The sequence below is a fragment of the Electrona antarctica genome (assembly GCF_951216825.1).
Source record: "Electrona antarctica genome assembly, chromosome: 11".
Taxonomy (NCBI): domain Eukaryota; kingdom Metazoa; phylum Chordata; class Actinopteri; order Myctophiformes; family Myctophidae; genus Electrona; species Electrona antarctica.
Genome location: NC_136792.1, coordinates 26,690,503 through 26,751,822, shown reverse-complemented (window position 1 = coordinate 26,751,822; position 61,320 = coordinate 26,690,503). Strand labels below are relative to the sequence as shown.

General features: G+C 43.2%; 1 protein-coding gene across 1 annotated transcript; it reads right to left on the bottom strand.

Annotated features, from left to right (window-relative positions):
* Nucleotides 1-1,327: 1,327 nt before the first annotated feature.
* On the bottom strand, nucleotides 1,328-31,772 carry LOC306933077 (leucine-rich repeat and fibronectin type III domain-containing protein 1-like protein; the record flags this gene model as incomplete). Its single annotated transcript, XM_079515082.1, has 6 exons — nucleotides 1,328-1,642; nucleotides 2,400-2,612; nucleotides 4,996-5,236; nucleotides 23,311-23,477; nucleotides 28,856-29,056; nucleotides 31,593-31,772. The coding sequence occupies 6 exons, from the start codon at nucleotides 31,770-31,772 to the stop codon at nucleotides 1,328-1,330; spliced, it is 1,317 nt and encodes a 438-aa protein (XP_079371208.1).
* Nucleotides 31,773-61,320: the final 29,548 nt, after the last annotated feature.

Here is a 61,320-nt window from a genome sequence, read left to right as displayed (position 1 = left end):
TCCAACAGCTGCCGTCAAATGCTGATGCTATTGTGTCACATCATGCCTCAGATTCTGCAACACTAGCTGTGAATGTCTGTCTATAATATCAATCTATCCAGCACTCTTGTACAACAGATGGATGGGCAATGGGCATCCAACACTGAAGTGATCAATATCAATGTAGTCCAGTGAGCCTCTATTATGTTTCGCCCCAACAGTGCCAGTCCAACTTGGACCAGAACCCATTAGGGTGAAACTATCCACTCCACCACACATGTTCAAGGGCTTGATTCGCCTGTTTGGCCTTTGAATGGTTGCTGTGATGCATTTTGGCATTTTGTTAGAGAGAAGTAGATAATTGACACGGCCGTAAAACAGTTAAGCTGCAGCAACATGCTGCCAAGGGTGCCGTTGCTAGGTTATGGAGGTAGATACATATAGTACGTGATGGAGGGGCCATCTGGTGGTCATTGGTCACTAATTGAGGGTCCAGTGGACCCGTTATGCACTTGGCACAAGTTGAAAGCCAGCAATAACACACTCTGAATGTAACATTTGTGAGTGAGCCTATGAAAATGAAACCATCGAGTGGTGACACAAGAGCTTGTTTTGAGTTTAGCTGTCTTTAAGGTCAGGCCGGGAGCTAGAGAGACATTCAGTTTCTCACCTTGGAGTGCAGACACATTAAAGCACAATGAAACTGTTGACACGTCGTGGAGCTGCAGTAACAGCCCTGCGTGTCAAGACGCACGCCTCCTTATTTATATCATCAGTATGCAGTAATCAGAAACAAGATGGAATGTCATCTGCTGTATAAAGTGTCTCATATTGTCCATAACTCTCTGTCTTGTGTCTTGCTCTAACATTATTCATTACATGCCCTCATTCTGATAGACTGAGTGACCCATAGTTTAATGGTTCTTAAGGTAGCAGCCCAGGGACCTCCACGGCTCACAAATATTGTCTAAGCAAGGTCAACTGAGAATACGTCTGGAAGTGACATCACTAGTTCACTGGTTGTCAACATGGGTTCCGGGGGCCCCCAGAGGTTCTTGAGGGGGTAAAATCATATAAAACTGCATGGGGCCCCTTCAAATTAAAAAGCTTGAGATCAATTCCAGATAAACAGATAATAACACCCCCAACAAATAACTATGAACATGCACAAAGTACAATCATAGGGATTCTCATCTATGCGAGCAGCACGCACGCACGCACACGCACACGCACACGCACACGCACACGCACACGCACACACACACACACACACACACACACACACACACACACACATAGTATTTAAGACCTGAAGACGCAGTCTGAAATGTGTTATCATCAGTGTCTCTCACCTGTATATGAGTATATCATCCGTGGAGCTGTTGTACTGGATCTGGTACATGCGGACCCCCGGGATGTGGTTCTGCGGGGGCCACCTGATGGTGGCGGAGCTGGACGTCTGATCAGAAACGCTCACCCTCTGTTGGTCCGAGCGGGCGTGGCCCCCGCTCACGTTGGACTTGATGGAGGTGGGGATATCCGAGGGGCCCGGGTCGGGGTCCACCTTCGGGTCGAAGTGCGGCGAGGGGTTGACGACCAGCTCCACGGGAGCCGTGGCCTCCCCGGCCGCGTTGGATGCGATGCACGTGAATTTTCCCGAATCCTGAAATGACAACGATACACTTTGCTTCATCTTATCAAATGATGTTAAGAGGTAAGAGTGTGTTTATCAGCATGTACTGGTTTGCATTCCATTCTATTCAGGGAAGTCCGGGTGGCACAGAGGTAAAGTTCCTGCCCACCACCGCAGAGACTAATGTGGAATAGGCCAGTCGCCTAATCACAATTATTTGAGATATTCACGGTCATTTTTGCATAGTCGTCAATCGTTTCCATGTTGAAAAATGTCCATACATTTTCAAACATTTTTCCAAAATATCAGAAATAGCAAGCTTACAACACATCACTTCATGCACGTGTACAAGCTTACAACACATCACTTAATAATGTTCCTGCCCACCACCGCAGAAACTATAGTGTGGAATAATCACAATTGATCGTCAAGTTAAATGTGTAATGGTGACAGCCATAGTGTGGAACCCAGAGGTCTGCATGCAAGCTCTACACCTCTGCAGGGAAACCCCTCTGAAAGTGGACTGGTGGTGTCACATGTATTGTCCAGACAAGTCTCACTACCTAACCAGACAGTAGGGGGCAGCAGTGACAAGGGCCTGCAGTACAAGGAGTAAATGGGCGACTAAATTGGGAGGAAAAGGCAGAAAGGAAACAAAATTTGTTTTATTACATTACATTCTATCAATTGATAAAATGGGCGCCGTCCTATGGGATGTAAAACATGATGCAGTTACATCACTTTCTATATAAACGTTGTACTCTGCCCCGTTACATGCTCTCTATACCTTGACGGTAGCTTTGAGGATATCCAGAGAACCGTTCTCATAGCAGACGGTTCTGGTGGTGTTGCCGATGAGCTTGCCCTCTGGGCTGACCCAGTGGGTGGAAGGCTCCGGGTCTCCGATGGACTTGCAGCGCAGACTAACCTCCTGTCCCTCCATCACAAACATCTTGGAGGTGTGGCGGGTTATCATCGGAGGCTCGCACACAAACTCCTCCTATAGAGAGGCAGTGGTGGAAAAAGTACTAGTTTTTTACTTTAGCAAAAGTATTGTGGTAGCCTGACACTCAATTTAATTTTGTTTCACTTCATTATTATGGGAAGAGCTGGGCTGACCAGCTCTTCCCACGACAGCCGTTTCTGGGATGGGCGTTGCCAAGGGGGCATTCTTTGGTGATTGGTTCACACCAACCAATCAAAACAGTAGCAAAGACGTAGCAAAGACGTAGCATGTAAACAAACACAGTAAAATAAGGCGGATGATGATGTTTCTAAAAACTGTCGTTTCTGTAAATAAACTAACTAGGGCGATTTAATAGCCAGATCGATAGGGTTGCAAGTTACCGCAGTGGGGGAAGCCATGCTTGTGGATGTTTGGTTTTTGCTAAAAGCATGGAGAAAACTTATCTTGTGTATGAATATAATTTACTCTGTGGTTTTGAAATTATTTTCTTGCATGGTTTATGTCCTTTGAATTTAAAGGTGATGTCATGTAGTGATCTTTTGCTAAGGATAGTTGGTTTGTCCCAACAAAGGAAAGGTCCAGACTAGGGGTATTTCATGCATTCCTGTTTCACTTTCAAGTAGACGACAGTGTAATATATGACTGCATAAATTGTTTGTACCCTGAATAATTTCAATAAAGTTTATCTAAAAGGAAGAGGGGGCACAATGGTGCAGATAGCTATGCCCTATAGCCCTCAATACAGTCAGTCAGTATAGTTGTAGAGTCACAATCTCTAGACTGTTTGATTGATAATTGTATTAGACAATAAGATGCAAACAGTACAGGGTACAGTAAAGCACATTTGGTCCAAAAGGACAGAACCAGATTTAAATATCTCATAGATAGGGATAGAGTTTTGGGGCAATCATCTTCTCTTCTATTGACCGGATGATAGTGACAGGTGAATTTTCAATCCTTTCTTAAAGGAAACCAGTGATTTGCTAGTTTTGTAGGAAGGGGGCAAGGCATTCCACACCTGAGTGGCAGTGCTGTGGAAGGTGAATTTACCCATATTTGTTCTAAAAGTGGGTGGTACCAGATCATAATTCACGCTCCCTCTAGTGTTGTTGTCATGCTTGAATTAAGCATATAGTTTATTGTTTACCTTTTTCATCCTTTTTTGTCTACCCTTTTCATCCTTTTTTGTCATCTAATAAAACCACCTCTGGGAGTCTGCACACTGTTAAACAGTGTGCGGACTCCTTTCTCCTGTACGTATCTGCACCGGTAGAATTGTTTTTAGAGATGTGCGTACTTTTCTTTCTATTTCTATCTTTCTTTTGAAACATGTTTACAGCATTATTTTTGACACATTACCTTGTCAAAAAGAAAAAGAAATCTGCATATTGCAATCCTCTATTCTGGACACCTAGCCTTCATCAAAAGGAATGCTTTCACAAGCTTCAATACTGCAAGAAACACTGTTACAAGAAAAAGGTCTGGAATAAATCAAAACATACTTAAAGTACAGTAAAAGTACTCATTATGCTACTATAGTATAGTTTTCAAATAATTGTAATGGAGTAGAAAGTACAATATTTTTCTCTGATATGTAGTAGAGTAGAAGTAAAAGTACTGAAAATTGGAAATACTCCAGTGAAGTAAAAATACCTCAAAATTGTACTTACGTAGTACAGTCCTTGAGTAAATGTACTTAGATACTTTACATCAGTGTAGACCAGAGAGGGATATGTTTTATGTTATATCTTCCACAGACATCTGGATGTGGATGTGTTAGGTTATCGTCAGGGGGTTGTGTGTGAGTGAACACATGATTTGGGCTTTGCTATCATGTTACGAAGTCACTAAGATGATCTTAGTGGGGTGTTGTGTTATCCTCTTCCGGGGAGGAATACTATACAGTATCTTCCCAGAACTCCCAGTTAATCCTATTATTATCTCCCTGCACTGTACTGACTTTTACCCAGCAGATCAAACAGGCACAGTTTCATCCTCCAACAAATTCCTAAGTTCCTGAACCTTGCCAAGAGGAAGAAATGTTAAAACCGTTCCTACAAAATATGTATTTCTTGCATTTGTAGTGATGCAACCACCCAGTTCGATGGGCGGATGGATTACTGGTCTGTGTACAAATAGGTCCATTTGGTTCCATTTGTACACTCTCAGAGGCCACTTTTCCACCGAGGTTGAACTGGTTCGGTTATTTTTCCCCACCTAATATTATATTATAGTGTTTCCACTGCAAATGAATTGGTTCAGAATCCTAAAAGTTAATTCTGAACTGGAAGTTCTGGAACCAAAAAATGGTTCCATGAAAGCTCCGCAAAAGGCGCCAGAGTGTCCTTGAAATTAAAGCGTTTGAATGAGAACCACAGGATTTAAGCACTGTACTGTATAATAGTGAAGCCCCCACCTCTTTGATGGTCCAGAAGTATTTCCCGGCCAGGTCTTTGGGAGAGGCACACGTCTCCAGGTCGTCTTCACGGGTCAGTCTGCGCAGCCACACCAGCTCACAGTTACAGTGGAGCGGGTTCCCACCGAAGCTCAGCACCAGAGCGGTGAGGGGAGAGCCCTTCATCTTGGCGTAGACGGGGATCCTCAGGAACAGCGGGTCTGGTGGGATCTTCTTCAGCTTGTTGGAGGTCATGTCCAACCTATAGAAGGAGAGGGGTCAGTTCACATGTATAATATAAGTTTGGAGTTACTCGGTGGTGTTGTCAGAATGCTGAAGAAAACTACAAAACTTTGACAGCTGTGAACTCTTTCGTTGAACCGGAAGTGTTTGTGTGATGATTCACAGCTTCAGTCTGTGCCGTCCTCTCTCAGTGTAAACAATGTTTTTGTACTCGCAAGGTCGGATTAAAGTTTTATTAGGCTGTAAACATCGTCCATTAAAAAAATATTGTGGTTCAACCAGTCATACTTTCTGGAGAGAGAGAGAGAGAGAGAGAGAGAGAGAGAGGGTGTGTTCTTCTGTTGATGATGGAGTTAATGAATCAATCAACCAACCAAACAAACAAAAAAGGTTTCTTACATATTTTTTTCCAAAAATAGCCGAAATAGCAGATGTATAAGTTCACAGTAGTGACTCGTGAGCTTGTAGATTGGCTAACTTTGTCATGAGACACTGTCTTACGACAAAGTATAAAATAGGGCTGAATTGTCCTTGTAACACCAGTGACAGACAGAGTCAGTGTGTTAATGTGTCAAGACTGTTAGTTAATAACCCTTGCAGCCTATAAAACAAACCAATCAATATGAATCCACTCAGCTCATTGACTGTCATTCCCTGCAGCTTAGACGAGAGGTAGGAGGGATGGAGGGAGGGAGAGACAGAGATAGAAGGGAAAGAGAGTGGAAAGGGACGGAGATACACAGAGTAATAAGGGAGAAAGAATAATCAGCGTAAAAACTGTGAGGTTCACACAGCCCCCCTTCATTCTACTAAATCTTTATTCTCTTCTTCATAATTATATCCCACTATAATATTTATTTTGACAATAATTATTATGTGGAAGATTAAATTGTATTGTGGAGCTATCAAATGTATAAAAAATGTATTGTGGAGCTATCAAATGTATTAAATTGTATTGTGGAGCTATCACATGTATTAGACAGGTTAGAGTTAATGTTTCATGTTCTACTTTACTGTTGTGTTGCATGAATGGTATTTATTGATATCAAATATATATATTTTTTAAGATATTGGTTGAGACCCCAGGCAGATAGCTGCTATAATTGTACTGTACAATTACAGCAGCTATCTTCTGGGGTCTCAACCAATAATCTAATCTAAGATAATGGGGATCTAATACAAAAATTAAAAATAAAATAAAATAATAAAAATTCTTCTTCTTCATCCTCTACTTCTTTTTCCTCTTCTTCTTCATCCTCTTCTCCTTCTCCAATGTCTTCTTCTATTTCTTCATAACCAGCCTTTATAGAGCAGATTAGCGGTCTGAGACAGTTATGTGTCAAGGTCTATAAATTTAACAAGTACCTTTAATGGATATCTCTCTCAAGGCTCCGTTCACCTTGCATCCCCCTCTGCCTTCGGCTTTAACAACACCCCCACCACCACCACCTCACCCCAACTCTCTCTCTCTCTCTCAGACAGATTATGGTGTTTTACTTGTCGTAAACACTTCTCACTGCTTCATGGACGCTAGCTTCTTTCCCACAAAGGTTTGCCAAGAGGATTTAAGCGTTCGCTGTCAGCAAAAAGAAAAAGCAAACCTTTTTCCACAGCCACCCCCAGCGATTCGCTCGCACGCACGCACGCACGCACGCACGCACGCACGCACGCACGCACGCACGCACGCACGCACGCACGCACGCACGCACGCACGCACGCACGCACGCACGCACGCACGCACGCACGCACGCACGCACGCACACACACACACACACACACACACACACACACACACACACACACACACACACACACACACACACACACACACACACACACACACACACACACACACGTAGGGTGACACAGAGGTATGTTGCTCCATAACTTCCATGCCCGCAGGACAAATAATGAGCCATTACAGATGATTGAGAGTTTTCATGTAAATGTGTATATACCCAGAGGGCTGCGGTTCATTACTGACTGATCACTGTTCTGTAGGAAGTTACTTCATTGATATTGATGCCTGCTGGTGTGGCAGTGGCTCAGGGGCAGAGCAGCTGGTAGTGCGGCTGGATGGGAACCGTAAGGTTCCCAGTTTGATCTCGGGTTCCCCTAGAGCAGGGGTTCTCAACGTTTTTGGCTGGCGACCCCCGTCCCACCCCCAATACAAACTGACTGCAAAAATAACCTTAATAATAGAGAAAATATTTCATAAATGAACCATGAAACCAGATCTAATCATTAAGGAAAGTGCGGCTGTGGCTCAGGAGGTAGAGCAGGTCGTCCAATGATCCATGGGTCGGCGGTTCGAATCCCGGCTCCTCCTGTCTACATGTCGAAGTGTCCTTGGGCAAGACACTGATACTGTAGCTTCCGCCGCAATTGGTGTATGAATGTGAGTGTGAATGGGTGAATGAATGTAATGCACAATCTATGTAAAGCGCCTTGGATAAAGGTGCTATATAAATGCACCATTTACCATTTACCATTTTATGCATGCACTATGTGTACTACTTAAACTCTTCATTTCCATTTCCCAGCCATTCAGTTGCAAAAAAGAAAAAGAAAAACTTTGTTTTTAATAATTTGGGGACCCCCCAAAATAATTTGGCGACCCCCAGAGGGGTTGAGAACCCCTGCCTAGAGTATATTGGGCAGATTCACACCGAGTCTGTTTGATTCAAACTGTTCCCGAATACGATTGCCTGGTCCCCGCTGGCTACGATTCACATTGGCCTTGATTCTTCCGCGCCCGGGTACACTTCATTCAACTGTATTCAATGCTTTCACATTGCAGCGATCCGTATCCGAGTACACTTCAATCGGTCCCAAGACTACCTCCATGTGGTCCCGGGAACGGTTGGGTGATCCGCTCCGGGGAACGGTACGCAGCATTCACACTACCACAACATCTGCCAAGTGGTCCAGGACCATAGTGTGAATCTGCCTTAGTGTCGAAATATTCTTGAGCAAGACAACTAATTGCTCGAGCTTGAGCATGTGTGCTGCCTTGCATGTGTAGCGCCCCTATCCCACCCCGATGTCAGAGAACAAGAGGCGCCAGACATCTACCTAGGTCCGTTTAGTGGTTACCCTTAAATAAGAGTTGAATGTTTAGTTGAGTTGAACAGTATTGACAGCATTTATTGCCTCAGCATAGTATCTGTCAATTAAACAACAATACACAACATACAGTTGCAGCGCTGCAATATAGAAAATAAGAAAGAGAGCTCTTGAAATAAAATGAATGATGAAATGTTCTTTAGGGTGTTAAAACCCTTACCCTTGTTCCCTTTTGTTAAGGATGTATGGATCCACTAGTGTGTGTTAGTTTCTCAGTTTCTCAGTTCAAGGTGTGTGTGCGTAGAGACCTCGGGAAGAGGTGTCAGTATACGTGGGTGTATGTAGATAGACCTCGGCGGAGGTATCAGTATACGTGAGTGAGGGGACTGCTGCTCGGGCAGAGACAGCAGTGGTTCTTATCTGTATCTGTCGATGAAACTGTGAACAGACGGATCCTCTGTAGCTGGTCCTGCGGTTGGCCACACCGCTCCACAACCATGCACAGACGTCGATCACTTCACTGGACTAAGCTCGCCATCAGAATTCAGACTGGGGTTTCTCTGGGTTGTCAAAAAACCAATCTACACGAAGTGCAGAATAGCAAATTACTCTGTGTTCTTATGAGACCTCATTAATTTCTCCCAATATCTTTTAGTATACAGTATAACCAATAAGAAAGGATATACTTCAAATACAATGAAATGTAATAATGTACAGTATAGCTATTGATCATAGTAATACATACATTGAATGAAATGAAATAGCATACAATGCAAAAACATAAATAACATGACACATTAATTATATGCACAATTAATTTCTTATCTTCCCCTTTTAAATGTAACATAACCATTTTTAGGCTTTTTAACCTTTTTAATACTCCATTGTTTATAAATTGTATCATCAACTTACTCCAAGAGTGACTTGAACCATTGAAACCAAATGGTTGTAATGTAAACACCATACTGTACAAACTAGTGCTTCTACATGCTACTGCATCACCACAGTCCATGCAGTTAGCTTAATGCTAATTTCCGATTAGCATAGTTAGCTCCTTATTATCCATGCTACTGCATGGTGGATGCTGTTAGCTTAATGCTAATCGCGATTAGCATAGTTAGCTTCTTATACATAATACAATGATACAGAGTGCACCAAAGTATACTCAAACATTAGACACAATAGTTCCAAATCCCTGATTGGTTTTTAAGGAATGCATCTGGACTCAAAAAGAAAGGATAGTATGTAGAACATGGCTAGCAAGTTTATAGCAACAGGCAGCAGGCTTGATGCCTGTGTGGCTTCACTCACCAGGGATTTCAACACACTTCACACAATACTTCACTGAATTCTCTCCTTCAGGATCACAGTTGGGACTCTAATAAGAAAAGTGCTTATTAGCTATCATATATTATTGATATAAACAACAATGAATGATTCTTTTGTGGTGTATTCATACCAAGAGTTGTCTCTGTAGATTATCATCAAACCATCTTTTTCCAAGAAAACGAGTGGAATGTTCTGGAAGTACCAGGATGTAGCTTTAGTACCAGGATGTAACTTCCTCTACTAGACTGCAGGGACAGGGTATAATGCCCCCTAGTGGAAACGGAATGCAACTACACCTAAACTACATAAATAGGATTATTCTTAGTAGCCCTATAATCCACATGGGTTACACCCTCCCCCCTTGACTCTGCATGAGTCCCTTCATGCACTGCTCTATGGCCCATGGAGGAACCATCATACTCAGTTAGGGTATCTAGAGCTAGATTAAAACTCTGCAAGAGACTCTGTGCAAAGAAAGCTAAGGGTTTACCCAACTGAAGGTAGTGAAAACGGTCAGGGGGTTTCCGTGTTCGGTCAGATTTACGGTTAGAGTCGTTTGTTTCCCCATCTGTAACGTTTACACTTCCATCTCCTTCTGTGTTTGTTGTCTCAGAGGTTTGTTCAACTTCCACTTCAGTGTTTTGTTGAACTTCGACTTCTCCATCTTCAGGGATAGAAGATACATCATTGTCGTCCTCAGCATCAGCTGGAGTTTCATCAGTTGATTGATCATTGTTGTCCTCAGCAGGAGCTGGGATTTCATTTGTCACATCCGGTAAAGTCACATCCTCTTCCTGACTGTTAGGAAGTTGATTGACCATAATCTCTGGCTCTTCTCCATCAACTGTTTCAGGAGGAGCTTTATCGGCTTCAATAGACAACTCAGCAGAACTGCCCACATCTGGCTCGTCCTGAGGCTGGGGAGTTACAGTGGGTTGCTGTCGTTTTGGGATTAGATACGTTTCAACAAGCATTTCCTCAGGAACATCAGGACAGGAACATGAGTCATCCTCCGAATCAGAGTGTTCCTCAGGAGGATGAGGATGACTACGCCTGGTTCTTGGCCGGGAAACCTTTGGTTTTGCTTGTTCAGTATCCTCTGGTTCTATTAGTTCACCGCAAGGGAGTAAGAGATCCCTATGTAGGGTTCGGTTGGGACCATCCCCGTTCATGGGCTGTACTGTGTACACAGGTAATTCTCCCAACCTTCTCAGGACTTTGTAGATAGTAGATTCCCACTTATCTGCAAGCTTGTGTTTGTTTCGCAAGCGCAAGCTCCTTACTAGCACTTGGTCACCTTCCTCTAATGTTGATTCTCTGACATTCTTGTCAAAACGGCGTTTGTTTCGGTCAGCTACTTTTTTGGAATTCCTTGTGGCAATCTCATAACTCTCTTGAAGACGGGCTTTCAGGCTTTTCACATACTGGGAGTGAGATTTATGAGAACCGCCTTTAACAGGTAGGCAGAACACAATGTCCACTGGTAGCCTAGGCTGGCGCCCAAACAACAACTCATACGGGCTAAACCCGGTGACCTCGTTCTTGGTGCAGTTATAGGCATGGGCGAGGGGTTTTACATAATCACGCCAATGACTTTTCTGCTTTTCTCTTAGGGTTCCTAACATGCCTAGAAGAGTCCGATTGAACCTTTCAACCGGGTTCCCTCTTGGGTGGTAGGGACTGGTGCGTACTTTGGTGATACCGGCAAGGACGCAGAGCTCTTTGATGAGTTGGGACTCGAAATCCCGGCCCTGATCACTTAAAAGACGCTCCGGAAACCCGTAATGCACGAAGAACTGCTCCCAAAGACTCTTTGCGACTGTCGTAGCCTTCTGATCTTTTGTTGGTATAGCAACCGCATACTTGGTAAAGTGATCAGTTATGACCAAGATGTCTTTGGTATTATGACTGTCGGGCTCCAGGGAAAGATAATCCATGCATACCAGTTCCATGGGACGAGTTGTGTTGATATTCACAAGTGGTGCTGACTTTTCAGGTGGCGTTTTTCTTCGGACACAACGTCCACATGACTTGATCTTTTTCTCCACTTCTGCAGCCATTTTAGGCCAGTAAAATCTTGTCCTGACTAAGTCGAGAGTTCGTTCCAAACCCATATGCCCCATATCATCGTGGAGGCACTTGAGAATGGTGGATCGTAGAGACTTAGGAGCAACGAACTGGTAGGTGATTTCATCTTCCGATTTGCGTGTTCTATAGAGAAGACCATCTCTCAACTCCAGACGTTTCCATTCTTTGAGCATCAACTTCAGCTCTAAGGAGTTGGGATTGAGGTTGGGATTGGCCTCATCTCCAGCCTTCAACAAGTTAATAACATATCCAATGTCTGGGTCAGACCTCTGATGTTGTTGGAGTTCTTCCTCGCTGAAGGTAGGTATTGTAGAACAACCTTGTGCCTCCTCATCGCCATAGATGTCTGGTACCGCATCAGCGGTAAGAGCAAGGGACTCTACCAAGGTGATAGAAGGTAGGTTGTCGTCTGCTTCACCTAAGAGATGGCGGTGGCACAGGACATTAATGGGGTCAGCTGGTAGATCATGTTGGTCGGGAGATGAAGATAGATGGTGAGAGGCAAATCGTTGTATTCGCTCCTGTTCCTCAAGAGAGACATCATCATCGGTGAGAGGATCATGAGGCCGTCTTGAAAGGCCGTCTGCGTCCTGGTTGCTTTTGCCAGCACGGTACTTGATGTTAAAGTCGAAGGTGGAAAGAGCAGCCAACCACCGGTAACTAGCAGCATCCAGTTTGGCGGTCGTCAAGACGTATGTCAATGGGTTGTTATCGGTTACTACCGTGAATGTGTTTCCGTAAAGGTAGTCTTGAAATTTCTCCACAATGGACCACTTCATGGCTAGAAACTCTAGCTTATGTGCTGGGTACCGCTTTTCACTGGACGAGAGCCCTCGGCTAGCATAGGCGATAACTCGCATCTCGCCATCCTGTTCTTGATATAGGGCAGCCCCTAGACCAAATGTGCTTGCATCCGTGTGGAGAATATACGGTAACGCTGCATTAGCGAATCCAAGTACTGGTGCTGTGGTGAGTTTGTCTATGATTGCCTCAAAGGCTTCTTGGCAGGCAGGGGTCCACCGTTCGGTAAGGGGTTCTTTGGGGTTAAAGTACTTTCCGGGGCAAGGTGGTACTTTCCGACCTTTCCTGTACGGTGGGTAGCCTCCGGTTAGATCATTCAAGGGCTTTACTATCTTGGAGTAGTTCTTCACGTACCGGCGATAGTACCCGGCGAAACCTAAGAATGATTTAAGATCACTGAGAGTTTGGGGTACTGGCCAGGTGCGAAGGGCACTAACCTTCTCAGGGTCTGTTTGTACACCTTTGCTGGAAACAATATGGCCTAGATAACGGACTGAGCTTTGGAAGAAACGACACTTAGTTGGGGAGAGTTTCAACCCATATTCTCTCAACTGCTGGAGGACATGGAGAAGCCTGGTTTCGTGCTCTTCCAACGTACTTGAGAAAACAATGACATCATCCAAAAAGACCAGTACTTCCTTAAGATTAAGACTGCCCATACATCGCTCCATTAATCGCTGGAAAGTACTGGGTGCATTGGTAATGCCCTGGGGCATGCGATTGAACTCGTAGAACCCCAAGGGACATACGAAGGCGGTCTTAGGCTTGTCACGTTCCTCCATCTCTATCTGGTAATAACCAGACTTTAGGTCCATTACTGAGAACCACTTGGATCCTGCAAGGGCTGAGAAAGTTTCTTCCAAATTGGGAAGTGCATATGCGTCGCGTATTGTCAGTGCATTAAGCTTGCGATAGTCGACGCATAGACGGACGTCACCATTTTTCTTTTTAACCACCACGATTGGTGAAGAGTAAGGCGATTCTGATTCGCGAATCACTCCTGCCTCCAGGAGTGTTTGCAGATGTTTCCTAACTGCTTCATAATCTTTTGGGTGAATTGGTCTTGACCTTTGTTTGAAGGGGGTTTCATCCTTTACGTTTATGTGATGTTTCACTTTGGATGCATGCCCAAATTCCAGATCATGCAGGGCAAAAACATCAGAATAAGTGGTTAGACTCTTTGTTACTCTGTCTTGCCATTCTTTTGGAAGAAGGGAATCACTGAAGTCGAATGTCAGGTTGGACTTGGCTGACTGAGCAGTGACAGGGCAACATTTCACAGGATCAGCCATTTTGGTTGAGGCAGGTAAATTGTCATAGATTTCATCGGGAGTGTGAAGCTCGGCAATGACACAGGTTGGAGGAAGTGTTATGTCATGCTCAGTTTCATTCCTGACCCATACAGGTAACTTATAAGGACACTGCTTAGGCAGGGTGACAAGGCAGCACTCTACAAGGATTCCACCAGGCAAGGTTGATGTTGTTGGCTGTTCAACAACTGCACATTCGCTGGTGGTGTCAGCATTAACATAGCCCTCCAGGAGGACTCTCTCCTTAGCAGGTACTACTTGCTGCACTTTGCTTTTGAGAGTCATTAAGCCCATCTTCCCTGTAGAACTGACCTCATTTCGGAGCTTAAGCGTACGGAGTATCTGTCTATAGCCATAGACAGAAGACAAGTCGTTTGGATTTTTACCATGACAGTGTTCATCGTACAACACATCAAGTGCATTGGTTCCAATCAGTACAGGTAGGTCACAGCTACTGCGTAAGTCTGGGACTACTAACGCTAAGGTAGAAACTTCAGGCTCTGTTTCGATAAAGTTTTTGGGAAACTTAAGACTGAGGGGCACATAGCCTAAGTATGGGACATTTTGGCCATTAGCGCCTTCAACCTCTAGGGTATCGATGGGTTGGATGGGTGTCTCTGAGAGATTAGTCTTGTAGAACGAAGCAGAGATGGTGGTCACTTGTGAACCGGTGTCAAGGAGACAATTACAATTAACCCCTGCCACCGTGACATTAGCTGTATACTTCTGTCCTACAAGCCCCTTAGGTAGTTTAATCTGGTGTACTGCATCATGAGATTGAATGGATGCCTTAGTCTGAGTTTTAGTTTTGGGACATCCCTTCGGTTCAGTTCCTGGCTGTCCCTCGTCAGGAACTGATGTCAGTTTAAATATTGCTGATTTTGTTCCTCCCAGGCCTTTTGTTTTTGTTTGAACTCTGTGCGCTTCACTGCGACTAGTTCGGGGTTTGCTTCGTTGGGGCAAGAGGGCGCGATATGGCCGTCTTCGCCACAGCTGAAACAATACCATGGTCGAGGCTTCTTTGTGACTTTGGCCCAGCCGGTGGATGAGCCCTTTTCCTCAGTGAAGGCCTTGGCTGTAGACTTTGTTTTTTTATTTGGCTTAGCAGATGTCTGGTTTGAACCTTTATCAAATGCTGCTTTCAGGGAAGCCATTTGGGATTGTAACTTTGCAAGTTGCTTTTCCAATTTCTGGGCATTTAGGGGAGATGCGCCATCTGCAGCAGTTGCCGTGTCAGTATCATCAGTGTCATACTCTTCCACTCTAAGAGAGTTTGACTGGGCTTTGGTCTTATGGATGCCTAAATGCTGTTTCATCCGGCTGGACTTAGCAGCTTGCCTGTCCTCTTCAGTGCGTAACATGAGGAGAAACTCGGCGAATGACGGTGGATCAAGTTTGATTTTATGCTCAAGCTGGAGGTTGGTAATCAAGTCGTTATTCCAACAACCTCTGCAGAATTGTTTTAGCAGCTGGCGTTCTGAATCACTGGCAACGATGCCATCTCTTTTAACAACTTTACTGAGGGCTGTCTGTAATCGTTGTAAATATGCTGAAGGCTTTTCGGCAAGGTCCTGATTAATATGCAGGAATTTAGCAAAAAGCTCGTCTCCGTCATCCACAGTGCCATACGCTGAGTCGAGTAGGTGGAGATAGTCTTGGGAAGTAGACTTAGATCCAAGGTGCTTTACAATGTTAGCAGCAGGTGGAAGAAGACTTTCTACTATTCTTCGGACTGCGTGTTTGTCAGACACTGTAGCATCTGTGAGCTGGAACTCTACATTACTGCGCCATGTATCATAATCAGACTCATATTGTGGACATGGGCTTTTTCCTGAGAACGGTCTAAGCTTAGAATGACCATGCCACTGTGAAGACAGTTCATTGCTCTTAATGATGTGTTCAACCACTACCTTTTGGACTTCAGGTGTGGTGAGTTGTTCAGGGGATAAGTACAGGGCGTGCTTCCTATGTAGGGAGGATGCTTCTGCACCTACAGCGGATGGGAGTGAGTCGGATGAGTCGGAGCCTATATTAATAGGAGTTTGTTTGTCAGTAGTTATTGATTCAGTTTGGGCTGTGCTGCTAGCAGACTGTTTTTCCTGGTTAATTGTTGCACCAAGTTCTGATTCAGTTGTGCTACTTTTAGTTGACTTTTGAATTTTAGCCAGCTCTTCTAGCAAAACCTTCTCAAAATCTGCTCCACTTAGTTTAGCAATACCTTTAAGATCAGCTAAGTAACTATCAGTTAAGCTTGAGCTTCTGTTAGCAGTATACCACTCTGACAAAAGTTGAATGTCGTAAATCACATTTGGTTGACGACTAGGTGTTTTGCAGGGCAATTCATTTTTTAGTAGCTCGATGGGAGCACCTGTTTTGAATTCCACAATGAGTGTGGTTCTATCCTTCCCTGTGACACTGGGCACATCAATTACCCTCTCAACAGAACCAAAATGCGATAGATGTTCAACAACTTCAGAATCGTCACCAATTACACCGCTTACTATGACGGAATTGGGTATTTTTACGTTTTCAGCCTGAATCACATCCATGGCTATGGTAACAGTATTCACCAAAGAGTGCAATAAAAGTGTCAATCTGTTCAACTTTCAAGTGGAAATCAATTTAAAACCACTCCTGGCTAGCTCGCCACTTTTGTGTAGCGCCCCTATCCCACCCCGATGTCAGAGAACAAGAGGCGCCAGACATCTACCTAGGTCCGTTTAGTGGTTACCCTTAAATAAGAGTTGAATGTTTAGTTGAGTTGAACAGTATTGACAGCATTTATTGCCTCAGCATAGTATCTGTCAATTAAACAACAATACACAACATACAGTTGCAGCGCTGCAATATAGAAAATAAGAAAGAGAGCTCTTGAAATAAAATGAATGATGAAATGTTCTTTAGGGTGTTAAAACCCTTACCCTTGTTCCCTTTTGTTAAGGATGTATGGATCCACTAGTGTGTGTTAGTTTCTCAGTTTCTCAGTTCAAGGTGTGTGTGCGTAGAGACCTCGGGAAGAGGTGTCAGTATACGTGGGTGTATGTAGATAGACCTCGGCGGAGGTATCAGTATACGTGAGTGAGGGGACTGCTGCTCGGGCAGAGACAGCAGTGGTTCTTATCTGTATCTGTCGATGAAACTGTGAACAGACGGATCCTCTGTAGCTGGTCCTGCGGTTGGCCACACCGCTCCACAACCATGCACAGACGTCGATCACTTCACTGGACTAAGCTCGCCATCAGAATTCAGACTGGGGTTTCTCTGGGTTGTCAAAAAACCAATCTACACGAAGTGCAGAATAGCAAATTACTCTGTGTTCTTATGAGACCTCATTAATTTCTCCCAATATCTTTTAGTATACAGTATAACCAATAAGAAAGGATATACTTCAAATACAATGAAATGTAATAATGTACAGTATAGCTATTGATCATAGTAATACATACATTGAATGAAATGAAATAGCATACAATGCAAAAACATAAATAACATGACACATTAATTATATGCACAATTAATTTCTTATCTTCCCCTTTTAAATGTAACATAACCATTTTTAGGCTTTTTAACCTTTTTAATACTCCATTGTTTATAAATTGTATCATCAACTTACTCCAAGAGTGACTTGAACCATTGAAACCAAATGGTTGTAATGTAAACACCATACTGTACAAACTAGTGCTTCTACATGCTACTGCATCACCACAGTCCATGCAGTTAGCTTAATGCTAATTTCCGATTAGCATAGTTAGCTCCTTATTATCCATGCTACTGCATGGTGGATGCTGTTAGCTTAATGCTAATCGCGATTAGCATAGTTAGCTTCTTATACATAATACAATGATACAGAGTGCACCAAAGTATACTCAAACATTAGACACAATAGTTCCAAATCCCTGATTGGTTTTTAAGGAATGCATCTGGACTCAAAAAGAAAGGATAGTATGTAGAACATGGCTAGCAAGTTTATAGCAACAGGCAGCAGGCTTGATGCCTGTGTGGCTTCACTCACCAGGGATTTCAACACACTTCACACAATACTTCACTGAATTCTCTCCTTCAGGATCACAGTTGGGACTCTAATAAGAAAAGTGCTTATTAGCTATCATATATTATTGATATAAACAACAATGAATGATTCTTTTGTGGTGTATTCATACCAAGAGTTGTCTCTGTAGATTATCATCAAACCATCTTTTTCCAAGAAAACGAGTGGAATGTTCTGGAAGTACCAGGATGTAGCTTTAGTACCAGGATGTAACTTCCTCTACTAGACTGCAGGGACAGGGTATAATGCCCCCTAGTGGAAACGGAATGCAACTACACCTAAACTACATAAATAGGATTATTCTTAGTAGCCCTATAATCCACATGGGTTACACATGGTTCCCTCCGCCATCGGTGTATGTGTGTATGTGTGTGTGCGTGCGTGCGTGCGTGCGTGCGTGCGTGCGTGCGTGCGTGCGTGCGTGCGTGCGAATGTAATGCACAATCTATGTAAAGCGCTTTGAATGTGTGTGTGATAATATATCACACACACACACACACACACACACACACACACACACACACACACACACACACACACACACACACACACACACACACACACACACGCATACACGCATACACACACATACACACTCATACATTACACACACTGAGACGTAGCCTGAGGGTTACAGTAACATGGCTGTACCAGACGACTCCACTCCATTTATTCAAGTCGATGAGCAATCTAACCTTTCCTGCCGTCATCTCTTGCCAATGTGCCCTTCAGCACTCAACCTCTTAACCGCTCAGCGGCCAACTGGCAGCAGAAGGAAGGTATGTGGTCGTACTGGGCAGCCCCCGGCGTTGACTGTGCGTGCCTGTGTGCGTGCGTGATGTGTGTGGACTACAGTATGAACTCTGTGCGCATAGCAGAGATTGGCTCGTGGGGGCGGGGGGCTGAGCTTGACCTCGCTCTCTACAAGGTCTGACAAGGAGGGGTGAGACATCGCCCGCTGAGTGCTGGACTACTTTTATCGCTAATTGGAGAGGAGACCAATGAAATACAGGGACCGTCTGCTTTGTGGCCAGTCTGCTGGCCACAAAGAGATTGTTTCTTTTCTTTATTATGCTGTAATTGGAAACTGAGGCTCTTCATTACGGCCTCCCAGCTGCAACAACACAGCAGATCGCTGGGGAATAGAAAGAGGAAAAGATGGCTTCGCCGCCTGTTGACAAAGCAGTTAAGCTGCTTGTAGGAGAAACCCACACGTGTTCAGTGTCAGTTTAACTCTGGGAGTGTACAAATGGACGGATGAACATGGAGGACTTTTACTGTGTGTCAGAAACGTGGTCTCAGAGTGCTTGAACACAAGCAGAGTTCACAGGCCTCCCGCTCACTTCTGAGCATTCCATCTATCTCAATAATGGCACAAACTACAAAGGAGAGCGAGTAAAGACAACTCACTTTTTTTTTCCTTTCAGGAAAAAAGGCAAGTTTAATGTGCTCAGGGTCCCTCACACAGGGGGAGAGGAGTGTTCATGCGAGAACAAAAGCACTTCATTCTTTTTAGATAAAGATTTGACTTCTCCAGGCAGCCAGAATAGCACTGCTCTTAGTGGTCGTAAATCGACTCTTGGTCTGGTAAGCTTTCGTATCTGCTGTGATGGAGGGCGCACCTTTTTGTACCATGCATGTTGATGATGATGATCCTACACTATCATTATGCAAATCAGACAGTGCTGAGTCGGCTGAAGCACTCTCTCAGCTGACGCCACAGGGTCCGCTTTGATGTGCCTACCTTGTTTTTCACGTGACAAACAGTCTAGACTGCCCTGCCTGTGAAAAACACTACGCTAAAGGTGTTGAACATTGTGTCTGTTGACCCAGTGATGCCAAGGGTTATCACTGGAGGTGTTTTAAAGGTGTTGAACATTGTGTCTGTTGACCCAGTGATGCCAAGGGTTATCACTGGAGGTGTTTTAAAGGTGTTGAACATTGTGTCTGTTGACCCAGTGATGCCAAGGGGTATCACTGGAGGTGTTTTAAAGGTGTTGAACATTGTGTCTGTTGACCCAGTGATGCCAAGGGTTATCACTGGAGGTGTTTTGGTGCCGTGAGGCAGCTGCATCACGGGGAGACGTACTGTACACATTCAAGATTCCAGAAACATGGAGAGGTTGAGTTTGTGTTTAAAAGTGCACTACGGTTGAATATAAAGAACTGCTGATGCTGCCTAGATCTAGTGGCCTGTTTTCTTTCGATTGTATTACATGTTTTATTATTGCACTGTGATAGACTACGGTCTACCTATTTTGGAAAGCACTTTGGGTCAACTGCTGTTGTTTTTAAATGTGCTATATAAATAAAATTGACTTGACTTGACTTGGGGGGGTCCTGTATACAGAATACGTATTTAACTAAAAGCACAGTCTGAACAGAGCTACCACGGTTGCGTCTGACCTGGGTTCGACACTGTGATGTGATGATGTTCCAGTTGTCTGGTGTCGGCCCAAATCCACCGTGTCCCTATATTTATATAAGACGCCCTGGGGGGCGAGAAGCGACCTCACCCTAAAGGGCGAGGTCACATGCACGCATCCACCTGGGTGACGGCAGACTGCTGGGCGGGTGCTGGCACTTTGGCATGGGGGTCAGATCAACATATGGAATGTCATAACAGGTCAGCTCCATTTATGGAGATCTAAGGGTGGCAGCGGGGGCAGTGTCTTGAGTGTATAGGGTTTGATGAGGACTGGCCATATATGGAGCACATCTTGAGTGTACAGGGTTTGATGAGGTCAGATCAACATATGGAATGTCAGAACAGGTCAGCTCCATTTATGGAAATCTAAGGGTGGCAGTGGGGGCAGTGTCTTGAGTGTATAGGGTTTGATGAGGACTGGCCATATATGGAGCACATCTTGAGTGTACAGGGTTTGATGAGGTCAGATCAACATATGGAATGTCAGAACAGGTCAGCTCCGTATATGGAGATCTAACGGTGGCAGCGGGGGAAGTGTCTCGAGTGTATAGGGTTTGATGAGGGCGCAGGTAGGGTCGGGCCTTAATTTTTGGGCCTGTTGAGAACTCTAGTTTTCGCCAGCTGCGGCTGCACTAATAGAGGCCCGTCTAGAGTTTGAATGGACAGGTAGCAGTCAAAAGGGAGACATCGAAGAGGAAGGACGAGTGGGGAAGAATCAGCATATGGAATGTCATAATAGGTCAGCTCCATATATGCAGATCTACTGTAGGTGATGATCCAGTCTTTTCAATGTATGGCTATCCTGGGTTTGATGAGGTCAGTGTTGTGATCTTCATATATGGAGAAGGCCATATATGGAGTGTGTCACGAGGCGTGCAGGTTTATAGGTTTTCATAGTAATCTGCAACATTATGATCACAATTACTGGACTTACTGCACCAAGTTCAATATCTGCTATCCTGTCCAAGACAAGTGTTTGGCCGTGCTCAATTACAGTGCAGTTACTCAATTACAGTGCAGTGTAAACTATTCCCACGGTCCCACCTCAGTTGAGCTCTACACACTGACCCACTCAGTGTGATTGGCTGAGACATGCAGAGGGATGGAGGATGGAGCGCTTGGTGTCCACCATGACTTGGCGCTTGTCGACGCACAAGGCCATCGGCTGCTCTGCACGGGCACTCACTTGACTGGCAGCTCAATGGGGGTGGGGGGGGGGGGGGGGGGGGGGGTTAGCTTCACGAACCCTCAAGGCCTCACTGTCGGCACACCTGCCTTGTCCATTTGTTGTAAAACCTTGCACACACGCAGGACGTTGAGGGAACCAAAACGAGTGCTCCCAGGCTCAACTGCGGTGGGAATCGCAGTTGCAAACTCTCAGTTACTCATTTGAGTTATGCTGGACGCAGCATAAAAGCTAGACAGGAAAGCTAGACAGCAGGAGAGGAGGTACTGCAGAAAGCTCTCTCAGAGCTGTACACTAAGCCAGTAGGCGTACATGTGCTATGCATAGAGGGAGGATCAATCACTCCACTGTGGCCAGGCACGCTTGCTGTGTTTTAATCACTTCTTTGGCCCAGGGTAGACAGTGAATTCACAATGCGTCTTGCTTGAGATGCAAAGTGCATGATCAGCCCTCGTCTCCTGAGGCGTATCACATCTCGGGCTCTGAGCTGACTGCTGTTTTTATGTTCCTGCCCTTCACTTGACTACTGGGCAGATGACTCGAGCAAGACAACGTGTGGAAACGCTTAAAAACATATAGGGCCTACCGAAATAGTATTGCAAACACTGCAAAAATGTTTAATTAAATGAATACCCTGGAGTTTACATTGGTGTATGCCACGAGTTCTTACATCAAAACAATAAAGACAGACGGAGCTCGCTTTACCATATGTTAACCGCCTGGCCTATGGTGATGCTTCATATACTTTAATTTCCAAATTAAATTTCTCTAAATCACACTATGGTTGTTTGGTGTTCAGCGTGTGCAGCTGGCTATAAAATGATACAGCAATTCCCTACACAAACACAATTCAACGTTGAGTGTACAAGCGGGATGATAATACAAATTTTAGGGTTTTATTTGATCTATAAAAATCAAGTTATGAGGTAAAAGTTGAAGGCGAAATTGAAATCGAAGGCAGCAGCTAACGTTCAACATCAGTGTCTGCAATGTGTTTCTAAACTATATGGTGTCAGATAATGATTTTTATATATCAGTACAGTCCCTTTGACTCTAAATAAGATCGTACTACTGTATGCTTTAACAGTTTGACTGCGGGATTAAATAATCGTGATCCCCTAGTTTTTCACTATGCTTTGAAGAACCACCCCGCCGACATCATCGTTCCGTTTCATGAAAATCCGCCTTACAATGTGTGATCCTTTGTTGTTGTGTTGAAAAATAATCCAAACTGCCGATCAATAACAAAGAGTGTAGGACAGAGCCACCCATAGCATGCCACCATTGCCATTGGAATGCATTGGGCCTCCGTTTCCCAGAAGCCTTAGCAAGCCTGATCTTTTTCAATGGATACGCCGTAATTCTTAACACGTATTAAAAACGTGAATTAAACAATGAACTCGTGATTGGGGGGGAAGCACATCAATTAACTCTGGAAACCCGTTAATGGGAGGGAGGGAAGTGTTAATATTATAGTCCAACATCCTTACTCAGTAAACTCCTCAGTGCTAATTTATCCAATTTGTAATGCAGAGAGTTAAATTAACACTCATGGTTTTACAGTGTAACCACCTCAACAATAAACTATCTGTCAATAAACTCCGACCACATTACACACCAAACAAGTAACTAGTCTGCTCTTAAAAAGTAACTTATACTTTTTACCACTTTTTTGTGTTGTTCTGTGGCACAGTAAGAGAAAAGACAACCCAATCATTGTAGCAATAATCATTATGTTTGTAACGCGTTAGTCACAACACAGCATATGACATCAGAGTATGTGACTCCAGGGCCTATGACATCACAAGATGGTACTCAAGGTGTCATGGGGACTGACCTGGCCAGCTTGTGGAGGTTGGAGAAGATTCCCTCTGGGACACTCTCTATCAGGTTGTGGTCCAGACTGAGCTGGTTGACAGTGGCCAGCTGGGCTATGGTGTCCCACGGAATGTTCACTAGGTTGTTATAGCTCAGGTCCAAGTCCTCTAGGGTCTCCAGGAAGTCCTACGGAGACAGAGTGAGAGGCACACAGGGAGGGAGAAAACAAAATTATGGTTTATTCATTGTTGATGTCGTAACTTTGTACATCGAGTTGAGCGACGAGAGAGAGAGAGAGAGAGAGAGAGAGAGAGAGAGAGAGAGAGAGAGAGAGAGAGAGAGAGAGAGAGAGAGAGAGACGGATAGATCAAATGTTGATCTCTTATCTTCATGCATTGCTGCTACTGCACACTGGATTGAATGGACCTGCATCATAATTCCTTGTTTTGGATTGAAAACAAGACAGAAGGAGTGAGAGAGTGGAGCTTAACTTTCATCCATCTTAGAAACACAAAACAATGAGCTGAATTCTATTGATTGTGAAAATATTGCAAAAGACAGACAGACAGACAGACAGACAGACAGACAGACAGACAGACAGACAGACAGACAGACAGACAGACAGACAGACAGACACACACACACAGACAGAGTGGGATATAATGGGATAGAGGATGACCAGAGGGGAGAGAGAGAGAGAGAGAGAGAGGGGGGGGGGGGGGGGTCTTTGTTTTAATCATTAGAAATTGATAGGCAGTGATAGTAGAAAATAAGAGGAAGAGAGATGGTGAGGAAGGAAGCCAGAGACACAGGACAGCGTTCTCCACACTACAAATATAGCCGTTATTTCATATAGGCTAATTGCCTCCATACAATGCTCACAATCTGAACAACATTCAAACACCACCTAGTACTTCGCAATATCACTTCAAATCAATATCACAATTATTTCAATATTTTGCCTCGATTACGATTAATGAATGATTAATTAGAGTAAAAATAACAGATCTACAAGCTCACAATGTGCTGTGATGCGACATGCTGTGAGCTTGTAGGTCCACTGCGAGCTTATAAATCGTCTATTTTAGTCGACATTTTACATACCATGAAGGGGTTAAGCTTTAGGTGGTTAAAGATAGAACACACATACTGAGATATGGTTTATAGACTTCCTTATATCCAAGAACACCACGACCACAAATTGATTGTAGGGAGGGATACAGAGATGTTCAGAAGTTCAGAAGACTTGCTAGTGGATCCAGAGGGAGCGCTTTAACACTTAAGAGCAGTGGACTGGTAATGACCGAATAAAGACCAGTTGAATATAATGAGGAGGAGATAATAATTTATTTTAGGGGAGAGCTACATTATTAAAGAGACCCCCACAGCTGAACTGCAGGGAGAGCGGTGGAGGGGGGAGAAGAGACGGAGCGAAATAATGATGAAAGTGGTTTCAATTGATATACAGTAACATAGAGTATATAATAATGAGATTTAATCTCAGTCCAGAAAGGGCTTTGCTGAAAAAGACGCATAAAACGAATAAGATGGAACCTTTTCTGTCTACTGAGTCTGTGTCTCACATGTGGGAAAAATGTACAACATAGTTGAATGTTTCAACTGATTTTAAATATGCATTAATGGACTATAGCAACCCTGTTGGACAAAGCTACACTATACAGTACCTCAGTCCTGTCAAGGAATGGATTATGAAACTACTTTCTATGGTTTGGGAGTATTGTCATGAACAGGCTTTTGGCATGCAGAAAACTAAAATCATGATATTCTGAAAAGTCAAGAAAAACATATCCTCGTATCTGTTTATACCCGTGATGTTCAACGGGAGGCCAAAGGCCACCCCCTGGGCCCCATTCCAAGGTCCAAGGTCCAACCGCCATGTTGCAAAGCTGCAACTGCTTCATGCTTTCTTCCCAATTCTGCCTTGCATTGGATGTTAAACATGGAGAAATAAATAGTGGCGTATAAAGTACTTGAAAGCAATACTTGAGTAGCTAAATTCAGAGTCATATCAACATAAAAGAGCACAACAGGTTTGTTTTGAGTGCAGTTCATCCATCACATGCCATCTCCATCATGTAGCTACTGCATTTATGAGTTCTGAGAGGATTCTGTCTATTACATCAAAGAAAGAATTCTCCACTTGCTCCATTAGCTTCTTTTGAGTGTATTTAGTCTATCTTCTCCATCTTCGCCCACTTGAAGGTTTTACACTGCATGTTTCATTCGTCCTAAATACGGTGTCTTGGGAAGAAACATGGTCTAAAGGTGGCCTTAGACTAGCCGATTTTTTTCAATCTGAAATCTGATAGCACCACACACTACAGGATAATCGGAGCGGGGCAGAGCAAATATCAAACATTCTTGATGTTTCGGGCCGATCCCGATCGCGCTTTGAACGTTCGGGCACCCCCGAGCGTCAAAAATGCCCGATTATCGGCTAGTGTAAGGCCACCTTAACTCTCAACGAATTTCAGCTCTCATAAGTCAGGCACTCAGACATAAAAAAATACGGACGTCTCCAATACTTTCATCACAATCAGAAGTTGGACAGGAAATGCATTTCTTCACACATGTATTTCTCCACACGTCCCAAACTCTTCTCCCTTCTGGCTCCAAAACTATGGAATGCACTTCCCATCACAGTCAGAACTGCAGCCTCACTCCCAATCTTCCGCCGTAGTCTGAAAACCCACCTCTTCAGACTCCACCATGGCCCGTAGCACTTGCCCTAGCCTATCCCCTTAGATAGCACATTATGTATGTAAACAGACTTATAGCTTGTTACGTAGACAGCTCTAGAATTGCACTTTATGTAGTCATAGCACTTTATAGTACACATGTATAATATATTATATAGTATAGTATGCATAGTTAACATAGATACTCCACTGTTACGTTCTTAGTTTACGCATGATTCATGATAACTACTTTTTATATATGTGATGTATGCCATGCTTTTGTTATTGATTAATGTAAATCGCTCTGGATTAAGAGCGTCTGCTAAATGCCTAAATTGTAAATTGTAAATTGTGGCAATGTCACACCATGCCAGGGAGCCGTGCACAGAACATACTGAAATATCTACTTCATATTTTATTTTAAAAAAAAACTCAAAGCCTGTGCAATATAAAGAACTGCATGGCACAGTCAGACAATATCCTATCAAAATACATGAATGCAGTATGAAGCAGGCCCTAATAAGTTGTACATAATATGCATTGTTGTGTCCTACCGGACCTATAGCACAAAGCACACAACATTTTTGTTGCCACTGTCTTGTGGTCCCTGAGTTCAAGTGTATTTACAATTGTGCCCCCTGCCTAATCTAGTTGAATACCCCTGGTTTACACAATACATCACTGCCAATGTTATAGGTCTCTTTCTCAATAAATGCACTGAAGGAAGATGCCTCCAGAGCTGTACACACAATTACCCCCAAAAAAGCATTTTCTGATATTGACTTTTCTGTTAAACTGTGGCTCCAAATAGGCTATCTGACAACGCGATCCTGGCTGCCCATTGCTCTAGTAGTCTATAGACAGTGAGATGCATCCAGAACCAAAACAAAAACAGCAAGGTTCTTCTAAACGGAATACATCCAAAATGATGAAATGCTCACAGAAACATATCAAGCACCGGCTGCGTTGGTTATCTAGGTCCAATAGGAAGGCATGGCTCAGCAGAGAGGGCTCACTGTATGACAGGCAAGATAGAGACCTTTCCTCTTCTAATGTGAGACATCCGTCAAGGTGAAATAACAACAGGAAACCCTTTATTATTTATTTACCCATCCCCCATGGCTGCCTGGCTGTCTGCGGTCAGTGTCAGCCTCAAGCGTGTTACACGGTGCCAAGGACACTGGCACGGATGTGCATGTTTGTTTCTAATCAGTAAGAACCTCACACACAGCACCTTCAAGCTCACGAGAGCTACTGCTGCGTGCTACTCTCCAACTCTTTATTCCTTGCGTGTGTGTGTGTGTGTGTGTGTGTGTGTGTGTGTGTGTGTGCGTGCGCGCGCGCGTGCGTGCGTGCGTGCGTGCGTGCGTGCGTGTGTGTGTGTTTGTTCAGTGTGTTGTTGTTCACTTTAGGTTTTCGTGGATGGAAGTGGTTCTGTTTTATGATGCCATGCATGGCGAGGCACGAGCAGTGATTTGTTTACACGCACGCACAGACACGCGCACGCACACACGCATGCATGTACACACGCTCGCACAAAATGAGGAATGCCCTCCATGAAAAGATGTAGATCACTGGTTTCTTTACAAATTGGCCTACAAAAAAGAAAAGAAAAAAAAAAAATCTATCGGGAGACCACAAAGGGAGGTACGGTAATTGCATAGCGGTACATGAATATTCCCATAGAATGGAGGTGCCATTCACTGTCGCAGTTTTTTCCCCCTTTTTTCTCCCTTGTACTGTACATAGTGTTTTGTATTTGTGATAGGACCACAATGGAAAGTCCCCAGAACTTCTTTGTGTTGTCCTTTTAGCCTTGATGTCTGACTGTACCACGTGCTGTTTACATTTCTGACTAATAAAGTATTCAATCAATCAAGCAAAAATCTGTGGTGGAAAAAATACTCACATTCTTTACTTAATTAAAAGTAGCAATACTGCAATGTAGAAATACATTGCAATATTTATAATACAATATTCTGGTATAATACTCTGGTATTCCAAATGTAAGTATTTATGTAAATGTAAGTAAAAGCACAAAAGTATTGGTATCAAAAGTACCAAAAGTAGAAAGTACTCATTATGCCCATTTCACACATTTTCAAATGTATAAAATGTGTAAAGATATCTTTTGAAAATAGCAGATCTACAAGCTCACAATGCGACACATTGTGAGATTGTAGATCGTCTATTTTCAAATGGCCGAAATGTATATAGGGCTGAAGTGGGTAGCAATATATGTTTTGTAATATGAGTATTGGAAATACTCAAGTAAAATACAAATACTTGTATTGTACAGAATATAAGACGACTCTGATTATAAGACGACCCCCATTTTTCAAGACTCATTTGTGGAAAAAGAACATTGGATGTCAAATAGTCTAGTCCCCGATTATAATACGACCCTGCTTTTTAGGATATTTCCATTAGAAAAAAAACGTCTTATATTCAGACCAATAGGGTACCTCAAAATTGCACTGAAGTACACTGCTTAAGTAAATGTACTTAGTCACTTTCCACCACTGTCAATCAATCAATAATGAGTTATAGTTAGGGATGTCCCGATCATGTTATTTTGCTCCCGATTCGATTCCGATCATTTGATTTTGAGTATCTTCCGATACCGATTTTTCCCGATCCGATATTTATATTTTTATAGAACACTTATGCCATATCACAATAGTACAATATCCGAAACTACAGGCAATATCCAGTCTAATATCATGATATGGATATAATATTGATACTAGGGATGTTCCCGATCCGATTAATTTGAAAATGGCGTGATCGGCCCCCGATTTCCGATCACACGATCGTATCGGGACAACCCTATAGTTATAGTACTACTAGTATATAGTAAAGTACCTCGAAGGCTCTCTCTGATATGCTGTGTATCTGGTTGTTGGCCAGTATGAGGTGGCGGAGGTTGACCAGGCCCTGGAAGTGCGAGTCGTCCAGGGAGGTGAGGCGGTTGGCGTCCAGGTGGAGCGCGTGGAGGTCCTGGAGGTCAGCGAAGGCGTACGGCCGGATCTGACTGATGGTGTTTCTGCTCAGGGTGAGGTGGATCTGCATGGGAGGAAGGAGGGCAGTGGGGGAACAACAATCAGGGTTGTACTGGGTCAAAAATACGGCCCTGACATTTGGCCCAGACCGGCTAGCGCCCCGCTCAGTCGAGGCACACACACACACACACACACACACACACACACACACACACACACACACACACACAAAAATACCTAATACCACCACTTTTATACTGAAAAACATCCCTCCATGTGCAAAATAAATATTAAAGTTTTTCAAGTTTTCAAATGTATACAAATCTTTTGAAAATAGCAGATCTAGAAGCTCACAATGCGTCGACACATTGTGAGCTTGTAGATCTGTTATTTTCAAATGGCCAAAATGCATACAGGGCTGAAGTTGGTAATGTATGTTTTGTAATAATAATCGAAATCTACAAAGTAACTAAAGCTGTCAAATGAATGTAGTGGAGTAAAAGTACAATATTTGGATCTGAGATGTAGTGGAGTAGAAGTAAAAGTATTGGATATCGGGGGAAATACTCAAGTAAAGTAAACATACCTCAAAACTGTACTTAAGTACAGTATTTAAGTAAATGTCCATTTTCGTCACCGCTAAACCCCTTATCCCTAAACTTCTTTGCCTTTTTCTTACAATTTTGCAAAACATTTTTGAATAGTTAAAATGGCCAGTCTACAAGCTCACAACGTGTCAATGTAGATTGGCTAGTTGAACTATTCAAACATGTTTTTCAAAATAGTAAAAAAGGCAAAGAAGTTTAGGGATAAGGGGTTTAGCGGTGACAGAAATGGAGCCCTTACTGTCCACCACTGGAGGAGGGAGGACAAAACCAGAGTGTAGAGTAGGAGAGTAGCGACACGTTTTGATCTCGCCGCAAAGCAGGTAGTTCCAAACATTGCTCCTATGGCTGGAACTATCCCATTGAGAAAGAATGAGCACTTCCACATTCCATTGTTACAATGGAAGTCAACGCTATCGCCACTCTCTTACTATATTACTCTGGACAAAACCTACTCTGTGGGCCTGGGCCGTGGCTCAGTGGTCCAGGCACCTTGGCTCGTAATCCAGTCTGGCAGTGTGCCGCGGGTTCAACTCCCGATCCCGACAGCCTTCACTGCATGTCTTCCCCCATCTCTCTCCCCATTTTCCTGTCAGCCTACTGTCTGTCCCTCCATAAAAAATATAAAATAAAGGCGAAAGCCACAAAAAAAAACATAAAAAAAAAAAAAAAAGAAACCTACTCTGTAACATCATAATCAATGTTTACCAGATGTACGTCTTGGACTTTAACTTGTGCTATATGCCATATCTGTTGCCCCAAAAATGTGTTGTTTAAGTATAGCTGTGATTTTCTAGCACCTTTAATGTTTGTTTAGAGCACTTTAGACCAATTGAATGGCAGGCAAGTCTATGACCTTTAATGTTTGTTTAGAGCTTCACCGACAATGTGAGACAAACGTGGTCAATATTACAGTAATACATTGTGTGACTGGTTTCGTTTTAATACAATAACACACACCTGTGCCGCACTGTTGTGACAAAAAGAGAGCTGAGCCAGAAGGCAAAGCTCTCTGTCTACCGAGCAATCTTCGTTCCTACTCTCACCTATATGGTCATAAAGTGTGGGTCATGACCGAAAGAATAAGGTTGCGAATACAAGCGGCTGAAATGTGTTTTCTTTGTGGCTGACATCTCCCTATAGCGATTTCAAACGCCTTAAGACAAACCTACTCGTCATGAGCGCCCCACGTAATTAATTTATATGACGAGTATAACTACTGCTATATTATATATATATTGAATCATCTCTCATTATGTCCCCCGATAAACTCAAATGGGAGAGTTTCTGGAAAAATATAATTGTGTTATTGTAGGCAACTAGCATTCTAGCAATCTGTCTAACCTGAATTGATGTCTCAATATAGCTTTCGGCAGACCAAAGGTGAACAGACAATTGAATACAAAATGAGATGTTTATTTGTTTTGTCTTGTCTGTGGAGGGTTTATTTGTTTTGTCATGTCTGTGGAGGGTTTGTTTGTTTTGCCTTTCCTCATCCTGCACAGAAAGGTCACGGCACAAGGTCGTCCACAACACTCTGTCTGAATAAGGTATAGGCATTCAGTGTTTTGCTTATAAGTAGTGTAAGTAAAACATTTTCTTTTCTTTTATATATATATATATATATATATATATATATATATTAAAGTGAACCTTTAACCTTGCCAGTGTTTGCGGCATATTTAATGCACACAAAGCTAAACGTGCAACATATTCTTTTTCCACAAATGAGTCTTGAAAAATGGGGGTTGTCTTATAATCAGATTCGTCTTATATTCGGCACAATACGGTATTCTACGTTTTTGGGTTGAGACCTCATCAAATGGTGGTCCGTGGCTCAAATGCTGAATAAATAATGGACCTGGACATGAAAAGGGTTCTAAACCACTGGTCTAGAGACAGCTCAGCCCCATATGGAGCGCCACCACTGTGAAAATGTAAAGCGTCGGAGTGGGTTAAAATCCCACCACACCAGCGGCACTCCTCCTCACTCACCAGGCTGGACATGTTGGCGAAGTCCCGGTGCCTCAGTGTGGTGATGAAGTTGTCCATGAGGCGCAGCTCGGCGGTCTGCCGGTCGATGTTGGGCGGCACGAACAGGAGGCCCGTCTTGGCGCACAGCACCGTGTAGGAGGGCAGCAGGTTCTGACACGTGCAGCGCTTCGGACACAGCATGGGGGGGGTGGGGGGGGTGGACGTCGTGGCCGAGGAGGGCGAGGGCAGGCCGGAGAGCAGGAGCAGGAGGAGGAGCACGGGGAGGAGGGGAGGCGACAGGAGAGGGCAGAGGACGTCCATGGCTGTTGTTGCACTGCTGGCAGAGAGAGAGAGAGAGGAAAACGAGATAGAAAGGAGTTAGATTTGATGGATGGATGGATGGATGGATGGATGGATGGATGGATGGATGGATGGATGGATGGATGGGTAAATAATTTCTACTTTGTCATATGCTGTGTTAAAAATTACACCCGTGTGAACTGAGTGGTGTAAGGTCTTATATACTAACTAACCATAGCAACCGTGCTCATTTTTTGAGTGGTGTAAACCACTCCTACAACTGGCTTTGTTAGTCTGTCTGTCTGTCTGTCTGTCTGTCTGTCTGTGCTCAAAAAACGAGCACGGTTGCTATGGTCACCCAGTTCACATGGGTGTGATTTCATTACGTCAGCTGTGGTCTGACATTACGTCAGACCACAGCTGATCAGTCTATATAAGACCTTACACCACTCAGTTCATACGGGTGTGATTTTTATTTTGGTACGGACAGACACGGGTACATCGCTTTTTGAGTGGTGTAAACCACTCCTACAACTGGCTTTTTGAGTGGTGTAAACCACTCCTACAACTGGCTTTTGTGTGCAGAAAAAAATGAGCATGGTTGCTATGTTCAAAATAATTTCTGACGTAATTAAATCACACCCGGGTGTACAGGGTGAACATAGCAACCATGGTCATTTTTTCTGCACAAAAAAAGCCAGTTGTGAAATCACATCCGGGTGTGATTTCATTACGTCAGATATGATTTCATTACGTCAGACAGACCTTACACCACTCAGTTCACACGGGTGTGATTTTTTTTGGTACGAACAGACACGGGTACAAAGCCAGTTGTTGGAGTGGTTTACACCACTCAAAAATAAATAAATAAGCATAACCGATCTATTATGTGTATAAATTAAACATTAGCATCCGTATAGCTTTGTCATGATACACTACAGCGGCCGTGGACTCTCCCAGAGCAGTGGTGGAATGAAAACAGGTTCAGAGATGATTCACAGAATCAATACCTTTACAGGATCAATTTTTAAAGCGGAGTGGGAAGTCAGGTCCCGTTTGTATTTCCTCTTTATTGAGATATAAACAGCAGGGAAGCCAAGGTCGCCAAGACAGCATGCAGCCGGCAACACAGCAGGGTGAGTTTCGATCCATGTGTGTGTGTGTGTGTGTGTGTGTGTGTGTGTGTGTGTGTGTGTGTGTGTGTGTGTGTGTGTGTGTGTACACCGCATAGAGCATCAGTGGGCACAGTAACATACATTTAATACCAGATGCATCACCAGTATTTATTTGAACGATATGCTTTAAGAGGGCGTCAACCAACAGTGTGTGTACAGGAGAGAGAGAGAGAGAGAGAGAGAGAGAGAGAGAGAGAGAGAGAGAGAGAGAGAGAGAGAGAGAGAGAGAGAGAGAGAGAGAGAGAGACACAGACAGACAGACAGACAGACAGACAGACAGACAGACAGACAGACAGACAGACAGACAGACAGACAGACAGACAGACAGACAGACAGACAGACAGACAGACAGACAGACAGACAGAATAAATTGAAAGAGGATTAGTTGGAGGGAGAGAGAGTGAGAGAGATAGAGGAAGGTGGAGACCGGTGGTGGGGGTGCCGGGCAGAGGAAGATGGATGTGGTAATGAGAGAGAGAAGAGAGAGACAGAGAGACACTGCAATACAAAATGTTGCATCACCGTTTCAACTAATCTCATTATTGCGACCGTAGGTCGCCGATTACCTGCAAAACCTGTCCGCCAGTCATGTCACACCTTGTGACATCACATGACGTCATCGCCTCGTGACATCACGCCTCGTGACATCACGTCTCCATATATGGCCTTCTCCATATATCACGACACTGACCTCATCAAACCCTGGATAGCCATACATGGAGAAGACTGGACTAGATCTGCATACTGTATATGGAGCCGACCAACAACTCTACATCTGGAGCTGACCTGTTCTGACATTTCATATGTTGATCCTGTCCCACCCGTCTTTCCTCTTCGATGTCTCCCTTTTTACTGATAACTGTCGATTTAAACTCTAGACGGGCCTGCTCCAAAGTTATTAGTGCAGCTGCGCCCGGCAGCTGCACTAATAACTAAAGTTCTCAACAGGCCCGAAAATTAAGGCCCGGCCCTACCTGGGCCCTCATCAAACCCTGTACACTCAAGACAAGCTCCATATATGGCCAGACCACATCAGACCCTGTACTCTCAAGACACTACCCCCACTGTCACCCTTAGATCTCCATATATGGAGCTGATCTGTTCTGACATTCCATATGTTGATCTGACCCCCCCGCCAAAGTGCCAGCCCAGCAGTCTGCGGCCATCACCCAGGCGGATGCGTGCCGAGGAATCAATTAATGAACGCGTTAAGCGTGTTAAAAACCTGTAGCTGCGCGCTCTTTTGCTTGTGCATATACAGCATGTCTCCTTGAGCCAAAAAAAGACTAAAAACCTCTAAATTTCCACTATTTTATAGGCAAACTCCACCCTAAGGCGTGCTGCCACCAGTCCTCCCAGTACATGCACTGGGTTTACGTTCCCAGTTCCCTCCGTTTTGTTTTTTCCGAGTCAACCAACAGTGTGTGTAGTAAGGAAAGAGAGAGAAAGGGAAAGAAAGAGAGAGAGAGAGAGAGAGAGAGAGAGAGAGAGAGAGAGAGAGAGAGAGAGAGAGATGAGAAGAGAGTGTGTAACAAGAGAGACGTTTGAGTGGAGTTTATGCAGCCTATCTCATTGTGCTGAGTAAGTCGTCTAGAGCAGATTGGAAAAAGTGAATTGATGATAACTTTTGATTACAATCTGCTCAATGGACAGAACTGCACAGTGCTACATATCTGCCTAATGCTTAATGCAAGCTCACAGGCTCACATTGCAACTCATCATGCCCGTACAGCCTGTGAAATATTCAGATGGATATTAGGATGGAAAAACAAATGCAGACAATGTGCGGCTAGGTAAACGGAAGCGTTTAGGCAGGTGTAAGTACAATGGCATGAGTATGCACAAACACGCACGCACGCACACACACACACACACACACACACACACACACACACACACACACACACACACACACACACACACACACACACACACACACACACACACACACACACACACACACACACACACACACACACACACACACTTTAGTTCTTTATTTGAATCCGCAAATTTCAATACATTTTTACAGGGAAACAAATAACAGGGTTGAGAGTTCATGGACACCTACTAAGGATACACATGGCACCTTCTTCTCCACGCAGACAAACTGCCTATAACAGCCGAAACAGAGCAGTATTTGGCAAGTTGTTTGGCTTTGCTCTTTGTCATGCCAGCTATTGTTAGGCCACTCGTGGTCAGACTCAGTACATGGCCCAGGCTTCCAAATATCAGTATGGCACGCACACACGCACATCACAACAAAAACACCAAAGCTCTTACTAAGAGGGGGGGATAAATTCTGATAGAAGTATTGACAATATTTTATTTACAGTGCTGAAATATTAACAACTCATTCTCAGCCCAGCTAGCATACAGAATAGCGAGCATGGAGGTGCGCGCACACTCACAGGTGAACAGCACTGACATAAGTACAGGAGTTCAGGGTGTCAACAAATCTCTATGGAAGTGAAACTTCATAGAGAGACAAACTACGACAAACTACGACTGTATCAGTTAGGTAGATACAGACTGTCTTTCTGTATCTACCTGACTGATACGGACGGACGGACGGACGGACGGACGCACAGACAGACGGACGCACAGACGGACGCACAGACAGACAGACAGACAGACAGACAGACAGACAGACAGACAGACAGACAGACAGACAGACAGACAGACAGACAGACCCTTCTCCAAACATATCGGACAGATAATAAAATAAATGCTGTTCACTTTACCCCCCACTTCATACCATTCTTTCCATTCTCTCTCTCTCTCTCTCTCTCTCTCTCTCTCTCGCACGCTCGCACGCACGCACGCACGCACGCACACACGCACGCACGCACGCACGCACGCACGCACGCACGCACGCACGCACGCACGCACGCACGCACGCACAGCATAAGTAGTTTGCTTCTTTGGAGTGCACACTTTGCTCTCCGATGCATCCTGTCATCGTTCTGTCTCCTCTATCATCCATCTACTCCAGACATTTCTATCTTCCTCCCCCTTGTGTGTCTGAAACAGTTGTTGAGTGCCATCTGTCTGTTTTTTGTCTTTCTGCCCCTCATTCCGCTTCCTCCCTTGCCACATTGTTTTTAGTAGACAGTAGGAAAGCTGAGAGGGAGACAGACAGTAGGAAAGCTGAGAGGGAGACAGCATAGGAATGCTTTTAGTGATTTCTAATTTTAGACTTAGGGTCCGGGAGAGTCAAAAGAACAGTGTTAAATGATTACGGTTAGAAACCAAGCACATAAATCTTCTCAAAGGCAGCTACTATTATGAATCAATTTACAAAGCTTTCTTGTGGTTCATTTCAGGTAAAGTATGTGTCGTCAGCCTGTTATTTCATATGCTTGTCTTAATGTTTTGACACTTTGACAGTAAACCTTTGGCAACATTTTGCCTACTACTGTTGAGTTGTCACAACATGGCTTGAGAGACATGACAGGTATAGGCATCGGATACACACAATATCGGCAAAACATCATTTATTTACAAAACCGGAAATATCCTTGCGGAGTATAGCATGTTGTCTATATAATATGACGAAGCACAAACTGACCTGAGTTAAACACAAATAGGCCTATATGCAGGTGTAACGCCCAGGAATCGTATGCGGGTGGAAATCCAGCATCTTAACCAATAATCCAAAGGGATATAGATATTAGACATTTGAGGCCATCAGGCTGAGGCTGTGAGCCACTCTGCAACACACGCACACACACACACACACACACACACACACACACACACACACACACACACACACACACACACACACACACACACACACACACACACACACACACACACACACTCAATTCCTCGCACACGCACGCACAAATAAGCATCGGCACATACCAAAATAAGGACACATGCATAGAGACAGAGGCTATACAGTACACGCACGCACACGTGCACATCATGCAGTAGGTGCCAGCTAATTAATTGGGCATGCATGCCATCTTATAGCCTGATAGCAAACACGCACGCACGCAGGGTGCTAATGAAACGCCACTCTCAAAGAGAAAATTAAACCCATTCAATGCACCATAACTCTATACTGAGAGAGAGAGAGAGACAGAGAGAGAGAGAGAGAGAGAGAGACAGAGAGAGAGAGAGAGAGAGAGAGAGAGAGAGAGAGAGAGAGAGAGAGAGAGAGAGGAGAGGAGAGGGGGATATGGTGCTAAACAGAAAGGTGGTGAAATGGGGGAGAGGGGGAGAAAGTGAGAGAGAGAGAAAGAGAGAGAGAGAGAGAGAGGAGAGAGGAGAGGAGAGGGGGATATGGTGCTAAACAGAAAGGTGGTGAAATGGGGGAGAGGGGGAGAAAGTGAGAGAGAGAGAAAGAGAGAGAGAGAGAGAGGAGAGAGGAGAGGAGAGGGGGATATGGTGCTAAACAGAAAGGTGGTGAAATGGGGGAGAGGGGGAGAAAGTGAGAGAGAGAGAAAGAGAGAGAGAGAGAGAGGAGAGAGGAGAGGAGAGGGGGATATGGTGCTAAACAGAAAGGTGGTGAAATGGGGGAGAGGGGGAGAAAGTGAGAGAGAAGCACAGAGCAGAGCAGAGTAGAAGGATGAAGGGATGGGGGAGTGAAAGAGGAGAAAACGAGAGAACAGGAAAGAGGGAGGAATAGGAGGGAGGAGATGAGGGAGGAGAGGAGGGAGGAGAGGAGGGAATGAAGGAAAGGGGAGGAGAGGAGGGAGGAGATGAGGGAGGAGAGGAGGGAGGAGATGAGGGAGGAGAGGAGGGAGGAGAGGAGGGAGGAGAGGCGGGAATGAAGGAAAGGGGAGGAGAGGAGGGAGGAGATGAGGGAATGAAGGAAGAGGATGAGGATGTTCAGCCCTGCTGTTTTTTTACAAGCCGCAGTTACCATTTCCTGCCAGCTGGTGGGGATGTTGCTCTACACTGCGTGCACAGACATATGCATACACACCCACCCACGCACAAGCACGCACGCACACACGCACATGCGCACGCACGCACAGAGGGATCTGAGGAAACAGAGGAAACTGAGGGAATGAGCAAGCTGAGAGAAAGAGACAGAGAGAGCATTTTAATGAACAATGATTATATATTAATATAATCAATATTGAATAGTGTAATCATTCTTTACATTTAGGTGTGCAAGGTCAGATGCAATGATGCATGTACATTATGTGTGTGTGTGTGTGTGTGTGTGTGTGTGTGCGTGCGTGCGTGCGTGCGTGCGTGCGTGCGTGCGTGCGTGCGTGCGTGCGTGCGTGCGTGTGTGCGTGCATGTGTGCGATATGATATGCAGGGGGACGATATTGGTTAATTCATGGTGATACAATACGATTCAATGATTTCAAATTGATACAGTAACTATTTAGCAAAGACAATAAATATGTGTGAAACGTGTGCATACTATATAGTTCAGTTATTTTTAAGGATATACTGTATAGACAGTTGTGTTCCTAAACTGTTTTGGTCAGTCAGTGTTGCCATAGCTGCAGTAGTCCCGCGAGACTACCGGAACGGGAGTTCAGATTGGTGTATGTGCTTAGCTGGCTGGTGTCAACACACAGATGTACCCCGTGCCGTAAGCTATTGTTTGGTTGTGAATAAACCGGTTACTTGAATTTAAACTACTAGTGGTTCTTTATAACAAAAGAAGTAAACATACTGTAAAGTAAACACAGTGATTCTCTGGTAAGTATTTAATATCGATACATTGCATTATTTGCATTGCAACACGATTCGATAACGATACTACTTTCCTTCACTGTTCCTATATGTCCTTTACTGTTACTCACTATCTTTCCTTCACTGTTCCTTATTCGCTATCTTTCCTTCACTGTTCCTTATTCGCTATCTTTCCTGTTCCTTCCCGTCTTTCCTTCGCTATATGCCATTCACTATTTCTTGGCCAATAGAATGCCCTTAGAAGACCTGATAAAGGAACCTATAATATCTCAGTGTGAAATCCTCCTCATTGTTGTGCTCAATACAAATAGTTGTTTAGGTCCTGGCGGTTGGCGATGCGGTAACGGCCCCTGACTCTGAGAGCCTCACAGTCAAAAGCAAAACCAAGGCACTTCAATCTATTTCACTTCAGCTCCTTTGATGTGGCGAAGGGAAGGAAAATACATATATTTTCCAAGAGATGAAACTAGATGAAGTTTATAACAAATAAAAGAGTAAACAAAAAATGTTAAAAGAAAGACTCTTAAGGGTATGCAAACTCGCGCCGGTTCCCTTTTATCCTCTCAAGCACAACAAAGAGCAAAATATGTAACCATTAATTCCAGGGCCATGTATGCACTAAATTAGAGTGTTTCTCTTTGTTCTTTGTTGGCTATGGGTCCATGTACAGTAAAAAGGAGATGGTTAAGAGGATACTTCACTCCCAAAAGGATTATTTTCTATTGGAGACTTGAATTCATGGATATTTGTTTAAGCCAATAACTTAACTAATCAGAGTCAGACTATCTAATTATATACTGATGGCCAAACATTGCAGAGTGTGAAGCTTGTCAATAAAAAACACCCTCCCACAGCACTACTTTATCACATTATTTTTTAAATAAATGGGACCAAATAATTAAATAAAAACACATCATGGTGATTGATAGAAGACTTTTGTTTTCCTGGGCACACTAACTGGCACTTCCTCATTAGCCTCAGGCAATATTTTCGAAGCTGGCTGCTTGATAGAAACCCGTTCCTTGGCAGTAGATGTCATTTGAAGAGCTTTTAAACAGATGGGAGACGTACGGGAGAAGCCCTGACCTGGAATGTAGAACGGGGAGACGGGATGCTGGATAGATGAACAGCCCCATGGCTTTAAGCCACAGTAGCTTCCTATTCCATGTACATTCTGTGAGGCAGCTGTGCAAACCCAGTTAATATTGAAGATATTGGACGGCTTCTGTGTGTGCGTGTGCACGTGCGTGCGCGTGCGTGTGCGTGTGTGTGTGTGTGTGTGCGTGCGTGTGCGTGTGCGTGTGCGTGTGCGTGTGTGTGTGTGTGTGTGCGTGTGTGTGTGTGTGTGTGCGTGTGTGTGAGAGAGACCAGATCAAGGTTATGAAGTCTGCACCTGCCTTTTCACCTCCCAGAATTAATACCTCCAGAGGGTTCACCAATGAGATCTGGCATCCTGGCACCACCCCCTCCTTGTGCACAGTGCCAGCCACTGTCAACACTGATCAAATCCAGACCGCTCGCCTACACAGAAGCCCACCTACAGAGAGGTCGATGGGGAATTCATCCATACAACTCATTTAGAAAGCACTTACAGCCTCTGTTTCCCCCTAGTAAACCTTTGCATACACCTGTAAGGTCGTCAAGGCTAGGGCAAGTGCTACGGGCTAAGATGGAGTCTGAAGAGGTGGGTTTTCAGACTACGGCGGAAGATTGGGAGTGATTATGCAATTCTGATTGCAATGGGAAGTGCATTCCATAGTTTTGGAGCCAGAAGGGAGAAGAGTTTGGAACGTGTGGAGCGTTGTTCCGGCATTTTTAGTGAATGTACTTCCAGCTTCCCTGCGTTGGCTGATCTGAGCGTGCAGCTCAGGAGTGTTTGTAGGGTCCAATCAGACTGGCAAGATATGGAGGTATATCTTTGGTTGCTTTGAATGCAGGGGGAGACATGTGAGAATTTTGGCTGGTTGAAGACCAAGCGAGCTGCGGCATTCTGGATCAATTGGAGAGGCTAAAATGCCGGTAGGCCAGTAAGGAGAGAGCACCATGCAGTACAAAACATTTGCGTTGGCGTAAATGGCCAACCACAGGCACAGCAACCCCTTTGCTTGAGGACACGACCTGATACGCCCTGTGTACATCCTGAACTCCTAAACTGTTATGACAAATTACCCACGCTGTCATAACCGTAGACTCACTCCCAATTTTACACTGTAGTCAGACTTCACCTCACTTTCCTTGTATTCCTTCTTGTCACTGTGTATGGAGATATATCTTTGTGTTACTTCTTTAATTTCTTCTTCTTACACCCTGAACTCTCACATTGTGAACACATTGAAATGAAATGAAATGAAATGAAATCTATATTTACCCAGGGTATCTGGGCTAAGCTCAAGAACTTGTTTCCAGCCAGGCCCTGCTCATAGAACACATTTCATCGTAGTGGTTGATGCCTTGTTCAAGGGCATTTCAGCGGTGGTAATTTTAACGTGTCGGACGGCTGGTTCGAACTGGGAACCTTCCGGTATCTAGACCGCGCCGCTATCCGTTCGGCCACCGCTGCCACCGCTGCCACATTCCCCACGCTGTCATAACAGCAGACTCACTTCCAATTTTCGACCGTAGTGTTGCTGTTCTTTTTGTTCCTTTTTATTTCTTCTTCTTGACCACACAATGTTACGAATGTTATTTAGATACCATGCTGTTATCCTAGTTAATTTACAATATATTGTTCTCTCTCCAGTCTACTTATGTACTTCGTTTGTTTACTATTAAGTTCATGCTTACTTCTGCTAAATGCCTACATGGTAAATTGTTAACTAAATGGAGCGACATGATAACTGAGTGGTTAGGGCGTCTATAGGCCTACCATATGGAATTAGCCTGACAGCAAGTCCCCATGCTTTGACACTCATCAAATAAAGTTTCACAATTCCCCCCAATCAATAACCTTTTTATTCAACTAAATGCAAGTGCTAGTACCTTAAATGAACACCACTGCAGTCAATAAGGCTCCATTTAAGCTATTCATAGCATGAGAGCATAAAATACCACTGAGACTTTGTCACAATTAGCAATGTCAGCAGTCTAATGTAGCTTGTAGCTAATGTAGCTAAATGATTGCTCCTACGCATAATCCAGGATTTTATGATGCAAAACGAATTGCCTCATTGGAATGGAATCATTAAAGTTTTATAATCAAATCTAGGGCGTTCAGATTACGGTAAAACAGCCCATGCTATGCAGTAGGGGTGTAACAATACTTTTTAACAGCGATACGATACAGTACATATCACGATACATGGTTGACAATACGATACATGGACGATATTGGTTCATTATGGCGACACGATACGATTCAATTATTTGAAATCGATACAGTAACTATTTAAAATACATTGACATTATTTTAAACAAAAAAATTAAACCCCTCTTTTTCTTTTTTCTTCTAAAAAATGCAAAATACCCCGCACAAAAAATGTAGTATTGATACAATTGATTATTTGCATAGCAAAACGATTCGATACCGATTATTTGCATTTCAAAACGATATGATACGATACATAGTCAATGTTGCTGTTTTCATTTCGATTTTTCGATGCAGTTACTACACCCTACTATATGCAGACTCTTGCAAAGTTCAACAGACTGTAGTTTAAACTCAAAGGATTGCATTCAGGAATAATATTATTTACATTATAATGGAGCCGTACCGTAGGGCAACAACATTTGTAAATGACTGATTATGCAGGGAATGGTGGTTGAATTATGCATTTCAAGCGGAATTAAAATCAATATGAAGTGACTTATAGCCTTGTACTGTAACTAAGGACCTGTGTGCTGGAGTGGTTCTCATTCATATTAATGTTGCTTGAGGAACATAAATCATACCAATGAGTTGATCTGCTGTCCAGGCAGACAGCTTACAATATTATGTGTTATGTAGCACTAGCATGAGGCCTTTAGCACAGTGATTTTCAAGGATCCCCAGTTTGATACGGGTTAGACCAGGGACCCCCACTTGACACAATCTGTTTTATTTTTTGAGTGGCACTAGCCCCTCCAACGTCTGACTTTGAAATTACATTATATGGTAGCCAAGCCTATATGGACTTTTAATGTTTGTTTAGGACAGCAGTTAAACAAACATTGACGATGTGAAAAACTGGTGCTAGTTCAGCTGTGCAGTCCTTGAGCACCCGTCCCTGGATTCTGTCTGGAGTTGATGTTGCGTAGAAGTAAAAGTATTGGAAATTGGTAATACTCAAGTAAAGTACAAATACCTCAAAATTGTACTTAAGTACAGTACTGAAGTAAATGTAATTAGTTACTTTCCACCACTACTTTCCACCACTGTAATATAAAATCCTCAGTGTTAATTTAACTCTGAGGGGGTACAAATGGCACAAAATGGACCCTCTTTGTGTCCGAGTAGCTCAGTTGGTACAGTAATATAGACTCAGAGCACTTGCCTTCGGACCACAATGGTGTGGGTTTGCAGGGCTTGGCTAATGCGTGGTGTGGGCCAAGAGCTGATGGTACGTAGCTGTGGTGCTCCACCTCAGCAATTCATCTCCCAAAGACACCATTGTTCTCTGACGGCACTGACAATGAGCCACTTATGGTACTCTTGGAGTCACAGAGCGTACATTTGGTTCCTATCAAGCATTTAATTGAAGACTCCCTAGAACCCTCTCAAGGACCCTTGAGAACTAGTGCTTTACCTGAAGCTGTTTTCCAGAGGACTATAGACTTTGATATCTTGTTTTAAAGGACAACTTTAGTTTTTTTCAACCAAGGTTCATGTTTTAGGTTGTTATTATAGAAAGTAAAGGGTGAGGGTTCATTTTTTTTTCATTTGCTGCTTTCTTTCGTTTTAGGGATTTTAGATTTTTTTGACAGGGGGGCGGGGGCATTCGAACATGGGGCTAAATATGTATTTTCTTTGCAAAAGTTTATAGCGATTACTTTTTTATTATTTACTATAGTCCGACTCCTACTAGACCCCATACAATTACATCTGGCCACAAAAGATCATGGGATCGGCTCGGACGCGCACCTAGGCTGCCAAACCAGCCAGTCGACTCCCGAGTCCGACGGCCTTTGCCGCAGGTTACTCCCTATCTCTCTCCCCCTTTCCTGTCTGACTACAAACAAAATCTTAAAAAAAAGAAAAAGATCACGGGATCTATTGAATGTGAAGGGGGAGGTGACAAACTGACATATTGAGCCTATGACACCTAGTTACGTTCTTAGCTTACGCATGTTTCTTGATAAATGCATTTTATATATGTGATGTATTCCCATACTTTTGTTCTTGCCTAATGTAAATCGCTCTGGATTAAGAGCGTCTGCTAAATGCCTAAATTGTAAATTGTAGTATGGCATCCCCCTATAGTACCCCCCTTCACATTCAGTAGATCCTGTGATCTTTTGTGGTCAGATGTAATTGTATGGGGTCTAGTAGGACTATAGTAAATATTAATAAAGAAATCTCCGAAAGATTTTGTAAAAAAAATACGTATTTAGCCCCATGTTCAAATGCCTGTCAAAAATAGCTAAAGTTGTTAAAACTAAAGAATGCAGCAAATGAGAAAAGTTTAACCATCATCTTTTACTTTCTCTAATAACAACTTAAAACATGAACCTTGGTTGAAAAAACTAAAGTTGTCCTTTAAGGACACATCCGGGGTGGATAGACCGTTTCACAGCAGCCTGGTGACATTACATATTATAGGCTAAACACCAGACAGTCCAGAGTCCACTGTTACCAAAAATTCTTAATACTGAAATGAAAATCTAAGGACTGCCCTGCTCTGTCATGCAGGTTGTTTGTTTGTTTGGATAGCTGAGGTGCTCTTGGTAAGGGAAAAAAAGCCAATTAGTGATGGTGTTCTTGGTGCGTCCAAGGTTACTCTTGACTAGGATAGGACAAGAAGAAAGAAAGAAGAAAATGTGTTGGCCAAGTGGCCTTTGTAAACTAGTACCAACCCATTAAATTGGGTTTAGAAGGCATTTGTAGAATTGGCCTCATACAGGTCTTAATAGGCTAAATACTGGTACCGCTTTGTTACATCTAGAGTAGAAATGTAACAAAGGTTGTAGCACTGTAATGCTAAAGGTCTAGTGGACCTGTCCTTCACTATAGGTACCAACCCCACTGTAATGCTAAAGGTCTAGTGGACCTGTCCTTCACTATAGGTACCAACCCCACTGTAATGCTAAAGGTCTAGTGGACCTGTCCTTCACTATAGGTACCAACCCCACTGTAATGCTAAAGGTCTAGTGGACCTGTCCTTCACTATAGGTACCAACCCCACTGTAATGCTAAAGGTCTAGTGGACCTGTCCTTCACTATAGGTACCAACCCCACTGTAATGATAAAGGTCTAGTGGACCTGTTTTTCACTATAGGTACCAACCCCACTGTAATTCTAAAGGTCTAGTGGACCTGTCCTTCACTATAGGTACCAACCCCACTGTAATGCTAAAGGTCTAGTGGACCTGTCCTTCACTATAGGTACCAACCCCACTGTAATGCTAAAAAAAAACGTATTGCTAAGATTCAAAACACAATGTAATTTAAACTTACTCTATGAACTAAAGCTGTTAAGAAATTGGTCTCAGTGTGCTCAGGATAAACACTGGCCAAGACTTTTGAGACATAATTATTACACCTTTAATATCTAATATGGGCATTAATGATGCATGAAATCTAAAATTCATAACCGTGATATGCTTGGAACAGCTCACGGACGGGACTCATTAGTACAACTCAAATGTGTATAGCATAGGCTGTGAGAGAGAGAGAGAGAGAGAGAGAGAGAGATAGATTTTGCCATGTCAGTCAATATCCATCACTGTCAATATCCATCACATTACACAAATGCCATGTTGATTGGGATTTCAACACGCACGCACACACGCACGCACACACGCACGCACGCACGCACGCACGCACGCACGCACGCACGCACGCACGCACGCACGCACGCACGCACGCACGCACGCACTATATTATTCATATTAATTGGCACTACTGCAGGTCTCACATGGCTTATGACTGCATCACCTGACCATCAGGGACCAGACCCACCCCTCCATAACTACAGTACGCTAATACTCTGCCGTCAGGCTGCAGGTACTGTGTCAGACTCTTTGCCTTAGCAATGCAAATTGCCCCCGGCAGATTGAGTCTGGTGTCTGTCAGCCTTCTGATTGGTCCCTGACTGACTAACCAGCAGGCTCTTTCTGCCTTGTTCCGCCCTGGTTCCGCCTTGTTTATGTTGAATTTGCTAAAACATATTTTTTGGAAAAAACTAAAAACAAATGATATGCCCAGTCACCATGCTGCATCTGTGATGTTCCTTTTTACTGACACCAAGTTTAAAATAAAAATTGAGTGCACAGAATATCAATATGAGGCACCTGAAAACATGTCAATTCAATGGTAGTGGATGGTGGATGGGTGCGAAGAGGGGCACAACCATGGGTGGGACTTGACAAAGGGTGAATTGTGGGTGGATTTTGCGGACCAGCAGTAGCGTAGGACCAACCAGAGCCCAGTATGCAAATTTAGGTCTAACCAATAGAGTCCCTTTGAATCTTTTTGTAACCACCCCTTGGAAAGAATCCTAACTCTGAGAGGGACCAGACTAATATCCACACAGTGATATTAGTCTAGCTACGCGGGGCTAAACCGTCCTGCCGTCCGGCCGCAGGTACTGTGTCTCTGTCTGAGGTGCCAACTGTGCCATATTGAGGCTGATAGAGCAGCTGATCGAGCCTTGATGTGCAGTGGAAGTTAGTGGAACATTGTTCCAGAGTGTGGGGGGCAATAACTGAAAAGCTGAGAGCATACCCATTTATCAACTTCCTTTTTATAGTGTTCCGGTTCCAATTTTGTCCGCTCAATTCTTTGCATCAGCACTTTCTATTTCACTAGTTTAATCTGTATCCTGACCCAGTTCTCTATTCTGAATGGATAAAATTGGTATCCCGATCTGAAGTATTCAAGATACATTTTCTTTGTAATACCAACACATTGCTGTATTGTTTTCAAATAACTTTGTAACTCTCTGAAACCACCTAATAAATGCACATGCATGGAACCACTGTGCCACACAAAGCCTATAGAAACGCATATAGAAATGTCACCATAGAAATGTAATCAAAACAACATGGGAATACATAGGACCAATGGGAACAAATCCCCAGGACTTTTTTGTGTTATCCTTTTAGATTCACTGTACGTTTGGCCTTTCTTTCTGTTTGTGACTAATGAAAGAAGAGATTGCTAGCACAGAACTAGCAGGCAGGGCTGAGGAGCTCTCAGCTCTGCACCGATGTGAAGGTAAATTGGGTATTAAACTGAGCGGAGTGAATCACACAGGTTAATGATGTGGTCCAGACAAGCCGAAGAGGAGAAGCTGTGTTTCTTCATAATTGCTCTTCTACAGTTCCTTCAGGAGAACTCGTTCTTTCTTTGCATTAATTTGTCCCTCGATCGTGACCCTGTGAGGAATCCCAGCATCTTATCCCAACATAATATGTTGGGATAAGATGGTATATTATATACCATTATACGACATTGCTGTCGGGCAGAATCCTCATCTCTATACACTAACCTTTCGAGTTTTATTGTAAATTAAGGCCCTAATTGATCATACTACAGCGTCACACAAAAGCATCAAAAGGAGCAGATCTTCAAGCTCGAAACGTGGCACGAAGCGATGCGTTTCGAGCTTGTCGATGTGCTACTTTTACTGTTTTTGAATTTAAATTCTGAAAAAGAACAGTTTTGCACTAATGAGGTTTCCACCCGACAGAGACAATAGTGTCTTCAGCAGAAAGTGGAACTGCTTGCTGGTAGATTCTAGAGATAGAGATCACCAGAGATAATTAAATAGAAGCAGACGTCACAGATCTACATGTTCGCAAGCTTCTCAATTAGCTTACTGTGTGTACAGGTGGGAAGATGGGACAGGGGAGAATTACTGTATCAGCCTGATCAAACTATATAAACTTGCAGACTTGCAGTAGGTGGACAGCTGACTTGAAACCATGCATGAAAGTGATGACAACCCTCTTAGAAATGTAGTGGAGTCAAATATTGCAGTTGTCTTTGAAATGTAAATGAGTAAAAACCTCAAGTAAAAGAGGTTTTTAGTAAAGAAAATGTGCTACATTTAGCCTACTCACTGTCCACTTAAACCCACTAACACTGTTAAATTAAAGATGTGGTGAAATGGCTAATTTGGGCATTTTATTTTGATGTTTCAGCCTCAAACAGCAGAATCGGACGTCCATCTCATGCATGACCACATGCAGTGTCATTTGTAAACAAAGTGACAGAGAGACGGCAGCAAAGCCAGGGGTTTTATTTGTAACCTATACACAATCTATATACATATTCTAGCGTGATGATTACGTTTAAAACGAGTAATACACTGTCTGGATGTCATCTTGAATGAGATTAAAAACGGAGTAGTTTGTAATCAAAAGCACCTGTGTTTGGAGGACAATGCAGCAATGGGAATCAAAACAGGTGAGCTTCATTTTTATTGGCTTTTATTGATGTGTAGCTCTACACGTCATCGTCATCACGCAGTACGTTATCGTTTTAAGGAAGTAATTAACATTTTTCATTTCACTACACCTTTAACATTCAGGGTGGTCTGTATAATGTGCCTGCATGGGTCCACGCACTTGTTGGCCCACCCTAAATGACTGTGGAGAACATATATTTAGCTAATTACTTTTTTTAATCATTCAAATTTACATTTAAATATAAACTAAAGAGGAAACACAGTTTCCCTTAAAAAACAAAGAAAATGAATGAAGGAAAAGAAACATTTTGGTTGCGCACCTAAAAGCTATTTGGCATTAAAAGAGAGCGAGACTTTGTGTATCTCCACTTCAAAATAAATTGTGTACTTTAGGGTTTAAGTAGGGTTAAACACTGAGGGTTTCACTGTGTAGAATGCTTGAAGGGCATTCTGGGTCTCCTGTCATTCATATTCATACAGCGGCAGCCGGTATCAATCAGCGTGCAACAGCAGGGGGTGCACGCCTGCACGGTGCTGCTGTATCAGTAACGTTGCTCAGGAGGAGCAGCTGGGCATCCAGCCCAAACGCTGAAGGGAACATCAAAGACAAACACAAATATTAGGTTCCTTCATGAAAATTGAAATTAACAAGCCTTTGATCGCGAGCATCCCACTTCGCCACCATTCAGAGCACGCATTGTGCACTGTTGTTTTGTGATCGCATGAGGATTGCACGCCTGCCAATAATTGCAGTTACTTGTTTTGGTGGCGATAAATTATTTGGAGGGTGCTGCGGTGGATGTTTGTCGTCCGTCTAAAGATTTGGCAGGTGCCCCCGGGGCCTGCCTGGATGGGGCTAAGATAGGCTTTCAGACTGGAGTGTTTGGGCATGAATGTTACAGTGTTTTCTGTGAATTGATACCTATGCAGCAAAGCCAAAACAGCCATTTACTGTACATTTGGCAGAGTCTACGTGCATCAGCTACAGCTAGTATGGATCATGGATAATCGCTTTTGTAATGTGCTGCCGAGTCACTCGGTGCAGGATGGATTAAGGTAAAAAAAATATGTAAGGCAATTGATGGGACTTTACAATTGTATATTAAATCTCTGCTGGATTGGAATCCTGTAACATATGGGACACGTCCTATATGTTCACTGTATACATCCAGTGACTGGCCTCTTTTTGTTTTAGTATCCCAACGACTTGGAATGATCTAAACAGGTGTTTTGATTGTTTTCATCGCAGACCTACACACAAGGCCTGCAACTGCTTTTAAACATGCGTTGCATCACACGATATGGGAAAGTTTCTGTTTTGTTTTGTTTTATCATTGATGTGTATATTAATGTGAAAATGAAATTGTACTGCGATGTATCTCGACGAGGGCAACCTCAATGTCTTTCGAGAAGTTTAATGAATTAATTAAAAGTAGAGGAGAGGATAATCTTAGCAATAAATAACATTGATTACTTTATCCACCAGAAAGGTCAGTTCCTTGGCAACAAATAAAGGGAGCATAATGAATACAAAGGAACAGAGTGATACATATAATCTCAAAGAAATAACGTCAGAGTGACATGTGGAGTTGCTAGGTTTGTTAAGGGTTAGACTTGACACTTAGAAGGAGACCTGGTCCATACAAGTGAAGGACAGTTATTGGATGATACATATTATAATTTTATGAATGTTCTGGCTACTATTTGAATGAGTCTGATCTTGTAGACGCACTCGGTTTTCGGTAAGGCAAGATTGTGAAAATCACAACAAAAAAAAGGAGGTAGGAGAAGTTTCTTGCATCGTGACTACGAGCTGTGCGACCGCTCTTTCTTTTTTCACGATTGTGAAAATAACATCGTGTGTGGAACTGAACTGCAAGTAAGCTACAGTGAAGAAACGACAGAGGGCACTGGGTTTTTTGTGCATGCATAACCCATTAACTCAGTGGTTATCAACCCTTTTCATATCAAGGCCATTATTTATCCGGCATTTGAGCCATGCGGACCACCATGATGCGATTTAGCTTCGCAGACCCAAAACGTAGAATATATTGTTGTCGTTGGATAAAATGTTGTCCACAATTCCATGCTGTAGGCCTATTGTGGTGCTACCATAGGAGAGATAACAGGCAAACGTTGAAACGATCGAAAATACCAATTCTTCTACGTTCTCAAATTGTGTAGACTTATTATAAAGTAATGCAGATGTTTAACAATAATTTAACTCTTGAGATGGACCCGTAATGGTCCATTTGGTTTCATTTTACACTCTCAAGAGTTAAAGATCTATAAGGGTCCATTTGGTTACCAACTCTCCATCATTTAGCTGGGGACCACCTGGAACCCCCTCAAAGACCACTCGTGGTCCCCGGACCACTGGTTGAGAACCACTGCATTAAGACCTGAGGCCGATTTGATTCTACAAATGCCTTCTAAATCAGTACAGTGGCTCTCAAACATTTCCGTGACCCCCAAATTGATTTTAAAATCTAAAATGACACGGATGTGTGTGGCTCATTGAGATACACATGGCTACAGGGGTAACCTGGCATCACCAGCCTTTCCACACAGTACAGGGGTAACCTGGCATCACCAGCCTTTCCACACAGTACAGGGGTAACCTGGCATCACCAGCCTTTCCACACAGTACAGGGGTAACCTGGCATCACCAGCCTTTCCACACAGTACAGGGGTAACCTCACATCACCAGCCTTTCCACACAGTACAGGGGTAACCTGGCATCACCAGCCTTTCCACACAGTACAGGGGTAACCTGGCATCACCAGCCTTTCCACACAGTACAGGGGTAACCTCGCATCACCAGCCTTTCCACACAGTACAGGGGTAACCTGGCATCAACAGCCTTTCCACACAGTACAGGGGTAACCTGGCATCACCAGCCTTTCCACACAGTACAGGGGTAACCTCGCATCACCAGCCTTTCCACACAGTACAGGGGTAACCTGGCATCAACAGCCTTTCCACACAGTACAGGGGTAACCTGGCATCAACAGCCTTTCCACACAGTACAGGGGTAACCTTGCATCACCAGCCTTTCCACACAGTACAGGTGGTTTCCAGTTTGTGCCTCTTTGTTTTATCCTTGTTCCCCCATGCACACCAATCCAATCATGTAATCTAGTCTCACCAGTCATGCTACGAGTTGGAATAAGACATGGATATACTGTACCAAATAAGGGTGCATGATTCATCGGTCATCATCATATTGGTATCGGCAATATTGGCCTTCATGCTTTATAATATTATTTATGTTTGAATGTGAAGCTGAAAAAGCCTTTTGTGATGATGAAGGTTGCATATTCAATCAGTGTTTTCTGATTTACATTGTTTGAATGTGCACCAGTAGGCCTAATGCAGGTAATAATAATAATAAAGAAAATTACATCTGAACCCAGAATCACAGTTACAGGAAGGTAAACCCTACAGGAAAACTGTATTGCAATATCAGTCAATTTGACCATGCAAATAATCTGTAAGAAATTTCAATATTGTGCATCCCTAACACCAAACAATTATTATACCAAACTAAACAAATGATGATGCCTCTGGCCGACGGGGGAGCATAGGCACTCATGGTTTCATCCATGGTTTCTGCCATGGTTTCCGCCCACCTGATGACCTGCAAAAAGTACAGTTCCTGCCCACCACTGCGGATGAAACTGGTGTTTAAAACCTGGCTTGGGCGGGTGCTCCAATGAACACAACTGGCCATGCTCCTGGGACGGAAGCCAGGTGGAGTGTGGGATATCGGGGCGGGGTACAGAACCGAGAGGATTAGGACACAACCGCATGTGTCATGTCCTCCCGGTGGAACTCTTTATACTGTCAGGTGAAAAGAAGCGGCGGACTGGAGGCGTTACGTGTATCTGAGGAGACGCATGCTCGGCTACACGCTGCATAATGAGCCAACCAGTAGGGGTCAGCGAGAGGGAAAGAGGTACAAGAGGGAATTGGCATAATGACTACACTGCGGGAAAAAGGCAAAGAATAGAAAGACACAAATAAATCACAGCTATGCAAACAATCACGCCAAGTAACACGTGGAGACTGGCACTCAAAGGTATTTATGAAAGGTGGAGCACAGCAGCAGGATATTAATTAATATTCAGCATGTTGCCGCAGGCACCATTCACCCCTTGACACCATGCAGTGGGTCGCATGTACACAATGCAAAAATCCATGTATTGCCTTTCACACTGCAACGTTTAAACACCTAACAAAACCATGTTGAGTTTCAGTTTCATACAGACAGACCACACACTCAGACGTGGTAGGCCGTTTTGGGGGGGCTTCTAATGGATATTAGGTCCATAAATGGGATTAATAATGCATGTTTAAGACTTATTTGATTTTTACACATCATGTGACCATGCGTTGCGTTGCGTAATTCTTTTTTGAAGCCGCCAGAACGCATCGCGACGCAACACAGTCAGTGGAGCTTCGGCATTAGACGTCTAAATGGCCGTCTAAAACCGGTTATAACTTGTCTAAAACAGCTAAAATATAGGCCTCGCGTCCAACCTGTTAAACGCATACAGACCGTGAATGCACTTAACAGGTTGGACGCGACAGTTTTATTTAATAATGCACTGGACGCCACAGACGTTAAGATGAGGTATGATAAATTAGGCTTCATCTAGAGTTTTTAAAGGGTTTATTACCTTGATTTAGCTTCGGTCGCTAGCCGCCACTAGCATCCATGTCAGAAATAGCCTAAATCCAAAATCCTCCATTCACGTGGACGCAGACTTTAGTGTCTTTATGGCTCATAATGAGATAAACTACAATGTTCGGAGCCTTATAAGTCGTGCTAACAACACTAACAACAATAGGAGCCACACAACACAGCCAGTAGCACAGCACGAAATGGCCGACTTCTACATCCGGTTCAAACGACAAGACAAAAAGAGCTCAAGAGCCTCAAGGGAGTAAGGAGTTAAAAGGAGTTAAAAAAAACCGTCTAAGCTAAGCCTATAGACCGCTAACAAACCTTCACTTTTAGACTGGTTATAACCCAGTTTTCGACAGGCGTCTAATAGACCAATTATTTGTTTACAAACATTGGGACTGGGCGCACGGGTGACTGTTTCATGTAATCAATTCCCAACAGATCTCCAAACCTGTTGTTTTGGGGAGCGCTGGTTTCAGTCCATTCAACCTCCTCTTGTGAGTTGGCTAGTGAGGTGCACCCTAGGAGACATTTATACTTCAAAGCCCAACAGTATTGCGCACAGAGAACAGCTGATATACAAGCTCACATCGCATCGCAGATGCGACTGTTGTGAGCGTAGAGGTCTGCGTGCGCGACACCATTGCGGGACGAAGCATAAATTAAATTGTGCAGCCGTGCACAAATAGGCTCTGCTGCCGTGTTGTTCATGAGCGCACCTCCCGTTCTTATGACAGCGACTGGAGGTGTGGTTTTGAGGACAACTGTTTTGAATTGCTATTATTGTTCAAACACAACAGAAACCAATGATTATATATTTCAAGGGCGAGAGATCACAATAAAAATCCCAATCATTCTTCCTCCACACTGGGAGAAAATGCCCCATCTGAAAGTTTGATGGGGCATTTTTTACACGTGAGTGCAGTTAGAACTTTTCCATTGCATCTTATGAGAGGTGGTGTTCTTCTGCTGCCTTTGTGCGCGCGCATGCTGTTTCTTATCAGTGTGACGTCGTCTGATAAGGCGTCTATAGCCAACTATAGCTCAGTGGGATGTATTGCTGAAAAACTTTGGTACTCAGTATGCTGCCTGTCGGTGCCATTCAGTATACAGATGCATTTTCCGAGCATGCTTGAGCATGCTGCCTGCGGTGCTGGAGCCCCATTAGCCTATTTATTTCCCAAGGCCGTCAACAGCATCTCAACATCTCATCAGCTCATCTGCAAACACCATGGATGTGGATGTACTGCTGTCCCTGCCAGTTGCAATCCCAAGGAAGATGTTGTTGTTCAGGTGCTCACAGGTATCAGGTACATTGGGAGTGTGCATGCGCATGTGTGTGTGCGCATGTGTGTGTGTGTGTGTGTGTGTGTGTGTGTGTGTGTGTGTGTGTGTGTGTGTGTGTGTGTGTGTGTGTGTGTGTGTGTGTGTAATTCTACACTGCTTTCAAATGGGAGTTGGCAGTTTGTGTGTCAGACTATGAGAAGTGGGTATAGTTCCTTCGCGTCGTGTCTTGCCTGGAGAAGATTCTGTTGAAAGCTGTGCTTGAAAGATTGGGAGATTGATGCTGAGGTGACCGCAGGGGGCTGTGAATATTCCGTCTGCTCCCTACAGGGTGCAAACACGTGCACCTTGCTTTGTGCTGTACTTCATGCGTGTGTGTTTGGTGCGTGCGTGCATGCATGGTGGAAAGGAATCTCAGCGCCGTGCACTCTGTGGTGATCATATCATCTCAGCATGACATTGAGGCAGGGGGTCTAGTGCCGTATTCATTTACACTTAATTCGGCGTCGTGCCGAGTTGTGCACCAAATACAGCCAATCTACAAGCTCATAATACAATACAAGCTCATAGCGCGCCACTCGGTGGCGCGCTATGAGCTTGTATTGTATTATGAGCTTGTATTGTATTATGTATTATTGTACTATGAGCTTGTATTGTATCTGCTATTGTCGCAGTGCAATGTGAGCATGAAGATCATCTCTGTTCAGCGCAGTGCCTTACAGATGCTACTGTACTGCAGAGAGTGCACGTACAGTATGTGCGTTTTGCATGTGAATGTGTGTATAAATTCCTGCTTTTCTGTGTGAATGTGTGTGACATATTTATGTGTGTGTGTGTGTGTGTGTGTGTGTGTGTGTGTGTGTGTGTGTGTGTGTGTGTGTGTGTGTGTGTGTGTGTGTGTGTGTGTGTGTGTGTGTGTGACTCATGTTTCGGTGTAGTGAACACTGCATTCTAAATGGGAGTTTGCATTTTGTACCTCAAAGCGTTCTTGTGGGGAATGGTGCAGAACGTTCCATAATCCATGTAGACAACACATTACAAGTCACACATGCGTTTGAAACAGGAATCCCATGGTTTACACTTTTACGCTTTCAGGCCTCTTGGTGGATGCTCTCATCCAGAGCGACTTTACATGAGAGCATGGATCTGAGACAAGCCAAGCAACAGTATAGGAACACAAAGTTCAGAGTTAGAGCTCCACAAAATGGCTGCAATGCTGAAAGATTAATGAAGTATTCAAATAATCATGATGTAGGCCTATAGCATATTCATGTATACATACAGTATTGCTCTAACCACTTAAAACTGTGTACTTCGTTGACAATAGCCAATCTACAAGCCGAATTAGTTTTTGCTAATCATTCGTCCCTAGAATAGTGATATTAGGGTACATACTGTATGGTTAAAAACCCAGCAAACCGAAGGATCAAATGATCTCAGGTATCTAAATCAAAGTCCAGGAAGTCTTGCTTGATCTAGAATCCCCCAGCGGTGCAAACCACCATGTTGGGTACATCAATATTTGTTTTGAGTTTTCCTTATAATTGATTTTGCATGACGAATAATGACATACGCATAGCTTTGGTCCCATGTAAGTCTGCCTCAGAGCGGACGTCCGTTGATAAGATGACTCGTAACGTGGGAATTTGCGTTAATGTTGCAGTAAAACATATGGATGTAAACAGGTAACCCTTCATTTTACGGTACGGTAATTACCAGGTAACTACCAGGTAATTACCTGGTAATAATAGGTAAGTACCTGGTATTACCTGGTAACAACCAGGTAGTAGTTATAAGTATTTACCCATTAATTACCTGGTAATTACATGGTAACTTCCAGATACATTACTCAGTAATTACTCAGTAATTACCAAGTATTACCCAGTATGTATAACTATTTACTGTATAATCTCCATGGTAAATGACACACTGGTTGCCAGGTAATTACCAAGTATGTTCCTGACAATTACCAGGTATTTATACGTTTTTAGTATGTAATTACCAGCTAACTACCCGGTATTTATAAGTATTTACTCTGCAACCAGGCACGATACCCTGGTTGCAGGTACTATAGGTATGTAGGTACTATAGGTATACCAAGTATTTTCAACAACTACCAGGTATTTACTCTGCTACCAGGCAAGTTACCCAGTAGGTACTAGGTCATTACCAAGTATTTTCCTGACAACTACCAGGTAATAACATGGTAACTGTATTCACTGTGTTTACATGGGTACTACCCATGAAACACGTGGGTAGTAGCCTACCAGGAAATGACCAGTTGTTACTAGGTCATTTCCTGACAACTACCATGTAATTACCTGATAGGTAACCAGTAAGGAAGGAGGAACTGTACTGTAAAAGGAAGCGTGCTCTATTTCCATGATATTACCATGTACCTACCTGGCAATTGTAGATTATAATCCTCGCCATTACCCATCAGGGTGTATTTTGAACTTTGAACTTTGAATTTTGAACTGGCAATAACTGTTAATTACCAGGTATTTACTGTGAAAATGAACAGGTAAAACCAAGCAAGTTACCGTGTAAGAAAGGTGGAATTGTACTGTGAAAGGAAGCGTGGTTTGTTACAGTGAAAGTACAGGGTAATATTATGGAAACAAACCACGCTTCCTTTCACAGTACAGTTCCACCTTTCTTACACGGTAACTTGCAAGGTTTTACCTGTTAATTTACACAGTAAATACCTGGTAATTAACATGTATTGCCATGGGTAGTACCCATGTAAACGTATTCTTTGTATTTTGAACTTTGAACTTTGAATTTTGAACTGGCAATAACTGTTAATTACCAAGTATTTACTGTGTAAATTAACAGGTAAAACCAAACAAGTTAACGTGTAAGAAAGGTGGAACTGTACTGTGAAAGGAAGCGTGGTTTGTTTCCATAATATTACCCTGTACTTTCACTGTAACAAACCACGCTTCCTTTCACAGTACAGTTCCACCTTTCTTACACGGTAACTTGCAAGGTTTTACCTGTTAATTTACACAGTAAATACCTGGTAATTAACAGTTATTGCCATGGGTAGTACCCATGTAAACGTATTTTTTGTATTTTGAACTTTGAACTTTGAATTTTGAACTGGCAATAACTGTTAATTACCAAGTATTTACTGTGTAAATTAACAGGTAAAACCAAGCAAGTTAACGTGTAAGAAAGGTGGAACTGTACTGTGAAAGGAAGCGTGGTTTGTTTCCATAATATTACCCTGTACTTTCACTGTAACAAACCACGCTTCCTTTCACAGTACAATTACACCTTTCTTACACGGTAACTTGCTTGGTTTTACCTGTTAATTTACACAGTAAATACCTGGTAATTAACAGTTATTGCCAGTTCAAAATTCAAAGTTCAAAGTTCAAAATTCAAAATACACCCTGATGGGTAATGGGGAGGATTATAATCTACAATTACCAGGTAGGTACATGGTAATATCATGGCAATAGAGCACACTTCCTTTCACAGTACAGTTCCTCCTTTCTTACTGGATACCTATCAGGTAATTACATGGTAGTTGTCAAGAAATTACCTAGTAACAACTGGTAATTTCCTGGTAGGCTACCCATGCGCCCATGTAAACACAGTGATTACAGTTACCATGTAATTACCTGGTAGTTGCCAGGAAAATTACCAGTTGTTACTAGGTAATTTCCTGACAACTACCATGTAATTACCTGATAAGTATCCAGTAAGAAAGGAGGAACTGTACTGTGAAAGGAAGTGTGCTCTATTGCCATGATATTACCATGTACCTACCTGGTAATTGTAGATTATAATCCTCCCCATTACCCATGAGGGTGTATTTTGAATTTTGAACTTTGAACTTTGAATTTTGAACTGGCAATAACTGTTAATTACCAGGTATTTACTGTGTAAATTAACAGGTAAAACCTTGCAAGTTACCGTGTAAGAAAGGTGGAACTGTACTGTGAAAGGAAGCGTGGTTTGTTACAGTGAAAGTACAGGGTAATATTATGGAAACAAACCACGCTTCCTTTCACAGTACAGTTCCACCTTTCTTACACGTTAACTTGCTTGGTTTTACCTGTTAATTTACACAGTAAATACTTGGTAATTAACAGTTATTGCCAGTTCAAAATTCAAAGTTCAAAGTTCAAAATACAAAAAATACGTTTACATGGGTACTACCCATGGCAATAACTGTTAATTACCAGGTATTTACTGTGTAAATTAACAGGTAAAACCTTGCAAGTTACCGTGTAAGAAAGGTGGAACTGTACTGTGAAAGGAAGCGTGGTTTGTTTCCATAATATTACCCTGTACTTTCACTGTAACAAACCACGCTTCCTTTCACAGTACAATTACACCTTTCTTACACGGTAACTTGCTTGGTTTTACCTGTTAATTTACACAGTAAATACCTGGTAATTCACAGTTATTGCCAGTTCAAAGTTCAAAGTTCAAAATACACCCTGATGGGTAATGGGGAGGATTATAATCTACAATTGCCAGGTAGGTACATGGTAATATCATGGAAATAGAGCACGCTTCCTTTTACATACAGTTCCTCCTTCCTTACTGGGTACCTATCAGGTAATTACATGGTAGTTGTCAGGAAATTACCTAGTACAACTGGTAATTTCCTGGTAGGCTACTACCCACGTGTTTCATGGGTAGTACCCATGTAAACACAGTGAATACAGTTACCATGTTATTACCTGGTAGTTGTCAGGAAAATACTTGGTAATGACCTAGTACCTACTGGGTAACTTGCCTGGTAGCAGAGTAAATACCTGGTAGTTGTTGAAAATACTTGGTATACCTATAGTACCTACATACCTATAGTACCTGCAACCAGGGTATCGTGCCTGGTTGCAGAGTAAATACCGGGTAGTTAGCTGGTAATTACATACTAAAAATGTATAAATACCTGGTAATTGTCAGGAACATACTTGGTAATTACCTGGCAACCAGTGTGTCATTTACCATGGTAAATTCCATATAATTACCAGGAGATTATACAGTAAATAGTTATACATACTGGGTAATACTTGGTAATTACATAGTAATTACTGAGTAATGTATCTGGAAGTTACCATGTAATTACCAGGTAATTAATGGGCAAATACTTATAACTACTACCTGGTTGTTACCAGGTAATACCAGGTACTTACCTATTATTACCAGGTAATTACCTGGTAGTTACCTGGTAATTACCGTACCGTAAAATGAAGGGTTACCCGTAAACAAGCTTAGTGAATGAGACACATTGAATTGCAAGTAGCCTTCTAACCCGATCTCACCCAAACATGGTGAAATAGCACGGATTGGCATCTTTGTACATACACGTCTAGAAAACACCTAAATCCGTACATATTACACTACTACTGTTTTGACTGCGACGGAGGCGTGGCTTTCACTAGTATTGTATGCGGAATTGCCAATCCGTGCTATTTCACAGTGTTGAGTGATGAGATCGGTTTGACATTATTTACGATTCTCTGCTATTGGGTTACAACTCGGACGGGGAGTTGGCTCTACCGAACTTCGCTATGTTCGACACGGCAACTCTCACACAGTGGCTCAAGTTTGGTAGGGACGTTGCCCCTATGTCACAATCTATGGGGAGGATTTCAGTGGAATATGTACGGATTGTACGTATTCAAAAGACTATGACTAAGTCAACATGTACTGTCAAAATCAACACTGCAGGAGGCTGAGAATCACCCAATCATCAGCTAACTTCATTATAAACCTCGATTCAAACACACTCTGGCGGTCACTGGCGTAGAACAGAAATAACACAGCTGACAAAAAAAGTGAAGTGAGGACAGCAGAATTGCCAGGGGGTTAGAAAAAAGTAGAGAAAAGAAGTGATGCAGATTTATTTTTCTTGCTGACTAAAATGTTAACCCAGTTTGACACATTCTATGATGAACTAGGTGGGTGAATGCAGTGCAGGTGCTTGTGGCTGTGTATGTGTAAGCATGGGTTCGTGCATGTGCGTTTGTGAGTCTTCACGGGTACATGTTTTTGCACACTGTGTGTGCGTGCGTGCGTGCGTGCGTGCGTGCGTGCATGCATTCTTGTGGCATCTGCCATGTGTACGTTTATGCCTCTGTATTGTATATGTTCCTCACATTGTGAGTAGTAAATATGTGTGCACAGCTGTATTTATGTGTATTGTATATGTTCCTCACATTGTGAGTAGTAAATATGTGTGCACAGCTGTATTTATGTGTAAACTCTGGCCTTTGCTCAAGAGTGTTCATGTGAGCATGCACTCACAGGTGCCATTGCCCGTGTATTTGTGGCTGTGCGCCAGCATGTTGTTTGTGTGTGTAAAAGCATGACAAAGTCATGCGTATCCAAGCGTATGCAGATGTTTACTTGAAGCGTGTGTGTTTATTTGTGAATGTCATGCGTGTGCTTCATTCATCATTTCATTTGTTACTGTAAGTACTGTACGAGTGTACGTCCTGGGCATGACGTTAAACTGTTCCGTTCGAGAGGACCGGCGACCCTCGAATGTAAACAACTATGGATGGTATACTGACAGTTCAGGAAACAAGCTGAATTCATGGTGACATAGGCCTACTGCAAAAACAATATGATATAAGAGAGAAAAGAAGCTGCTCATCGTAATATAATGTTTCCGAGCATTGGCATGCATGTTGGCCAAGCATTACTCTAACCTCCAACCTTTGTTGGATTGCCAAATGACGATACATCAGAGGTTAGTATAAAACACAGTGGTTCTGTGTTTTATCCACTTAACACATTCCCCCACAGTTGAAGTATATCTACGTCAAATCTTAATTCAGCGGTCTACCACCGCTGAAGTAGATCTAGCTCAAATGGTCCTTTATAGTGGTTTATGATATAGCTCGTGGTCGTAATGCTACATACATTCGCATTGGGTTGCTAGGCAATGAAGTAAACAGAAAATGTACCGTAAGCAAGATGACCGCGCGTATCCACTCGTTGTTGTAAACATCTTTTCAAATGCCTTTATCTCGGATTCCTTTCCCAGATTATGCCCTTGGTAAGAATAAGATTTCAACGACCCACAGCCAACGAACGATCACGGTTACACAATGT